At 44.0% G+C, this 72,089-nt stretch overlaps 3 protein-coding genes and 1 pseudogene across 3 annotated transcripts; 2 read left to right on the top strand and 2 right to left on the bottom strand.

Moving 5' to 3' along the window:
- The first annotated feature begins 48,251 nt into the window (after window positions 1-48,251).
- On the top strand, window positions 48,252-49,865 carry LOC125524525 (anthranilate O-methyltransferase 1-like). Its single transcript, XM_048689567.1, has 4 exons — window positions 48,252-48,389; window positions 48,561-48,968; window positions 49,053-49,325; window positions 49,430-49,865. The coding sequence occupies exons 1-4, from the start codon at window positions 48,315-48,317 to the stop codon at window positions 49,787-49,789; spliced, it is 1,116 nt and encodes a 371-aa protein (XP_048545524.1). The 5' UTR covers window positions 48,252-48,314; the 3' UTR covers window positions 49,790-49,865.
- Window positions 49,866-52,674: 2,809 nt separating this feature from the next.
- Window positions 52,675-55,997, top strand: LOC125518588 (annotated as a pseudogene).
- A 4,575-nt stretch (window positions 55,998-60,572) lies between these two features.
- Window positions 60,573-63,910, bottom strand: LOC125520342. Its single transcript, XM_048685237.1, has 2 exons — window positions 63,352-63,910; window positions 60,573-60,917 (listed from the first exon to the last, which is right to left on the bottom strand). The coding sequence occupies exons 1-2, from the start codon at window positions 63,572-63,574 to the stop codon at window positions 60,709-60,711; spliced, it is 432 nt and encodes a 143-aa protein (XP_048541194.1). The 5' UTR covers window positions 63,575-63,910; the 3' UTR covers window positions 60,573-60,708.
- Window positions 63,911-64,083: 173 nt separating this feature from the next.
- Window positions 64,084-65,890, bottom strand: LOC125520341 (UDP-glycosyltransferase CGT-like). Its single transcript, XM_048685236.1, has one exon. The coding sequence runs from the start codon at window positions 65,836-65,838 to the stop codon at window positions 64,408-64,410; it is 1,431 nt and encodes a 476-aa protein (XP_048541193.1). The 5' UTR covers window positions 65,839-65,890; the 3' UTR covers window positions 64,084-64,407.
- Window positions 65,891-72,089: the final 6,199 nt, after the last annotated feature.

Raw genomic sequence — 72,089 nt, 5'->3', positions numbered from 1 at the left:
TTATGCAGTCTGTAGCTTTTATTTCTTCCATATCACACGATCATATAAAGCTTATTTTCTCCCACACTAATAAGTCATACATATTTAGAGAGCAATTTTTATTACTTGCACCGATGACAACTTACTTGGAGGATCTTACTCAATCCATAGGTAGGTGTGGTGGACTCTCATGGAAAGACTAGTTTAAGGGTGTTTGGAAGCACAAGTAGTATCTCTACTTGGTGCGATGAATTTGGCTAGCATGAGGGGGAAAGGCAAGCTCAACATGTTGGAGGATCCAAGACAATATAATTTATCTCAGATGTAAGAAAACATAACCCATTATGTTGTCTTCCTTTTCCAACGTCAACTCTTTAACATGTCGTATTTTAATGAGTGCTCACAATCATAAAAGATGTCCAAGATAGTATATTTATATGTGAAGACCTCTCTTTGTTTATTACTTCCTATTAATTGCAACGATGACCAAAACTATCTTTGTCAACTCTCAACAACTTTTATTCATCATACTTTTTCTATGTGAGCTCATTACTCTCCATAAGATCCATATGATCTCTTTGTTTCTTTTTATTTATTTCTCTTTTCTTTTATTCAGTTAGGATCATGGCAAAATAATCAAGCCCTTGACTCAACACTAATATTTATTATATATAACTCACGGACTCGATTACATAGAAGGATAATAAAGCAAAACTCACAACTAGATCATACTAAGAACTTTTATTCTACTAGATAAAGATATTACCAAAAGGATTGAACTAAGAAAAAACGGTAAAGATAAAAGTGATGGTGATACGATACCGGGGCACTCCCCCAAGCTTGGCAGTTTCCAAGTGGAGTGCCCATACCAGATACTCAATTCTACTTTGTTGGTGGAGACGGTGGAGACGGTGGTGACTTTGTTGATGGCGTAGGCTTGTCGTCCTTCTTCCAAGGCATAGGCTCACCATCATAGAAGGATGGCCGAGTCTCCGGAATCCTCAAATCTCTAGCCAAACTCATCCTTTTGAATCTATATTCATACTCACAATTTTGGTTTTGCAGGTCATAGATTTGAGCTTGAAGGTGCTCGATTTTCTCGTGAAGCTTGAAGATGGTCTCCCCGATGTTGTCGGCATCCAGCTTGTGTTTGTCGGTGAACTCTGCGATCATCATGTGGTTGGAGTTGAGTCCACGCTCCACCATCCCCTGACACTTGAAAACTTGTTGCTCCATTGCTTCGAGCCTCGTCTCCATGCTTCTGGTCCCCATCGGTCCCTCAGCATCACGGATGTGCAGCAACCCATCACGCATCTCAATGGTTTGAGGGTGTCGCTGCACCTCCGCGAGGTAAGGGTTGATGACCTTCTCGAAGAACTTGTCCTTGGGAGCACTTGGAGACGTCATGATAATCTAGATCTGTCAGAAAAACAGCTCGAAACAAAGACAGGAGATTTTTGCGTGATACGGGAGTGAAAACCCCCAGGAGATTATATAATGAATTTTTACTGACCAAAATACGTGTCGTGTATGAAAACGGAGTCCGGAGAGCACACGAGGTAGGGGGCGCGCCCAAGAGGGTAGGGCGCGCCCTCCACCCTCGTGGAGCCCTCGTGTCCTTCCCGGACTGCCACTTATTTTCCTATTTTTCTAAATATTCCAAAACGGATAAATATTGCCTTAAAAACTGTTTTGGAGTCGGTTTACTTACCGTACCACATACCTATTCCTTTTCGGAGTCTGAAACATTCCGGAAAGTGTCCCTTATGTATTCCTCTGGGGTTATGGTTTCAACAATACTAGTTTCAATATTTATGGGATTACCTGAGATATAATGTTTGATTCTTTGACCATTCACCACCTCCGGATTTGTGCCTTCAAAGTTGTTGATTTTTATGGCACCAGAACGATAGACCTCCTCGATAACGTAAGGACCTTCCCATTTAGAGAGAAGTTTTCCTGCAAAAAATCTTAAACGAGAGTTGTATAGCAATACATAATCACCTACATTAAACTCACGCTTTTGTATTCTTTTGTCATGCCATCTTTTAACTTTTTCTTTAAACAACTTGGCATTTTCATAGGCTTGGGTTCTCCATTCATCAAGTGAGCTAATATCAAATAGCCTCTTCTCACCGGCAAGTTTGAAATTATGATTGAGCTCTTTAATATCCCAATATGCCTTGTGTTCTAGTTCGAGAGGTAAGTGACATGCTTTTCCATAAACCATTTTATACGGAGACATACCGATAGGATTTTTATATGCAGTTCTATAGGCCCATAATGCATCATCAAGTTTCTTGGACCAATTCTTTCTAGATCTACTAACAGTCTTTTGCAAAATTAATTTGAGCTCTCTATTACTCAATTCTACTTGACCACTGGACTGTTGGTGATAAGGAGATGCAATTCTATGATTAACATCATATTTAGCAAGCATTTTACGGAAAGCACCATGAATAAAATGTGAACTACCATCAGTCATTAAATATCTAGGGACTCCGAATCTTGGAAAAGTAACTTCTTTAAGCATTTTAATAGAAGTGTTATGATCAGCACTACTAGTTGGAATAGCTTCTACCCACTTAGTAACGTAATCAACAGCAACTAAAATATGTGTATATCCATTAGAGGAAGGAAAGGGTCCCATATAGTCAAAGCCCCAAACATCAAATGTTTCAATAACGAGTGAATAGTTCATAGGCATTTCTTGACGTCTACTAATATTACCAATTCTTTGACATTCATCACAAGATAAGACGAACTTACGGGCATCCTTGAAGAGAGTAGGCCAATAAAAACCAGATTCCAATACCTTATGTGCAGTTCTATCTCCAGCATGGTGTCCTCCATAAGCTTCGGAGTGACACTTGCGTAGGATCTGTTCCTGTTCATGCTCAGGTACACAACGTCTAATAACACCATCTACTCCTTCTTTATAAAGATGTGGGTCATCCCAAAAGTAATGCCTCAAATCATAGAAGAACTTTTTCTTTTGCTGGTATGTGAAACTAGGTGGTATAAACTTAGCAACAATGTAATTAGCATAATCAACATACCATGGAGCAGTCTGAGAAGCATTTATGTCACTTAATTGCTCATCCGGAAAGCTATCATCAATAGGAAGTGGGTCATCAAGCACATTTTCTAACCTAGACAATTTGTCTACAATGGGGTTCTCAGCTCCTTTTCTATCAACAATATGTAAATCAAATTCTTGTAGCAAGACAACCCATCTAATAAGTCTAGGTTTAGCATCTTTTTTTCCATGAGATATTTAATAGCAGCGTGATGAGTGTGAATAGTTACTTTAGAATCAACAATATAAGGTCTAAACTTATCACCAGCAAATACAACTGCTAAGAATTCTTTTTCAGTGGTAGCATAATTTCTTTGAGCGTTGTCTAGGGTTTTACTAGCATATTGAATAACATTCAATTTCTTATCAACTCTTTGTCCTAGAACAGCACCTACAGCATAATCACTAGCATCACACATAATTTCAAAGGGTAAATTCCAATCAGGTGGCTGAACAATAGGTGCAGAAATCAATGCTTTCTTAAGTATTTCAAATGCTTCTACACAATCATCATCAGAAACAAATGGTATATCTTTTTGTAATAAATTAGTCAGAGGCCGAGAAATTTTTGAGAAGTCCTTAATGAACCTCCTATAAAATCCGGCATGACCAAGGAAACATCTTATACCTTTGATGTCCTTGGGATATGGCATCTTTTTAATAGCATCAACCTTGGCTTTATCAACTTCAATACCTCTTTCATAAACTTTATGCCCCAAGACAATACCTTCATTGACCATAAAGTGGCACTTTTCCCAATTCAAGACAAGAGTAGTTTCTTCGCATCTCTGCAAAACTCGATCAAGGTTGCTTAAGCAATCATCAAAAGAAGATCCATAGACGGAAAAATCGTCCATGAAAACCTCACAAATCTTTTCACAAAAGTCAGAGAATATAGCCATCATGCATCTTTGAAAGGTAGCATGTGCATTACATAAACCAAAATGCATATGTCTATAAGCAAAAGTACCAAAAGGGCATGTAAAAGTAGTCTTTGATTGATCTTTGGCTGACACGGGTATTTGAGAGAAACCAGAATAACCATCTAGAAAGCAAAAATGTGTATGTTTGGATAATCTTTCTAGCATTTGATAGATAAAAGGTAAGGGGTAATGATCCTTTTTAGTTGCCTTATTTAATTTGCGGAAATCAATTACCATCCTATAACATGTAATAATTCTTTGAGGAATCAATTCATCTTTATCATTAGGAACGACAGTAATACCTCCCTTCTCAGGGACACAATGGACATGACTTACCCACTGACTATCAGCAACGGGATACATTATATCTGCCTCAAGGAGCTTTAGTATTTCCTTTCTTACCACTTCTTTCATTTTAGGATTCAGCCATCGTTGATGATCACGAACCGGTTTAGCATCTTCTTCCAAATTTATTTTATGTTGACATAGAGTGGGACTAATGCCCTTAAGATCATCAAGAGTATACCCAATAGCAGCACGGTGCTTCTTCAGAGTTTTCAATAATCTCTCTTCCTCATGCTCTAAAAGGTTAGCACTAATAATAATAGGATATATCTTTCTCTCATCAAGATAAGCATATTTAAGAGTATCAGGTAACGGTTTAAGCTCAAACACGGGATCACCCTTGGGTGGAGGAGGATCCCATAGGATTTCAACAGGTAAATTACTTTTCAGAATAGGTTCCTGTTTAAAGAATACCTCATCTAATTCCCTTCTTTCATTCATAAACATATCATTTTCGTGGTCTAGCAAATAATGTTCTAAAGGACCACTAGGAGGTACGACAATAGAAGCAAGACCAATAATTTCATCCTTATTAGGTAATTCTTCTTCACGGTGTTGTCTACTAAATTTAGAGAAATTAAATTCATGAGTCATATCATCTAAACCGACAGTAACAACATCCCTTTTGCAATCTATGGTAGCATTAACAGTGTTCAAGAAGGGTCTACCAAATATAATGGGACAAAAGCTATCTTGTGGGGAACCAAGAACAAGAAAATCAGCAGGATATTTAGTTTTCCCACACAAGACTTCAACATCTCTAACAATTCCCATTGGTGAAATAGTATCTCTACTGGCAAGTTTAATTGTGACATCAATATCTTCTATTTCAGCAGGTGCAATCTCATGCATAATTTATTTGTATAAGGAATGAGGTATTGCGCTAGCAGTGGCACCCATATCACATAAGCCATGATAACAATGATCTCCTATTTTTACAGAAATAATAGGCATGCCACCATAGGTCTAGGTTTATCTTTAGCATAGGGTTTAGCAATTCTAGCAGTTTCATCACAGAAATAAATAACATGCCCATCAATATTATTGGACAAGAGATCTTTAACAATAGCAATATTAGGTTCAACTTTAACTTGCTCAGGAGGTGTATATGTTTTAATATTGCTTTTACAAACTACAGTTGAAGCTTTAGCATGATCCTTTATCCTAACAGGGAAAGGTGGTTTCTCAACATAAGTAGGAACAATATGATCATTATAAATGACAATCTTTTCTTCAACTTTAATAGGTGCAACTACTTTTACTTCTATGGGAGGATGATATTTAAACCACTTCTCCTTGGGGAGATCAACATAAGTAGCAAAAGATTCACAGAAAGAAGCTACTATCTCAGAGTCAAGTCCATATTTAGTGCTAAATTTACGAAAAATATCGATATCCATAAAAGATTTAACACAATCAAAACTAGTTGTTATACCTGACTCCTTACCTTTGTCGAGGTCCCAATCTTCAGAGTTGCGTTTAATTCTTTCCAATAAATCCCATTTGAATTCAATAGTCTGCATCATAAAAGAACCAGCACAAGAAGTATCAAGCATGGTGCGATTTGTTATCAGAAAGCCTAGCATAGAAATTTTGAATAATCATTTTTCTCAAGAGCTCATGATTTAAGCTTCCCCCAAGCTTGATCGATGCTTTCTCCTTCGCGAGGCCAAAAATTATATATGTAATTGCGATCACGATGAACAAGATGCATAGGATAAAACTTCTGATGAAATTCCAATTTCAATCGTTTGTAATTCCAGGACCCCATATCATCACATAGCCTGTACCATGTCAATGCGTCCCCCTTCAAAGATAAAGGGAAGACCTTCTTCTTAACAACATCTCCGGGTAAACCTGCAAGCTTAAATAGTCCACAAACTTCATCCACATATATTAGATGCTCATCAGGACATTTTGTTCCATCTCCTAAAAAGGGATTAGCTAGCAGTTTTTCTATCATACCCGAAGGAATTTCAAAGCAGTCATTTTCATTTTCAGTAGGTTCAGTAGGTTGAGGAGAAACTCTTTGCTCTACTGGTCAGGGTGAAGATACCCCGAACAAGCCCCTCAGAGGATTACTTTCCATAATAACAAGTGACAGTAAATTTCAGCACACTATATAAATTTTTTCTTACCAAATTCCACCTACCAAAGGCGCTTCACTCCCCGGCAACGACGCCAGAAAAGAGTCTTGATGACCCACAAGTATAGGGGATCTATCGTAGTCCTTTCGATAAGTAAGAGTGTCAAACCCAACGAGGAGCAGAAGGAAATGATAAGCGGTTTCCAGCAAGGTATTCTCTGCAAGTACTGAAATAAGTGGTAACAGATAGTTTTGTGATAGGATAATTTGTAACGAGCAACAAGTAACAAAAGTAAATAAAGTGCAGCAAGGTGGCCTAATCCTTTTTGTAGCAAAGGAAAACCCTGGACAAACTCTTATATAGAGAAAAGCGCTCCCGAGGACACATGGGAATATCGTCAAGCTAGTTTTCATCATGCTCATATGATTCGCGTTCGGTACTTTGATAATCTGGTATGTGGGTGGACCGGTGCTTGGGTACTGCCCTTACTTGGACAAGCATCCCACTTATGATTAACCTCTATTGCAAGCATCCACAACTACAACAAAAGTATTAAGGTAAACCTAACCATAGCATGAAACATATGGATCCAAATCAGCCCCTTACGAAGCAACGCATAAACTAGGGTTTAAGCTTCTGTCACTCTAGCAACCCATCATCTACTTATTACTCCCCAATGCCTTCCTCTAGGCCCAAACAATGGTGAAGTGTCATGTAGTCGACGTTCACATAACACCACTAGAGGAGAGACAACATACATCTCATCAAAATATCGAACGAATACCAAATTCACATGACTACTAATAGCAAGACTTCTCCCATGTCCTCAAGAACAAAAGTAACTACTCACAAAGCATAAACATGTTCATAATCAGAGGGGTATTAATATGCATGTAGGATCTGAACATATGATCTTCCACCAATTAAACCAACTAGCATCAACTACAAGGAGTAATTTACACTACTAGCAACCTACTAGCACCAATCGCGGACTTGGAGACAAGAATTGGATACAAGAGATGAACTAGGGTTTTGAGAGGAGATGGTGCTGATGAAGATGTTGATGGAGATTGCCCTCTCCCGATGAGAAGAGCGTTGGTGATGATGATGGCGCTGATTTCCCCCTCCGGGAGGGAAGTTTCCCCAGCAGAACAGCTCCGCCAGAGCCCTAGATTGGTTCCGCCAAGGTTCCGCCTCGTGGCGGTGGAGTTTCGTCCGAGAAGATGGCTTCTTAATTTTTCCCCATCGAAAGACTTCATATAGCAGAAGGTGGTTACCAGAGGGCCACCATGGGGCCCACGAGGTAGGAGGGCGTGCCCAGGGGGGTAGGGCGCGCCCCCACCCTCGTGGGAAGGGTGTGGCCCCCCTGGTGAGGTTCTTGCTCTCAGTATTTTTTATATATTTGGAAAACGTCTTCCGTGGAGTTTCAGGACTTTTGAAGCTGTGCAGAATAGGTCTCTAATGTTTGCTCCTTTTCCAGCCCAGAATCCCAGCTGCCGGCATTCTCCCTCTTTATGTAAACCTTGTAAAATAAGAGAGAATAGGCATAAGTATTGTGACATAATGTGTAATAACAGCCCATAATGCAATAAATATCGATATAAAAGCATGATGCAAAATGGACGTATCATGATGGAATAAGCCATGTGTTTTGCGGGCAAACGCTTGCTGGTATATAACCTTAAATTTAACCAAAAAGTGTTAATGCATGTTACAAAAATTGTATAGCTGGAAACTATGTTCAAATACGACTCCAACGATATAATCTTTGGCGACATGCATTCGTATTTTATTAGCTAAATCCTACTTATAAACCAAGACGGCGGTATAGTAGGTAATTAAATCACAAACGTTTTTTTGTATTAACAGTATGCGTACGTGTCCTTTAGTCCTCCTCTCGCACGTCTTGTCACCCCGCTGCCGCAGACGGCTTACAGCGCAAACTTGCGCAACGCGCGGGGGCGTTCTTTTGGACAAACGATGGCACCAATGAATCGTCGGTGAGCCCGTTCCCGAGCAACTTCGCAGGTTCCCGCGCAAGCTTCACGCCCGACTTGGTGAAATCCCCTGAAATCCCAATGCTTACCAGCCTGCTATAAAAACCCTCACGTCAGGCGAGTCCCGCATTGCATTTTCCCCTCCCTCCCTGTAGCTTATCTCGTGTGCTTCTCCCACAATCGCCAATGGCACCGGTCCGTCGTTGTCACTCAGCCACTCCGCCGTCATCAGAGGACAGCTCCAGCTGGGAGGCTACACCACGGCGGCGGCATTGTCCCCAACGTACTGTAGTGCGGGTGGCATCCCTGTTGGGTGTGCACAGAACACCCACCACACGCTCCGCCGCTGCTATCCGTCGGCAGCTGTTGTCGGCCGCCATTGCTGCCACACTACCGTCGAAAGCCAGGGCCATCACCCACTCCCCCGTCGCGGCTCGAATGCGGGAGGTGGCCGTCATGGCCGCCACCCCACTGCCGGCCACCGTGGCCATCACCCGCTCCGCCACCACGGCCCGAAGGCGGGAGGTGGTGGTCGTGGCCGCCACCCCATCGTTGGCCGCCATGGCCGCCAGCCCACCGTTGACACTCGCTCCCCCACCACCGCCCGAAGGAGGAAGGCGGAGGTGGAGGCCCGCACATGCGCCAGCAACCTTGCGCACTACATCGAGTTCCTACGGGAGGAGGAGGAGCGCCTCGTCCAGCATGCAAATAGCCTTACCGCAGCCGTGGCCGCAGCACACGCCGAAGCAGAGGCGAGGAATCAAGAGATCTACTAGCAGTATGGCCGCTTTGAGAGAGATCATCTGGAGCGGCTGAACGTGCAGCAGTGGCAGGCACCGTATTGCATTTCTCCAGCTCGTCGGTAGGCTCCTCCTCCTCTGCCTCTTACTAAGTGCGCTCGGCAGAGGAGAAGCTGTCAGAAGTAGCACAAAGCCCCTCTTTGGTAGTATTAGTATTTAGGGGCTATTTTGTTCAGTTCATCTGACTATAGATGTGTGGTCGAACTGTACAACGTACTTAAAATTAGCTAGTATATATAGTTGAACAAGCTATTTCAGTATGTGGTTGGCAACAATTGGGGAAAAGTTTGGTCGGTTCAGCTGTCAAGTTGAACTGTTTGTATAAATTAAGAGCGACTGCTTAATCTATGAATGAAATCTATGCTTAATTACTGAATTTTAGTTGAAAAAATTAGATAGTGCTAGTGTTTTCTAGCTGCATATTTTGACAAATCGCGGTGTTACAAGGATTGACAAATGGCAACGTTACTAGATCAACAAATGTAAATCTTTCCAGTTTGAAAAATGGCAACATACCTAATATGACAGATGCAAATCTTACCAAATTGTTTGTACGTGGTTGCATACGGGTCATCCAAAAACAATCGTTTGCGTTGAAGGGATGCACAAATCCCGCGCTGCGGATTTTCCCTCGATTTAAGGGGGAAGACCATAGCTCTCACTTTGCATACGGGTGTTCTATCTAAAACATTTGCGATCAAGAGTTGCAGAAATCCTGCTCGACACATTTTCTCTTGGCTTCCTGGGGAAGCTATCGGCACGCCTTCCATTTAATCAAGAACTCAAGCACCTGTTCGCACGACACCTCCTAGGCATTAAAAAAGTGAGGCGTGGCATCACGTGAATGGTTAACAGAACACTCACAATTTAAACTATATAAAACGTTTGAGATGTTACAGTGGCAACTATTTGTTTCAAAATGCCTTTGTTGGCTATTATTCGAGTGTGCCTTCTCTTAAAATGGACACGGAAAATACCACAGCATGTCGGGTGCCATTCCATTATAGCATGCCAAGTTTCATGAATTTTAGACGAGTTTTGGATTTACTAGAATTTAAAAACAAAGTATCTCAATGTTTTGCCGGCAATCAACAGTGCCCTGGTGTTTGAAATTCATTCCCATTTCTTGCATGGGACCTAAGCATGCTTTGAAGGACACAGATTTGATTTTTCAACCAATTTATATGCACTAGAGCTTGTGCATGTAGTTCAAATTTGAATTATGCACATGAAATACCTAGAAACCCCAGTTAATGTATAAAAATGTCCAAACAAACCCCGAAAAATTCCAAAAGTAAACACAACACTCCTGTTGTTCTATGTTGACACTAGAAAAATTTTGAAAGCAATAAGAGGCAAGGAATATCGTTTCGTCCCCAAAGGTGACACATTCCCTACCGAAAACATCACGCTTGTTGTGAGAAGCTTATACCCAAACCTGCCCCAAACGGGACAATTTTTTTACCACAGCATGTTGATGCCGCTCCATGATAGCATGCCAAGTTTCATGAATTTTAGACGAGTTTTGGATTTACTAGAATTTTAAAACCAGGTATCTCAATGTTTGCGGCCGAGTGATGGTGGCAGGGTGTATGAAATTCATTCCCATTTCTTGCATGGGATCTAAGCATGCAACCAAGGACACACATTTGATTTTGCAACCAGTTTATATCCACTGGAGAATGTGCATGTAGTTCAAATTTGAATTATGCACATAAAATGCCTGGAAAACCCAGTTAATTTATAAAAATGTCCAAACGAACCCCGAAAAATTCCAAAATTGAAAACAACACTCCTGTTGTTCTATGTTGACAGTCAAAATTTTTTGAAAGCAATAAGAGGCAACGGATATGGTTTCATCTCCAAAAGTGGCACATTCCCTACCAAAACCATCACACTTGTTGTGAGAAGCTAAGGTTTGTGAGAAGATTATACCCAAACCTACCCCAAATGGGACACAATTTTTACCACAGCATGTTGATGCTTCTCCATGATAGCATGCCAAGTTTCATGAATTTCGGACGAGTTTTGGGTTTACTAGAATTTAGAAACCAGGTATCTCAATGTTTGCGGCCGAGTGACGGTGGCAGGGTATTTGAAATTCATTCCCATTTCTTGCATGGGACCTAAGCATGCAACCAAGGACACATATTTGAGTTTTGAACCAGTTTATATGTACTGGAGAATGTGCATGTAGTTCAAATTTGAATTATGCACATAAAATGCCTGGGAAACCCAATTAATGTATAAAAATGTCCAATTGAACCCCAAAAAATTCCAAAATTAAACACAACACTCCTGTTGTTCTATGTTGACACTCGAAATTTTCTGAAAGCAATAAGAGGCAACGGATATCGTTTCGTCCCCAAAGGTGGCACATTCCCTACCGAAACCATCACACTTGTTGTGAGAAGCTCTGGTTTGTGAGAATCTTACACCCAAACCTGCCCCAAATGGGACAAATTTTTTACCATGGCATGTTGATGCCGCTCCACGATAGCATGCCAAGTTTAATGAATTTCAGACAAGTTTTGGATTTACTAGAATTTTAAAAACCAGGTATCTCAATGTTTGCGGCTGAGTGACGGTGGCAGGGTGTTTGAAATTCATTCCCATTTCTTGCATGGGACCTAAGCATGCAACAAAGGACACAGATTTGATTTTTCAACTAATTTATATGCACTAGAGAATGTGCATGTAGTTCAAATTTGAATTATGCACATAAAATGCCTAGGAAACCCAGTTAATGTATAAAAATGTCCAAATGAACCCCGAAAAATTCCAAAATTAAACACAACACTCCTGTTGTTCTATGTTGACACTCGAATTTTTTTGAAAGCAATAAGAGGCAACAGATATCGTTTCATCCCCAAAGGTGGCACGTTCCCTACCGAAACCATCACGCTTGTTGTGAGAAGCTTATACCCAAACCTGCCCCAAATGGGACGAAATTTTTACCACGGCATGTTCATGCCGCTCCATAATAGCATGCCAAGTTTCATGCATTTCAAACAAGTGTTGGATTTCTAGAATTTAAAAACCAGGTACCTCAATGTTTGCGGCCGAGTGACGGTGGCAGGGTGTGTGACATTCATTCCCATTTCTTGCATGGGACCTAAGCATGCAACCAAGGACACATATTTTTTAACCCGTTTATATGCACTAGAGCATGTGCATGTAGTTCAAATTAGAATTATGCACATGAAATGCCTACAAAACCAAGTTAATGTATAAAAACGTCCAAACAAACCCTAAATAATTCCATTTTTTGACGACACACCTATAGTTGCATGTTCACTGTAGATAAAAGTTCTAGCAATTCAAACACCATCCTTTGTCGTTGTGACCCCATTACGTAATTCAATTGAAGACGATAAATCAAGTAGATCGCACACAGTTTATTATCACCAACCATGTGAGATGCAGCACAAAATATCTTGGAGCATCGTCGGTGTATAGTACGCCTATGGCTTACACAAGAAGGTGCATCGGCTACAGTCCACAGCCGGCATGTCAAGCACACTAGCTCACTCCGCAAATATCATTTCACTATTCATTCATCGCCGGTGAAAGATGGGGACATGGACCCACGTCGTGAGCGAACTTCGGCGGCCCACTCCGATGAGAGCGCGGCCGCAGCCGCCAGGCGTGTGCTAACAAGCTTCGTGAGGGCGACCGCAGTCTGCGTCCAGGCGGCCAAGGCAGCCCAAACGGCCGCTGTTGCTTCTCAGGCGGTGGCAGCAGCATCTGCCTCGGGGATAGTAACTGGGGAGAGTGGCACATCAGTTGTCCGCCTTAGCCTTGATGGAGGCAACAAACTACCATGTCGAGGCCGTCCACGCCCAGCTCATGGCAGTCACCGTAGAAATAGAATGAAACTTCTCCGACAACGGTCGGCAACCCACTGCCGAAGAGTTGGCAATCGCCGAGAGAGTTCGAGCAGCCGTCCGTTCGTGCACGGCATACCTTGCCACGACAGAGCCTGCCAGAGCCCAGATCGCGGCCGCCCAAGCCCAGCTCGTGGCGGCCTATTCCAAATATATGGCGGACATGGATGGCGAGATGCTTGCCAAGTATGGTGCAATTGATGCCATGGAGCCCCTTCCCCAGGAGACCGTCGGGCGCGAGCTGGACATGGAGGCGGCGGCGGAGATCGACGAGCACCAGCCATAGTAGTACTCTTTGTTTTGTTTAATTAAGAGCGCCGGTCTTTAATTTGTTAGAGTAATGTTTAGGTCAGCTAGCTTTGTTTAATTGCTGAACTTGCTCGATTAAGAAGTTAGTCTCCTTTGTGTACCAAATTATGCAATGATGTGGATGACCACTGTAATCAGGGAAATTCGAACCAAAATTTTTGACGTTCAAACTCAACACACATAGGTTAAGCTATCTGAATCGTTTGTGATGTTCACTTTTCATACACAGTTCTGAATAAGGGACTGTGTCTGATGACACTTTGCGCACCAGTTTTTTCGCTGAAGCGATTCCAAATTTTCGGCTTCCATGGAAATATCTACCTCCCCGCCCCCTCCCCCTTACCAAAAGCTACATTTCCCCTGTATCTGCCTTCCTTTCCAAGTAGAAACCTTCACACCTTGTTTGCAGCGCCGCCTCCTCACTGGCGACCCTCCTCCATGCTGCTCGGCCTCGCCTATCCAGGAAGGTAATCCACACTCGACCCCCATCCTCCTTCTCCTTCCACATCCCACATGCCCTGACCGCCGGTGCGACACCTTCCACCCAAATAACCGACCCCTCCACCAAATAAGAGCCGCCCTAAGCCATGGTGCATGCAGTATAGCTAGGATCCCAAGGACCATTTGGCAGCGGAGAAGCAAATCACAGCTGCATGCTCGGATGAGGTTGCGATGGCTACCATTCGTGTCGACCCCCAGATCTTGGAGGGGCACCTCGTCGTCGAGGCCACCGCCGACGCGACGCGGTTGGCTATTTGGTTCAATTCTGCAATGCGATGTTCAATTGTTGTGGGTGCATTATTTTGTTGTATACCGTGTGAGAAATAAATCTAATTTGGATGTACTAAATACATAAGAAACAAATACAATTGCTATATTTCCATGTTGTTAAGCATGCTTGGTTTGGTTAACTGTCTGATCTTCTATTAGGAGTATGTTATATTGTGCAATGTGGTGCTCAGTTAATGTTTGGTTCATTCATTGTGGTGTTTAGCTAACTGCTTGGTTCAATTCTACACTGCGATGTCCAATTGTCGTGGGTAGAATTTTGTATTGTTGTGCATGTGAGGAATAAATTGAATTTTCCTGCACTTAATACATGAGAAACATATACAAGTGCTATATTTCCTAGTTCTTAATGATGCTTGGTTTGGATAAATGGGTTTTCCATGTGGCTTGAATTAATCTGATGAATCTGCAATGTGATTATTTTTCATCAACATATTTTACTAATATCATGCGAACTCTTACTTAACATGATGACTAACTACCTTATAAGTGTTGCAGGGAAACAATGGGAAGCACTGAGGTTTATAATCGAGGTTAGCATGTGCATGGTCCGTTGTCTAATAGCACATTATTGGGCAATTGCAGGAACCATTCTAATATTTAGGTTTTTAACAATTTGGTCTTGCACAGGTAGGTCCTGATGTCAGAGGTTTTGACCCACTGTTCGACCCATTTTACATATGGGGAAATGAGTTGTCCATGAATATCAGTCAAGTCAAGAAACTTAGAAAGATTGTTAGGATAAAGAAATTAGTGAGAAAAAACAACAAGATCTTTGTTTGCACAATGAAGAAGACATCAGTTCACTACAAGATGGTACTAACTATTATACCTTGCCTTTTTTTATTCCTTTGCCCCATTTCCAATATAGAGAAGATATTTATGCACATCCTTGTTTTCAGGCCTTTCCAAAGCAGTTCACTGATGATTACCTCTCAAACCACCTCTATGGATAGGAGGCGAGGAAGGTATTCATACAACACCCATGGTTCAATATTGAAGTGTTCCTGAAGAGGACGAAGGATGGACGGTCAATCATCCACAGGCACTGGCCTAAAGTTACAAAGACCTTCAACATCAATGAAGGCTCAATATTCGCCTTCTGCTTCAGCAGTTTTCCAGATGAGATACATTTGTCTATGTACCATCTATGATGCTAATTTTGAAAGGTTATAGATGTTGCATGTGAAACTTGGTCCTAGTGTAGTTGTGTAATGGGGTAGCTGAGTGCTGAAGCTATATGATGTTGTACTCTGATGTATTTCAATTATGAAAATGAACTATATTGTGTCCATAATATGAAATGTCAATTAGATTAATAAATGGATTATGAATAATTGGACAATTAGCCTGCTAATTGGGTTTTGCTATTGCAAACGGTTGTTGAAAAAATACCGTGGGCGATGACCTCAGGCAACGCACAAAGTTTCTAGGAATAAATCGTGTTGGATCAATGAACAATCACACACAACTTTCTCTTGAAAACTGTTTGCGTTAGGCCACCTTGAGCAAATTTTTACCACATAAAAACTGTGTGCGATGGACAACCTTTGCCGCACAATTTCTTCTATGGACCATGTGTGATGCATTCAATAACGCAAACGATTTAACGAGAAAAATTGTGTGTGATGTACCTATGAACGGAAACATTTTCCTTGGAGCGACTATGTGGGATGTACATACGAACAAAAACGTTTAGCGGGGAATGACTGTGTGGGATGTACTTGCGACCAGAAACAATTTCGCCGTATAATTGTATTTTTTAGCTCTACTATACGTATTTCCGTATTTGAGCACTCGCCGGTCGCACATGACCTCATTTTGCCGAGCGTGTGTGCCAGGAGGGCATATCCCCGACAGTTTCTGGGTCATGTGGGAAGGATCCCCCTATCGCCCACACTCACTAGGCGACGGTCCAAATGCCGTCGTGGAAAGGGGTTAAAAACCGTTTGTATAGGACCAACGCATACGAGTGTGTTGCTGTTTCTTTTTCAGGCTTCTTGCAGTGGCGATTAGCCGGTGCTTAAAGCGCTCTTGTTTGAGGGGTTCCTCCGGCACGATGAAATCTTCATCGCCGAGGCTTACATCCTCTTCAGAGATCGGTAGGTAGTTACTGTCCTCTGAGTCCTCGTTCCTGATAGGATCATCAGGGTTAACTTGCCCATCCTCCCAATCATCCTATTCGGATGTTGGCTCGACAGGGAATTCGGGGTCTTCGGTGTTCTATGAAGTGTTATTGTCTTCGGTGCCAGAATTGCTGTCTTTTTCGCGACGCAATTTTGAGCGACGCTGCTGACATCGACGCTTTGGAGGTGCTTCGGCAAGTTTTTCCTCAACCGGATCCTTCTTGCCATCGTCGTCATCCTCTTTGGGTGTATCCACCATGTATACGCCGTATGTGGAGGTGGCCATCCAACTCCGATAAACGGAGGGTTTTGGCCTTGATCGTCTCCGGCATCGTCATCCATACCGTCGATGTCTTCGGAGGCGTAGTCCAGCATGTCGGTTAGATCTTCGACAGTGGCTATGAGGTGGGTGGTGGGTGGGACATAAAATTCCTCGCTCTCAGCCCCCAGTCCGGGCTGGGTGTAATTCAGAAGCGATTCCTCTGTTATGGCGAGGGATCGCATTAAGTCCAGAGCCTCTCTTAGGAGTGAGGTTTGGACACAGAGGCAAGAGTCTGCTAGGCCGACCGGGGTGAGGGTCTCTTCGCCGTGCCCTCTTGTCGTGGACCTCGAGAGTTCGGATTTAGAGTCCGAGGGAGAGTCCGGCGCTCTAGCGATAAGGGGAGTTCGGTTCGTCTTTGGGTTTTGCTGATGACGTCGTACCCTCCGTATCTCCAGTAGCAAGCTCCATTATTGTAGGGAGTTCGGCGGGCTCTAAATTCCCGTCTTCTGACCCGGTGGTCCGCTCTGGATCTAAGGCCGGAGCGGTGGTCGGGGCTGCGAATCCTTCGAAGATCAAGTCTCCTCGGATATCGGCGACATAGTTTAGGTTCCCGAAACTGATCTGATGACCAGGGGCGTAGCTGCCGATCTGCTCAAGGTGGCCAATCGAGTTGGCATGCAGTGTGAAGCTGCCGAATACGAAAATTTGGCCGGGGAGGAAAGTCTCCTCTGAAACAGCATCGTTGTAGATGATCAAACGAGCCATCGAACCTTCCATCGACAGCACAGAGGAACTCTCAATGAAAGCACCAATGTTGGTGTCAAAACTGGCCGATCTTGGGTAGGGGGTCCCAAACTATGCGTCTAAGGATCGAAGGTAACAGGAGGCGGGGGACACGATGTTTACCCAGGTTCGGGCCCTCTTGATGGAGGTAATACCGTACATCCTGCTTGATTGACTTTGATGAGTATAGGGGTTACAAGAGTTGATCTAACTCGAGTTTGTACTGGCTAAACCCTAGATGTCTAGCCTGTATGATTGTGATCGTCTCTACGGACTAAACCCTCCGGTTTATATAGACACCGGAGGGGCCTAGGGTTATACAAAGTTGGTTTAAAGAGAAAGGAATCTTCATATCCGAACGCCAAGCTTGCCATCCACGCAAAGGAGAGCCCCATCCGGACACGGGGGAAGCCTTCTATCTTGTATTTTCATGGCCCACCAGTCCGGCCCACGTCACACAGCCCGGACGCCCGAGGACCCCCTAATCTAGGACTCCCTCAGCCATGTCTGTACATGCTAGGCTCGTCAAGTCGACCTAAGTGTCTTGCATGTGTAAATCTTGCTTACACCCATTGTATGCGAACGTTAGAATCTATCACACCCGACCATCACGTGGTGCTTCGAAACAACGAACCTTCACAACGGTGCACACTTAGGGGGAACACAATTATTGAAATCTTAGTGAGGGATCATCTTATTTATGCTACCGTCATTCTAAGCAAATAAGATATAAACATGATAAACATCACATGCAAATCATAAAGTGACATGATATGGCCAATATCATCTTGTGCCTTTGATCTCCATCTTCGAGGCACGGCATGATCACCATCGTCACCAGCATGACACCATGATCTCCATCATCGTGTCTTCATGAAGTTGTCTCACCAACTATTACTTCTACTACAATGGCTAACGGTTAGCAATAAAGTAAAGTAATTACATGGCGTTTATATTGACTCGCAAGTCATACAATAAATTAAGACAACTCCTATGGCTCCTGCTGGTTGTCATACTCATCGACATGCAAGTCATGATTCCTATTACAAGAACACGATCAATATCATACACCACATATATAATTCATCACATCCTTTTGGCCATATCACATCACATAGCATACCCTGCAAAAACAAGTTAGACGTCCTCTAATTGTTGTTGCATGTTTTACGTGGCTGCTATGGGTTTCTGGCAAGAACATTTCTTACCTATGCAAAAGCCACGACGGTGATATGCCAATTGCTATTTACCCTTCATAAGGACCCTGTTCATCGAATCCGATCCAACTAAATTGGGAGAGACAGACACCCGCTAGCCACCTTATGCAACAAGTGCATGTCAGTCGGTGGAACCTATCTCACGTAAGCGTACGTTTAAGGTCTATCCGGGCCGCTTCATCCCACAATGCTGTCGAATCAAGATAGGACTAGTAACGGCAAGCAAATTGACCAAATCATCCCCCACAACTACTTGTGTTCTAATCGTGCATAGAATCTACGCATAGACCTAGCTCATGAGGCCACAGTTTGGGGAACGTAGTAATAATTCAAAATTTGCCTACGTGTCACCAATATCAATCAAGGAGATGCTAGCAATGAGAGAGAGGGAGTGCATCTTCATACCCTTGAAGATCGCTAAGCAGAAGCGTTACAAGAACGCGGTTGATGGAGTCGTACTTGCGGCGATTCAAATCGCGAAAGATGCGATCCAAGCGCCGAACGGACGGCGCCTCCATGTTCAACACACGTATAGCCCGGGGACGTATCCTCCTTATTGATCCATCAAGGGGAGAGGAGAAGTTGAGGGAGAACTGTGGCAGCACGACAACATGGTGGTGGAGCTCGTGGTTCTCTGGCAGAGCTACTCTAACCACTTATGGAGGAGGAGTTAGGGGGGAGGGCTGCGCCAGGGGAAGGGTGCGGCTGCCCTCCCACCCCCACTATTTATAGGGTAAAGGGGAGAGGGGGCTGGCCCCCTAGATGCATCTAGAGGGGGGGGCGGCCAAGGGGGTAGACTTGCCCCCCAAGCAGGTGGGAGGCGCCCCCACCCCTTAGGGTTTCCAACCCTAGGCGCCTTGGGCCCTTGGGGGGCTGCACGAGCCCATTAAGGAGCTGGTCCCCACCCATATTTAGCCCACTTGGTCTCCCGGGGTAGGTGGCCCCACCCGGTGGACCCCTGGACACCTTTCAGTGGTCCCGGTACAAAACTCATAACCCCAAAACCTTCCGGCGGCTAAAACTGGACTTCCCATATATAAATCTTCACCTCCAGACCATTCCAGAACTCCTCATGACATCCGGGATCTCATCTGGGACTCCAAATAACTTTCGGTAACCACATACAATTCCCATTACAACTCTAGCGTCACCGAACCTTAAGTGTGTAGACCCTACGGGTTCGGGAACCATGCAGACATGACCGAGACACCTCTTTGGCCAATAACCAATAGCGGGATCTGGATACCCATATTGGCTCCCACATCTTCCATGATGATATCATCAGATGAACCACGATGTCGGGGATTCAATCAATCCTGTAAACAATTCCCTTTGTCCATCGGTATGTTACTTGCCCGAGATTCAATCGTCGGTATCCATATACCTTGTTCAATCTTGTTACCGGCAAGTCTCTTTACTCGTTCTGTAACACATGATCCCGTGGCTAACTCCTTTAGTCACAATTATGATGATGTGTTACCAAGTGGGCCCAGAGATACCTCTCTGTCATACGGAGTGACAAATCCCAGTCTCGATTCATGCACCCAATAGACACTTTCGGAGATACCTGTAGTGCACCTTTAGAGTCACCCAGTTCCGTTGTGACGTTTGATACACCGAAAGCATTCCTACGGCATCCAGGAGTTGCACAATCTCATGGTCTAAGGAAATGATACTTGACATTAGAAAAGCTCTTGCAAACGAACTACGCGATCTTGTGCTATGTTTAGGATTGGGTCTTGTCCATCACATCATTCTCCTAATGATGTGATCCCGTTATCAACGACATCCAATGTCCATGGTCAGGAAACCATAACCATCTATTGATTAACGAGCTAGTCAATACAATTATAGCATGTTGTGGTCTATGTATTCACACATGTATTACGGTTTCCGGTTAATACAATTACAACATGAACAATAGACAATCATCATGAACAAGGAAATATAATAATAACCATTTTATTATTGCCTCGAGGGCATATTTCCAACAAGCAGCCCGCCAGATCTGGTTCGGCTGGCCACACCCCGACGCAACCCACCTACGCAGGCACGCACCACCACTCTCCCAGCAGTCCACCACGCAACACCGCCATCTATCGTCGTTGCCGCGCAAATGCAAGAGGAGGCAGTCCCACACCAGCACTCCCCATGCGAAGGGTGACACGGCCCGCTGCCATCGACGCCGGCTGGGCTTTGCCTGGCGGCGCGCTTCGGTGGCGGCGGGGGGAGAAGATCGAGGAGGGAGGGAGCTGGCGGCGGCGAATGAGGGTTTCGCCCCCCTGATACATCTCCAACGTATCTATAATTTTTGATGTATTCATGACATGTTTATAATATTTCTATATGATTTTTGGATGATTTGGTTAGAACTAACCCAGACTCACTACCGTGGTGTTGTTTTTGTGCAGAAATAAAAGTTCTCAGAATGCGTTGAAAATCAACGGATATTTTTTCTGGAAAATATAAAAAATATTGGAACGAAGAGTTACCGGAGGGGAGGCCCGTGGGCCCCATGAGGGTGGAGGGCGCGCCCACCCCCTGGGGTGCGCACCCTACCTCGTGGATGACTTGGAGACCCCCTTGACGTGAGACCAACGCCAAAAATTCCTATAAATACAAAAACCCCAAAAAGAAACCTAGATTGGGAGTTCCGCCGCCGCAAGCCTCTGTAGCCACCAAAAACCAATCGGGACCCTGTTCCGGCACCCTACCGGAGGGGGGATCCATCACCGGTGGCCATCTTCATCATCCCGACGCTCTCTATGACGAGGAGGGAGTAGTTCACGCTCGGGGCTGAGGGTATGTACCAGTAGCTATGTGTTTGATCTCTCTCTCTCTCTCGTGTTCTTGATGTGGCACGATCTTGATGTAACGCGAGCATTGCTACTATAGTTGGATCTTATGATGTTTCTCCCCCTCTACCTTCTTGTAATGGATTGTGTTTTCCCTTTGAAGTTATCTTATCGGATTGAGTCTTTAAGGATTTGAGAACACTTGATGTATGTCTTGCGTGGGATACCCGTGATGACAATGGGGTATTCTATTGATTCACTTGATATATGTTCTGGTGATCAACTTGCGGGTTCCGTGACCTTGGGAATCTATGCATAGGGGTTGGCAAACGTTTTCGTCTTGACTCTCCGGTAGAAACTTTGGGGCACTCTTTGAAGTTCTTTGTATTGGTTGAATAGATGAATCTGAGATTGTGTGATGCATATCGTATAATCATACCCGCGGATACTTGAGGTGAAATTGGAGTATCTAAGTGACATTAGGGTTTTGGTTGATTTGTGTCTTAAGGGGTTATTTTACTACTAACTCTAGGGCTGTTTGTGACACTTATAGGAATAGCCCAATGGATTGATCGGAAAGAATAACTTTGAGGTGGTTTAGTACCCTACAATAATCTCTTCGTTTGTTCTCCGCTATTAGTGACTTTGGAGTGACTCTTTGTTGCATGTTGAGGGATAGTTATATGATCTAATTGTGTTATCCTTGTTGAGAGAACTTGCACTAGTGAAAGTATGAACCCTAGGCCTTTTTTCGAAGCATTGCAATACCGTTTTCGCTCACTTTTACCACTTGCTACCTTGCTGTTTTTATATTTTCAGATTATAAAAACCTATATCTACCATCCATATTGCACTTTTATCACCATCTATTCGCCAAACTAATGCACCTATACAATTTACCATTGTATTGGGTGTGTTGGGGACACAAGAGACTCTTCGTTATTTGGTTGCAGGGTTGTTTGAGAGAGACCATCTTCAGCCTACGCCTCCCACGTATTGATAAACCTTAGGTCATCCACTTGAGGGAAATTTTCAACTGTCCTACAAACCTCTGCACTTGGAGGCCCAACAACGTCTACAAGAAGAAGGTTGTGTAGTAGACATCACCCCCCCCCCCCCCCCCCCCCCCCCGCTCGCGGGAGCTGGCCGAGCGAGGGTTTTTTCTTGAATCACCAAATTTCACCTTCATCCACGGTGATGTAAATGAAGAAAAGAAATATCTATGCTGCCAGAGCTGACCGCCCCTCCTCAAATCATGTTATATTCATTGACTTCTCACATTTCTAGTCTACCAAATTTGGAATTAACAATTTTAATATTAGTTTTATGCCTAGAACAAGTGGAGTGGATTCTTTAATCATAAGATGCATGTTTCATGTCTTTCAGGTATTGTTACACTAGCTTATGCTTGGGATATATGAAGTGCGCTTCCAAAATTGACTATTCATAATCGAAGGTACGATTGTTGATTCATGTTATGCTTACACATGCAAATGCGTGTGAAGATATTTTCTCCGATAAATAATGATACTTATCACCTGCAAAAAGAAATAAGCAATGATACTTCCAAGAGTTTCTTTTTCTTTCATAGCAAAACATGGTGATGGTTGGCAAGATTGATAATAGTGCAGAACAGGTTAAGAGGGACTTGATTAGTTGGAGACAAACAGTACAAGACAAACTTTTTCTTGCACATTGCTGTCGTGGTTATCTCACGGGCGGGTTCGCGAGGTGACAGATGCCACGGGGTGGCTTGAGGAGAGGGCAAGACTGCCGTGGAGATCTGGGGACGGGATTGGGCAAATAGCACGCGATGGTTTACCCAGGTTCGGGGCTCTCCGGAGAGATAATAGCATAAAGGAAATATGCCCTAGAGGCAATAATAAAGTTGTTATTTATATTTACTTATATCATGATAAATTTTTATTATTCATGCTAGAATTTTATTAACCGGAAACTTGATACATGTGTGAATACATAGACAAAACATAGTGTCCCTAGTATGCCTCTACTTGACTAGCTCGTTAACCAAAGATGGTTAAGTTTCCTGACCATAGACATGTGTTGTCATTTGATGAACGTGATCACATCATTAGGAGAATGATGTGATGGAAAAGACCCATCCGTTAGCTTAGCATAATGATTGTTAAGTTTTATTGCTATTGCTTTCTTCATGACTTATACATATTCATCTGACTATGAGATTATGCAACTCCTGAATACCGGAGGAACACCTTGTGTGCTATTAAACGTCACAATGTAACTGGGTGATTATAAAGATGCTTTACACGTGTCTCCGAAGGTGTTTGTTGGATTGGCATAGATCGGGATTAGGATTTGTCACTCCGAGTATCGAAGAGGTATATCTGGGCCCTCTCGGTAATGCACGTCACTATAAGCCTTGCAAGAAATGTGACTAATGAGCTAGTTGCGGGATGATGCATTACAAAACGAGTAAATAGACTTGCCGGTAACGAGATTGAACTAGGTATGATGATACCGACGATCGAATCTCGGGAAAGTAACATACCGATGACAAAGGGAATTACGTATGTTGTCATTGCGGTTTGATCAATAAAGATCTCCATAGAATGTGTAGGAACCAATATGAGCATCCAGGTTCCGCTAATGGTTATTGACCAGAGATGTGTCTCGGTCATGTCTACATAGTTCTCGAACCTGTAGGGTCCGCACGCTTAACGTTCGATGACGATTTGTATTATGAGTTATGTGTTTTGGTGACCGAAGATTGATCGGAGTCCCAGATGAGATCACGGACATGACGAGGAGTCTCAAAATAGTCGAGAGTTAAAGATATATTGGATGAAGGTATTCGGACACCGGAATGGTTTCGGGATGTTTCGGATATTTATCGGAATACTGAGGGGTTAGCGGACCCCCCGGGAAGTAATGGGCCTTCGTAGGCCATAGGGGAGAGAGAGGGGGGAGCCCGCAAGGGTGGCGCCCCCCAAGGGAGTCCAAATTGGACAAGGGGGAAGGGGGCGCGACCCCCTTTCCTCTTTCCCTCTCCCTCTCACTCTCCTTCCCTTTTCCCCTCCGATAGAAAGGATAGGGGGAAGCGACTAGGATTAGGAGTCCTAGTCGGTTTCCCCCCCTATGGCACGCCCCTTGTGGCCGTCCTCCTCCCCTCCTCCTTTATATATGGGGGCAGTGGGGCATCCCATAGCACAATAGTTATTCTCTTAGCCGTGTGTGGTGCCCCCTCCACAGTTTACTCCTTTGGTCATAGCTTCGTAGTGCTTAGGCGAAGCCCTACGCGGGTCATATCACCATCACCGTCACCACGCCGTCGTGCTGACGAAACTCTCCCTCGAACCTCTACTGGATCAAGAGTTCGAGGAACGTCATCGAGCAGAACGTGTGTTGAACTCGGAGGTACCGTACGTTCGTACTAGATCGGTTGGATCGTGAAGACGTTCGACTACATCAACCGCGTTAACCTAATGCTTCCGCTTTCGGCCTATGAGGGTACGTGGACACACTCTCCCCCTCTCGTTGCTATGCATCTCCTAGATAGATCTTGCGTGATCGTAGGAATTTTTTTAAAATTGCATGCTACGTTCCCCAACAGTACTCCTGCATATCTGGATATATATGTGGTGTACATGTCTGGCAGTACAGAGTTGCTTCTGAAGCTATATCTGAGGTCAATGACGTGGGCATCTGGCCTCCTATCTGTGTGTGAGCACAAGTGCCAAGAGCACTAGTAGTAGTAGCATGGATGTATGCATGCGTGAGTGGCCTTGTGGCCGTGGGAGTGTGTGAGTCTATCCTCCTGGATGGATGGATGTGAGCTCATATATATAGGTGTAGGCTAGCTTTGGATGTAAGCTAGGTGAGCATGGGTGTGTGCTTGGGATATAAGCTACAACGTGTATATTACATCCCAAGCTATGCTTGCTTGAGAGCTAGGCTAGGTATTATCCCTGGGTCATTTTATAAATCAATGTCCAGGGGACAAAGTACACTGTAGATAATGCCGCGTGTGACGAGCGAATAGTGTATGCTTTATCAGCAACAGTGGTTGTGGTATGGCCGTCTTATCAGTGTTGTGTTGATGTAGTGGTTGACTTCGCGTAGCAAGCCAGCTGGAGCAGCCGGACGGGGAGTCGGCCAAGCAGTCGGGATGGTGAGCCGGCCGAGGTGGCTGGGCAGCCGGACCGGGGCGTTGGTCGCCCCGATGTTTTTGAAGAGTCGTCTACCGTCTTGGGCCTACCCAGGGGTCATCCCCCCAACAGTTGCCTTGGTAAATTTTGTTTGGGTGTACAGTTGAGCCCACTTCAGAAATGAACTCATGTAGCAACATTTTTTTCATGTTCAGTGTCGCTTTATTGGCTCCAAATTTGTTATCGGGATGAATACTTTATTCAAGATGATTTGTTATAATTTTTTATGTTGTCATAAACGACATGTGTTAAATGGTCTGAGAATACCTATGTACTTAACATTATCCTTTTCGAAAGAAAATGGCATTTCGTTAACTAAAAGATTGCGCTTTTTATACACCATTGTGTTATGTGCTTCATGTTTTTAATTTTTAAAATAAAATAAAATGAGGACGCTTTTACGCTTTGCATTAGTCTTACTTGATTTTGTTGCACCTATTTATGCATTTATGTAACAAGTTTCCCACAACAACATGCGAGGTATCATCTAGTTTTTCAAAATCCATACTACGCCATGCAACACACAAAAACCACGTACTACTACATTTTACATAGATAAACATAGACTACCTATTCGTTGTCACATATGTAGACGACATCTGTGTTGCCGGGCGAACTTGCCACCTGGTGGATGGTCGCCTCCCACGGCTCTGTCTCCTTCTCAGACTCCATGGCCACGATAATTGCGTCCACCTTCACTCATGCCTTGCGGAGATAGCGGCGGTTTGCCTCTACCTTCGCCTCCAAGCGGAAGGAGTTCAGGATGGCCTGCTGCTCCGTCGCCTCCTTCGCTTAGGCGACCTCGTACTCGCCTTGTGCGTTACCCATGCCAAATCCGACTTGGGCAACCAGAAGAATTGACTCTGCCTCGCCTTCCTCCTCCTCCATCGCCGTGTCCGGCGCCTCCTCCTCCTCCTCATGCCTGAAGAGTTTGGAGGTAGGCCAGCCGTAATTCGAGTGGCACGCCGGGCCTGGAGCTGCAACCGAGGCTCCAGAGTGAGCATCGTGCACATGGTGATCTGCTATTGGGTCAGAACTCCAGACAGCGAGATCGGAGCAGATGGGGAGGGGGTGGTGGCAATGCAGAGGATACGGAAATAGAATGAGACTAGGGTTGTGGGGTTGCCGTCCGGCTTAAATAGCTGGATTTGGCCCCTCGGATAGCACACCAGAGCAGCGTCCTCATCGGACCACTAGTTTCGACGGGTGTCCGCATGGGTACTGATACGTCTCCAATGTATCTACTCTCCAAAAACTTTTACTCTTGTTATGGACTCTAATTTGCATGATTTGAATGAAGCTAACCCTAACTAGCATTGTTTTCAGCAGAACTACCTTGGTGTTATTTTTGTGAAGAAATAAAAATTCTCGAAATTGGATGAAACCTTACAGAGATTTTTTATGGAATAGATTAAAAAAATACTGGAGCAAAGAACTTCCCAAGGGGGGTCACCAGCAAGCCACAAGCCCGAGAGGCATGCCTCATGAGCTTGTGGACCTCATGAGCCTCTGTCCCACCTAATTCTAAGCCTATATATTTCATCTTCTCGAGAAAAAAAACAAAGAGAAAGTTTTATCATGTTTTACGATATAGAGCCACTGCCACCTCTTGTTCTTCGCTGGGAGCCCTAATCTGGAGCGCATTAAAGGCTCCGGAGAGAGGAATTCGCTCGTCGTCATCATCAACCTTTCTCCATCAACAATTTCATGATGCTCACCATAGGGAGTGAGTAATTCATTTGTAGGCTTGTTGGACGGTGATGGAGATGGATGGGATTTCCTATATAATCGAGTCAATTTGTTAGGGCTTGATCACTAGTATCCACTATGTTCTGAGATTGATGTTGCTATGACTTTGCTATGCTTATTGATTGTCAGTAGGGCCCAAGTGCCAAGATTTTATATCTGAACACTTATGCTTTCCATGATTATATACTTGAGATGTTGATCTTACATGCAAGTTATATGCACCTATTATCATTCCGAACAGCAGACTCCAAAGTGAAAATGATTGGGATACTCTCCGGGAACGACTGTAATTTGAGGAGTTTATGTATTCACTATTTGCTAATGCTTTGTTCCAGTTTTCTATTGAAAGGAGCGCCTTAATTACCCTTAGTTTTCATTAGGACCCTACTACCACGGGAGGGTAGGACAAAAGATGTCATGCAAGTTCTTACTGCAAGTACGTATGACTATATACAGAGTACATGCCTACATATGATTGATGAATTGGAGCTATTGTGTATCGCTCTAGGTTGTGACTATTACATATAGAATTTCATCCAAATCTTCATCTCTGCTCTATTGCCTACACTTCTATAATATTGTCTATGCTCTAGTTACTATTTCTACCGTTGTTCCAATTACTACATGTTGCTATACTGTTACCGTTACTACTGTTAGTACTACTTCATTTCTATCATATTACCGTGCTACTAATAAATTGCTGCAAGGAAGTGACTTCTCAGGTGTGGTTGAATTGACAACTCAACTGCCCAGTCTTATCAGTATGGGTGATATACTACACTCGAAGACTGTTGTGGTCCCCTATACTTGTGGGTCATCAGGTCTTGCATGTTAGTCCGACGTGGCGGACGCGCTCGGGCCTCCTCATATCCACCATAGATCTGGGATGAATTTGAGGGGTGCCAGTCAGCCCGGACATATAGGGCTAGTTTAAGGAGCCTAGCTTGGTCATGTTTTTGTGACCGGTCACTGACCAGGCCACCCGCCCGAACATATAGGGGAATTGAGGAGATTGACTGTAGATGTTCTAAACACAGCGGTCTGGTGAGTGCCACCGCTCTGATGCACTGCCTGAGACTCTGAATTCGACTATTTAAGGTGGGCGGTGGAACCCCAATCCTATCAGTCCTATTTTCACCATATTCTTCCCTCTACGCCGCCACCCTGAAATCCGCTCGAGCTCCCACGTATGTCGTTACTCATGGTCCGACAGTGGATCACCACGTACGCCATGCTCAATCCGGAGCGGCGGTTGGAGCTCCTGAATGAGGTCCTAGACGGCGCGCCGACCGAATTGTTGTCGGCCTGCCTCCAGACTCTCCTGAACAAGAGGAGGAGGAGCAGGAGGAGGAGGAGGAGAAGGAGTAGGAGCATGCGCCAGACGCAAACATGGTGGCCATGAAGCTGGAGGAAGAGGAATAGGAGGAAGGTGATGCAGATCCGGCGCCTCCGGCTATCGGATTGGGCATGGGTGACACCCTCACGGAGTTTGAGGTGGCCCAAGTGGAGAAGGTGGCGGAGCAGCATGCCATCCTAATTCCATCCACTCAGAGGCGGAGGTGGAAGCCAACTGTCGTGCCTTGCGGAGGTCAACGAGCTCTTGACGACATGGAGTCTGATGAGGTTGCAACAATAACATGCAACTTCTACACATAAGTTACAACCAATTCTTAAAATGTGAAACTAATCAATTTTCTTAGATAAAAAATTGACAATCAAGGTCATAAAATAATAGACCCTTAATTAGGCAAACATGAAATGATTAGTGACACCTTCAATAAAATGTGGCATCCAGCTTTGATTGGTCATGTCTTTAAGGACATTTCTACTTAGGGAATCTCTGATGACCCACAAGTATAGGGGATCTATCATAGTCCTTTCGATAATTAAGAGTGTCGAACCCAACGAGGAGCAGACGGAAATGACAAGTGGTTTTCAGCAAGGTATTCTCTGCAAGCACTGAAATTATCGGTAACAGATAGTTTTGTGATAAGATAAATCGTAATGGGTCACAAGTAAATAAAGTAACTAAGGTGAAGCAAGGTGGCTCAATCCTTTTTGTAACAAAGGACAAGCCTGGACAAACTCTTATATAAAGCAAAGCTCTCCGGAGGACACATGGGAATTGTTGTCAAGCTAGTTTTCATCATGCTCATATGATTCATGTTCATTACTTTGATAATTTGATATGTGGGTGGACCAGTGCTTGGGTGCTACCCTTCCTTGGACGAGCCTCCCACTTACAATTAACCCCTCTCGCAATCATCCGCAACTACGAAAGAAGTATTAAGGTAAACCTAACCATAGCATGAAACATATGGATCCAAATCTGCCCCTTACGAAGCAACGCATAAACTAGGGTTTAAGCTTCTGTCACTCTAGCAACCCATCATCTAATTATTACTTCCCAATGCCTTCCCCTAGGCCCAAATAGTTGTGAAGTGTCATGTAGTCGACGTTCATATAACACCACTAGAGGAGCACTACTAGGGATAACCTTATACACAGAACATTAGCAGTAGCGCGGGCTAAAAACAAATGCTGGTGCTAATTAGCAGTAGCGCGCCCGCGTACAAAAGCGCTACTACTAAAATTCCCATGGCTTAGCCGATAGGTTGCACATAGTAGTAGCGATCTTCCCCGAACCGCGCTACCGCTATTTTGTTTGTAGTAGCGCGTTTACGCTGAGAGGCGCTACTGCTAAAGTAAATAAAATTAAATGGAAAGCAAATAGAAAAGTAAATGAAAATGAAATAAATACAAAAAGGTGAAAGGAAAAAACAAAATGTAAAGAAAAATGAATGAAAAGGGGGAAAGAGAATGGTATAGCAGTAGCGCTTATCCAGGAACGCGTTGTAGCTATGTTAGCAGCAGCGCACTTCCTGGAACGCGCTACTGCTACTTCTGACTAAAGCACTCGATTCATTTTTACCAACGGTCACTTCCCCCAAATCGCAACTCCTCCACTGTCGCCGCCGTCGCCCGTCGGCCGCCGCGTGCTCTCCCACCGCTCTCCCGCCTCAACGCCGCCCCCGACCCCGACCTCGCTGCCGTTGCGCGCCCGAGCCCCGACCCCGACCTCGACGCCGCCTGCCCCTCCCTCGCGGCAGTCACCGTATGGCTCTGCCTCTCCTCTCTCCTACCCTCCTCTCTCTCTGCTAGGGCAATTTATATATGTGTTGATGCTCATATGAACCCTATATTTGTTTAGTGTAGTAGTCATTTTTTAGAATTTAGGAAAAATGATTAGCAATTTTTTTAGGAAATTAGCTAGGGCAAATTTTTATGAAAATGCCTAAACAGTAATTTCATTTGCATATTGTTGTTATATGATATATGTCATTGATGTTCATTTGCATATTCCATTATTGAAGTGGTTCGATTGTGCCCAAGTGGCTTTGTTGTTTCCAGGAAATGAAGCTGAGTGGCCTATGTTTTGCCGGAATGTTGATTCATTTCCGTTCTGGAAAATTTCAGGTTCTCGATTTGTCCACTTTTTAGCAAAAGTTATGCCGAAATTTTCTATGAATTTCTACATGACTTGTGCTACAAACTAGGACATATCGAGTGCCCAGGATTTGCCGCACCGGGAAGGAGTCAACGTTCCTGCAAAGCATAGGCCTTTTTTATGTCATTATTCATTTTATTAGGTATAGAATTAGTTGACTAGATTTAATCGTAAGAACTAGTTGAATTAATAGAACTAGTTGAACATGTCACATTTGTTGTTATTTTTTAGTTAAAGCAATTTTTCGCGCATCGACATCGACGATGCCTATCCCGCATCCTCGTCGTCGAGTCGGCGGAGGACACCTGCGTCACCAGATGGGCCATGTCTGGGACTGGGCTCCGCCGGGGTGGTACTGGAGGCGCTACCTGCCGGGGGGCGCAGGTTGGTGAGGATCCAGCCTGTCGTTGACCCGAACCTTCTTTGGTGGCGGTCGCGTGGGCCAGTGACGGTCCAGAGGCTCGAGGACCCCGCGGAGGTGGTGCGTCACCGTGTCAGTGAGGAGGACGCGCACGTCCGTCACTACTTGTTTGAGTTGGAGCACAGGTTCTCCAATACTTGGCAGGTTCTCTAGGGATCTCACTGGAGCTATGATCCTGTGATGGTTCCATCTCTTTGGGTGTCCACCGCCTGCGTCGATACCCGTCGTGCGCTAGGGTTTTAGTTGTATTAGTGATTTTATATGTATGATACTATTCGGGATGTATTAGTGATAATATTCGACGATGTACAGACGCATGAGATGATCTACTTTTGCTTATTGAATGCATGCTAATTTGAATACTTATTTACTTTACGATTTGGTTTTGCTTATTGAATGCTCATGTCAATATGAGTCCTATAAGATATTTTGAGTATCCTGGAGTTTTCTTCGATCAATTTTCAATTAATGTTTCAACTATGAACATAGGAAATGTCTGACAACGAAAAGGACTTTGGTATTTGCAAATACTGTGAAGACGAGCGTGGCCTATGCGACGGAATCTTCCTAGATGATGATAGGCGCTTCAGCATCAAGCTGGACGTGAACTTCGAAGTGGATACAGTAAGTCACAATGACAAGTCTTTTTTCGTAATTAAGCATGACATCTGCTTCATTTGCTTCAACTTATAATTTATTTATTTTACTATTCTACTAGCGTATCCCCTGCCATGCAAGAGTTTTTGTCTTGGATAAGATAGGTTTCAGTCGTACTATGTAGGTAAAGAAAGTTTACTTGAAGACCGAGCATGGTTATATTTTCCACGCAAAATTATACAACGGAGACGACTACACCTATTTTGGATGCAAAACTTGGCGAGCATTATGCAAGACTTAGGCATTTGAGCCTGATATGGTTATCACCTTTGATATTCGTCCGGAAGATGATATTGAAGGTAATACCGACATCTGGGTCGATGTGCAGACGCCTCCACTTATACCATTATGTGAGTTTCTCAACCATATTTATGTCTTTGATATTGTTTATTCAAAAATAGTTGACAACTAATTTCTATTGTCAGCTTGTTTCGGTTCAAGCAAACATGTCCAGCGCTTGGTAGACAGGACCTACTACTGTCCCGGGGCTGAACTAAACTGCGAGGAGCTAAGTCGTTATGTTTCATGGCTTGAGGATCTTGATACTGTCAAGACAAATTTTCTTCCTGCACTTAGAAATGTTAGTACTGAAAACATGCGACCAATATTGTTCGTAATGAACTACAGTCACATCTATTTAGGAAAGATGGTAATATTTTTACTATTTTGTCCTCAGTGCATCTTTTGCATACATTATTTTTTAAGCTAAACTTCATTGCTAAGTATGTTACTATACGATGTTCTTCAACAGGGACTCCCGATGAATGTTGTGCCTCATGGGATCGAGACTAATGGTACCATGAGTATTGTTAGCTTACGGCCAAGATATCCTACAATGCACTTTAGTGCATTCAGGATTTCTAAGAGCGAGGAAGTCTTAATAGTGAAAGACTGGACCAAATTTGTGATGGAGGAGCGCAGAGAAGTACTAGGGGGCATCAATCAGAAGCGCATCCCACGATTAGGAGACAGGTTCATCTGCATGCTCCAACTTGATGAAGGAGGAGAGCTACACATGTTTTATGTTATTTTACCTGAGAGAGAGCAGCAGGAGTGATTAGCTAGCTAGAAATGAGTTTGAAGATGATGATGTGCTACACTATGACTATGATGATTAAATAGCTAGTGTTGGTGGTAATGACTATGATGATTATTATTAGCTAGTGTTGGTGGTGATTAGATAGCTACCGCATCTAGTGTTGGTGGTGATTAGCTAGCTAGAATGAGTTTGAAGATGATAGTGTGCTACACTATGACTATGGTGATTAAATAAATACTATTGGTGGTAATGACTATGATGATGATTAAATAGCTTGTGCTGGCGGATTAGATTCAAGTGGAGGCAACATGTGGTGCACATCAAAAGTACTACTAGTCCAAACTAGATCAAGTTTGGATTAGTAGTATACTTTTGACATGCACCACATATTGCCTCCACTTGAACCTAATCCACCTTCATTTGACACACTGTTATGGACATAAGATATAAACCTCATAATTGGTATTGTACCAAAATTTGTATAACGACGTATAAATACAATAAAAATGAAAAAAAGTACTAGTAGCGATGGATAGTAAACACACTACAACTAGCTAGATTAGCAGCAACGCGGGATAGAACAAGCGCTGCCGCTATGTGTCTTAGCATCAGCGCTTGTCGCACGCGCTACTGCTAAGTAATAGATGTAGCGCCTTATTGGTAGTGCGGCTGTCTGTGCTACTAGTGGGCATTAAACCCGCGCTACTACTAGGGTTTTCCCTAGTAGTGGAGAGACAACATACATCTCATCAAAATATCGAAAAAATACCAAATTCACATGATTACTTATAACAAGACTTCTCCCATGTCCTCAGGAACAAACGTAACTACTCACAAAGCATATTCATAATCATAATAAGAGGAGTATTAATTATCATTAAGGATCTGAAAATATAGTCTTCCAATGGATAAACCAACTAGCATCAACTAAAAGGAGTAATCAACACTACTAGCAACCCACAGGTACCAATCCGAGGTTTTGGGAGCAAGATTGAATACAAGAGATGAACTAGGGTTTGAGAGGAGATGGTGTTGGTGAAGCTGTTGCTGGAGATTGACCCCCTCTCGATGAGAGGATCGATGGTGATGACGATGGCGACGATTTCCCCCTCCCAAAGGGATGTTTCCCCGGCAGAACAGCTCTGCCGGAGCCCTAGATTTGTTTTGCCCAGGTTCCACCTCGAGACGGCGACGCTTCATCCCGAAAGCTTCCTCTTGATTTTTTTTCTGGTCAAAACACACCATATAGCCAAAGATGGGCACCAGAGGCCAGCCAGGGGGCCCACAAGGTCGGGGGCGCACCTAGGGGGTAGGGCGCGCCCTCCACCCTTGTGGCTGGCTGGTGGCCCCACTGGTAGTTTCTTCGCCCAATATTTTTTGTATATTCCAAAAATAAGCTCCGTGAAGTTTCAGGAATTTTGGAGTTGTGCAGAATAGGTCTCTAGTATTTGCTCCTTTCCAGTCCAGAATTCCAGCTGTCGGCATTCTCCCTCTTCATGTAAACCTTATAAAATAAGAGAGAATAGGCATAAGTATTGTGATATAATGTTTAATAACAGCCCATAATGCAATAAATATCAATATAAAAGCATGATGCAAAATGGATGTATCAACTCCCCCAAGCTTAAACCTCGCTTGTCCTCAAGAGAAAGCCGATATCGATAATATAAATATGTCCACATGTTTAGAGATAGAGGTGTCGATAAAAATAAAATACGGACATGAGGGCATCATGATAATCTCTAGAACAGCAACATATATTGTCATATAATTTCTTATGATAAAGTAACAATTCATTCACAAAGTAAAGTATGAATCATAAACTTTATTGAAAACTAACAAACTATGATCTTAGTCATTCGAGCAATTGCAATTTATCATAACATCGGAAACAGTTAATTAAAGAGCTTTTTAGCAAGTCCACATACTCAACTATCATATAATCTTTCACAATTGCTAACACTCATGCGATACTTATGGGTTCAAAGTTTCCATCAGGCACAGAGAAAGATAGGGGCTTATAGTTTTGCCTCCCAAATTTTTACCTCAAGGGTAATGTCAATAATAATACTTTATGAAAACCTACATCCGAGTGGATATATATATATATATATATATCCGGATCTCTCCAACACATAGAGCTTGCCAAAGGAAAAAGTATAAAAAGGAAAGGTGATGATCACCATGACTCTTATATAAGGGTAGAAGATAAAAGTAAAAGATGGGCCCTTCGTAGAGGGAAGTAGAGGTTGTCATGCGCTTTTATGGTTGGATGCACAAAATCTTCATGCGAAAGAACGTCGCTTTATATTGCCACTTGTGATAAGGACCTTTATTATGCAGTCTGTCGCTTTTATTTCTTCCATATCACAAGTTTGTACACAGCTTATTTTCTCCACACTAGTAGATCATACATATTTAGAGAGCAATTTTTTATTGCTTGCACCGATGATAACTTACTTGAAGGATCTTACTCAATCCATACGTAGGTATGGTGGACTCTCATGGCAAAACTGGTTTTAGGGATGTTTGGGAGCACAAGTAGTATCTCTACTTGGTGCAAAGAATTTGGCTAGCATGAGAGGGAAAGGCAAGCTCAACATGTTGGATGATCCATGACAATATAACTTCTATTCGGATATAAGAAAACATAACCTATTATGTTGTCTTCCTTGTCCAACATCAACCTTTTAGCATGTCATATTTTAATGAGTGCTCACAATTACAAAAGATGTCCAAGATAGTAGATTTATATGTGAAGCCTCTCTTTCTTTATTACTTCCTATTAATTGCAACAATGACCAAAACTATGTTTGTCAACCCTCGACAACTTTTATTCATCATACTCTTTATATGTGAAGTCATTACTCTCCATAAGATCAATATATGATCTTTTTATTCTTTCTTTTATTTAATACCCTCAAGATCATAGCAAGAAAGCAAAGCCCTCAACTCAAAACTACTCTTTATTATATATCTCACGGACTTGATTACATAGAGGGAACATAAAGCAAAACTCAAAGCTAGATCATACTAAAAACTTTATTCTACTAGATCAAGATATAACCAAAAGGATCGAACTAAGAAAAATGATAAAGATAAAGATGTGATGGTGATACGATACCGGGGCACTCCCCCAAGCTTGGCAGTTGCCAAGGTGAGTGCCCATACCCATGTGTTTAGATCTCTTTCTTCGGAGGTGGTGATGAAGGATTTGTTGATGAAGTAGGCTTGTCATCCATCTTCTAGGGCATAGGCTCACCATCATAGAAGGATGATCGAGTCTCCGGGATCCTCAAATCTGCAGCCAAACTCATCCTCTTGAATCTATATTCATACTCATAGTTTTGGTTTTGCAGGTCATAGATCTGGGCTTGGAGATGCTCGATTTTCTCATGAAGCTTGAGGTTGGCCTCCACAATGTTCTTGGCGTCCAGCTTGTGATTGTTGGTGAACTCCGCGATCATCATGTGATTGGCGTTTAGTCCCCGTTCCACCATCCCTTGGGACTTGAAAACTTGCTGCTCCATTGCTTCGAGTACTGTCTCCACACTTCCGGTCTTCTTTGGCCCCTCTACATCGCGGATGTGCAGCACCCCCTCATGCATCTCAATGGTTTGAGGGTATTGCAGCACCTCTGTGAGGTAAGGGTTGATGACCTTTTCGAAAACTTGTCCTTGGGGGCGCTTGGAGACGTCATGGTGATCTAGATCTGTCAGAAAAACAGCTCAAAACCAAAACAGGAGATATTGTCGTGGTACGGTGGTAAAACCTTCGGGAGATTATATAATGATTTTTTACCGACCAAAAGAAGTATCGTGTAAGAAAACGGAGTCCGGAAGGCACACGAGGTGGCCACAAGGACGAGGGGTGCGCCCAGGGGGTAGGGCGCGCCCTCCACCCTTGTGGTGGCCTCGTGTCTCTCTCGGACTACTTTTAATTTTCCTAAAATTTTAAATATTCTAAAACGGAGAAAATTTATCATTGGAAACGTTTTGGAGTCGGCTTACTTACCGTACCACATACCTATTCCTTTTCGGAGTCTGAAACATTCTGGAAAGTGTCCCTTATGTACTCCTCTAGGGTTACGGTATTAATTATATTGGTCTCAACATTTATGGGAGTACCTGAGATGTAATGTTTGATTCTTTGACCGTTTACCACCTTCGGATTTGTGCCTTCGGCATTGTTAATTTTTATGGCGCCAGAACGATAGACATCCTCGATAATGTAGGGACCTTCCCATTTAGAGAGAAGTTTTCCTGCAAAAAATCTTAGACGAGAGTTGTACAGCAAAACATGATCACCTACATTAAACTCATGCTTTTGTATCCTTCTGTCATGCCATATTTTAACTTTTTCTTTAAACAACTTGGCATTCTCATAGGCCTAGGTTCTCCATTCATTAAGTGAGCTAATGTCAAATAACCTCTTCTCGCCGGCAAGTTTGAAATCATAATTGAGCTCTTTAATATCCCAATATGCCTTATGTTCTAGTTCAAGAGGTAAGTGACATGCTTTTCCATAAACCATTTTATACGGAGACATACCCATAGGATTCTTATAGGCAGTTCTATAATCCCACAATGCATCATCAAGTTTCTTGGACCAATTCTTTCTAGATCTATTAATAGTCTTTTGCAAAATTAATTTAATCTCTCTATTGCTCAATTCTACTTGACCACTAGACTAAGGATGATATGGAGATGCAATTCTATGATTAACATCATACTTAGCAAGCATTTTACGGAAGGCACCATGAATAAAATGTGAACCACCATCAGTCATTAAATATCTAGGGACTCCAAACCTCGGAAAAATAACTTCTTTAAGCATATTAATAGAAGTGGTGTGATCAACACTACTAGTTGGAATTGCTTCTACCCACTTAGTAACGTAATCAACATCAACTAAAATATGTGTATACCCATTAGAGGAAGGAAAAGGTCCCATATAATCAAAGCCCCAAACATCAAATGGTTCAATACAAGTGAATAATTCATAGGCATTTCCCGACGTCTACTAATATTACCAATTCTTTGACATTGATCACAAGACAAGACAAACTTGCGGGCATCCTTGAAGAGAGTGGGCCAATAGAACCCGGATTGCAATACCTTATGTGTAGTTCTATCTCCAGCGTGGTGTCCTCCGTAAGACTCAGAGTGGCACTTGCGTAGGATATGTTCCTGTTCATGCTTAGGTATACAACGTCTAATAACACCATCTACTCCTTTATAAAGGTGTGGGTCATCCCAAAAGTAATGTCTTAAATCATAGAAAAACTTTTTCTTTTGATGGTATGTGAAACTAGGTGGTATAAATTTAGCAACAATATAATTAGCATAATCAACATACCATGGAGTATTATGAGAAGCATTTATGACATTTAATTGTTCATCAAGAAAGCTATCATCAATAGGTGGCGGGTCATCAAGAACACTTTCTAACCTAGTCAAGTTGTCTGCAACGGGGTTCTCAGCTCCCTTTCTATCAATAATATGCAAATCAAATTCTTGCAGCAAGAGAACCCATCTAATAAGTCTAGGTTTAGCATCTTTCTTTTCCATAAGATATTTAATAGCAGCATGATCAGTGTGAACAGTTACTTTGGAATCAACAATATAAGGTCTGAACTTATCACATGCAAATACAACTGCTAAAAATTCTTTTTCAGTGGTAGCATAATTTCTCTGGGCACTATCTAGAGTTTTACTAGCATACTGGATAACATTTAATTTCTTATCCACTCTTTGTCCTAGAACAGCACCAATAGCATAATCACTAGCATCACACATAATTTCAAAGGGTAAATTCCAATCAGGTGGCTTAACAATAGGAGCAGAAATCAAGGCTTTCTTAAGTATTTCAAATGCTTCTACACAATGATAATCAAAAACAAAAGGAACATCCTTTTTGCAAGATATTAGCGAGAGGCCTAGAAATTTTGGAGAAGTCTTTAATAAACCTCCTATAGAAACCAGCATGACCAAGGAAACTTCTTATACCTTTGATATCTTTAGGACACGGCATCTTTTCAATAGCATCTACATTAGCTTTATCAACTTCAATACCTCTTTTAGAAACTTTATGGCCCAAGACAATACCTTCATTAACCATAAAGTGGCACTTTCCCAATTCAAGACAAGATTAGTTTCTTCACATCACTGCAAAACTCGATCAAGGTTGCTTAAGCAATCATCAAAAGAAGTTCCGTAAACGGAGAAATCATCCATGAAAGCCTCAACAATCTTTTCACAAAAGTCAAAGAATATAGTAGTCGTACATCTTTGAAAGGTAGCAGGTGCATTGCATAAACCAAAAGGCATACGTCTATAAGCAAAGGTACTAAAAGGGCAAGTAAAAGTGGTTTTCTCTTGATCATCTTTTGACACAGGTATTTGAGAGAAACCGGAATAACCATCTAGAAAGCAAAAATGAGCGTGTTTGGATAGTCTTTCTAGCATTTTATCAATAAAAGGTAAGGGGTAATGATCTTTTCTAGTAGCTTTATTTAATTTGCGGAAATCAATTACCATTCTATAACATGTAACAATTCTTTGAGGAATCAATTCATTTTTATCATTAGGAACAGTAATACCTCCCTTCTTAGGGACACAATGAACATGACTTACCCATTGACTATCAGCAATAGGATAAATTAGACCTGCCTCTAGAAGCTTTAGTATTTCATTTCTTACCACTTCTTTCATCTTAGGATTTAACCGTCGTTGATGATCAACAACTGGTTTAACATCTTTCTCTAGTTTAATTTTATGCTGACATAGAGTGGGACTAATGCCCTTAAGATCATCGAGATTATATCCAATAGCGGCACGGTGCTTCTTCAGAGTTTTCAATAATTTCTTTTCTCCATGCTCTGAAAGGTTAGCACTAATAATAACATGATATATTTTCTTTTCATCAAGAAAAGCATATTTCAGAGTATCAGGTAATGGTTTAAGCTCAAACACGGGATCACCCTTAGGTGGAGGAGGATCACCAAGGATTTCAACAGGCAAATTGTGTTTCAAAATAGGTCCTTGATTAAAGAATACTTCATCTATTTCCCTTCTTTCATTCATAAACATCATTTTCATGGTCTAGAAAATATTGTTCTAAAGGATCATTAGGAGGCATGGCAATAGAAGCAAGACCAATAATTTCATCTTTACTAGGCAATTCTTTATCATGGGTTTATCTGTGAAATTTAAAGAAATTAAAATCATGAGACATATCACCTAAACCAATAGTAACAATATCTTTCTCGCAGTCTATCTTAGCATTAACACTATTCAAGAAGGGTCTACCAAACATAATGGGACAAAAGTTATCTTGTGGGGAAGCAAGAACAAGAAAATCAGCAAGATGTTTAATTTTCCCACACAAGACTTCAACATCTCTAACAATCCCAATTGGTGATATAGTAAATCTATTAGGAAGCTTAATAGTAACATCAATATCTTCTATCTCATCAGGTGCAATATCATTCATAATTTATTTATGTAAGGTATAAGGAATTGCACTCACACTAGCACCAACATCACATAAGCCATGATAACAATGATCTCCTATTTTAACAGAACCAACAGGCATGCCAACAACAGGTCTAGTTTATCTTTCGTATCGGGTTTAGCAATTCTAGCAGCTTTATCATAGAAATAAATAACATGCTCGTCAATATTATCAACCAAGAGATCTTTAACCATAGAAATACTAGGTTCAACTTTAATTTGTTCAGAGGGTTTGGGCGCTCTAATATTACTTTTGTTAACCACAGTTGAAGCTTTAGCATGATCCTTTATTCTAACAGGAAAAGGTGGTTCTCAGTATAAGGAGTAGGAACAATATGATCAACATTGTAAGTAATTGTTTCTTCTTCAAATTTAATAGGTTCAACTACTTTAACTTCAATGGGAGGATGATATTTAAACCACTTATCCTTAGGGAGATCAACATGAGTAGCAAAAGATTCACAAAAAGAAGCTACTATCTCAGAGTCAAGTCCATATTTAGTGCTAAAATCACGAAAATCATCGGTATCCATAAAAGATTTAACACAATCAAACTTAAGGTTTATACCTGACTCTTTACCTTTTTTGAGATCCCAATATTCAGAGTTGCGTTTAATTCTTTCCAATAAATCCCATTTGAATTCAATATCCTTCTTCATATAGGAACCAGTACAAGAAGTATCGAGCATGGATCGATCATTATGAGAAAGCCGAGCATAAAAGTTTTGAATAATAATTTCTCTTGAGAGCTCATGATTGGGGCATGAATGTAACATTGACTTAAGCCTCCCCCAAGCTTGAGCAATACTTTCTCCTTCACGAGGCCAAAAATTATATATATAATTCCGATCATGATGAACCAGATGCATATGATAAAACTTCTGATGAAATTCCAATTTCAATCGTTTGTAGTTCCATGATCCAATATCATCCAATAGCCTATACCATGTCAATTCCTTTCCCTTCAAAGATAAAGGGAAGACCTTCTTGTTGACAACATCCTCGGGCATACCTGCAAGCTTAAATAATACACAAACTTCATCCACATAGATTAGGTGCATATCGGGATGTAATGTTTCATCTCCTGCATAAGGATTAGCTAGCAGTTTCACTATCACACCTGAAGGAATTTCATAATAAATATTTTCAGTAGGTGCAGTAGGTTGAGGAGCAACTAATTGTGGTTCTAGTCGAGGTGAAGATACCCCGAACAAACCCCTCAAAGGATTATTTTCCATAGTAACAAGTGACAGTATATTTCAGCACACTATATAAATGTTTCCTTACCAAATTCCACTTACCAAAGGCGCTTCACTCCCCGGCAACGGCGCCAGAAAAGAGGCTTGATGACCCACAAGTATAGGGGATCAATCGTAGTCCTTTTGATAAGTAAGAGTGTCGAACCCAACGAGGAGCAGAAGGAAATGACAACTGGTTTTCAGCAAGGTATTCTCTACAAGCACTGAAATTATCAGTAACAGATAGTTTTGTGATAAGATAAATCGTAATGGGTAACAAGTAATAAAGTAAATAAGGTGCAGTAAGGTGGCCAATCCTTTTTGTAGCAAAGGACAAGCCTGTACAAACTCTTATATAAAGCAAAGCGCTCCGGAGGACACATGGGAATTGTTGTCAAGCTAGTTTTCATCATGCTCATATGATTCACGTTCGGTACTTTGATAATTTGATATGTGGGTGGACCAGTGCTTGGGTGCTGCCCTTCCTTGGACAAGCCTCCCACTTATGATTAACCCCTCTATCAAGCATCCACAACTACGAAATAAGTATTAAGGTAAACCTAACCATAACATGAAACATATGGATCCAAATCAGCCCTTACGAAGCAACGAATAAACTAGGGTTTAAGCTTCTGTAACTCTAGCAACACATCATCTAATTATTACTTCCCAATGCCTTCCCCTAGGCCCAAATAATGGTGAAGTGTCATGTAGTCGACGTTCACATAACACCACTAGAGGAGAGACAACATACATCTCATCAAAATATCGAACGAATACCAAATTCACATGATTACTTATAACAAGACTTCTCCCATGTCCTCAGGAACAAATGTAACTACTCACAAAGCATATTCATAATCATAATTAGAGGAGTATTAATTATCATTAAGGATCTGAAAATATAATATTCCACCGGATAAACTAACTAGCATCAACTACAAGGAGTAATCAACAGTACTAGCAACCCACAGGTACCAATCTGAGGTTTTGGGACCAAGATCGAATACAAGAGATGAACTAGGGGTTGAGAGGAGATGGTGCTGGTGAAGATGTTGATGGAGATTGACCCCCTCTCGATGAGAGGATCGATGGTGATGACGATGGCGACGATTTCCCCCTCCCGGAGGGATGTTTCCTCGGCAGAACAGCTCCGTCGGAGCCCTAGATTGGTTCTGCTCAGGTTCCGCCTTGAGACGGCAGCGCTTCATCCTAAAAGCTTCCTCTTGATTTTTTTCAGGTCAAAACACACCATATAGCCAAAGATGGGCACCGGAGGCCAGCCAGGGGCCCACAAGGTCGGGGGGCGCGCCCAGGGGTAGGGTGCGCCCTCCACCCTTGTGGCTGGCTGGTGGCCCCCCTCTGGTACTTTCTTCACCCAATATTTTTTATATATTCCTAAAATAAGCTCCATGAAGTTTTAGGAATTTTGGAGTTGTGCAGAATAGGTCTCTAATATTTGCTGCTTTTCTATTCCAGAATCCCAACTGCCGGCCTTCTCCCTCTTCATGTAAACCTTATAAAATAAGATAGAATAGGCATAAGTATTGTGATATAATGTTTAATAACAGCCCATAATGCAATAAATATCAATATAAAAGCATGATGCAAAATGAACGTATCAATCTCCAACACCGACCCTCAAACCGCCCGCATATGTTCGGACCACGCGGTTTGGACGTGTTGTGCCATCCAACGCAGGCGTGTATCGGCCCGTGGGACGGTTTGGAAGTACTTTCTCTCACAAACTAGAGAAAAACATGGGGGGGGGCTTCGCGCGCGTCTGGACTGATCCCAAGCCCGCGTCTGACCAGCCTGGCCCAACAAAAATCTCCCACCTGCCTCTTTCGTGCTTTCCATCGAATGCCCGCTCCGCTTGCCACTCCACATTCATGCAGGTCTAGAGCATGCAGCGGCCGACATTAATGCCGCGATTTGGCCATACGGGAGGGTGGTGTTGGCGGACATGACCTCCCGGGCGTCGTCGGTGCAATGCAGACGTCACGTCCCGACGATCCAACTCCGGCCGCTGTGCTGCATTGAAGCGGGTTGGCCGCCCCTTTGCCTCGCCTGGCCACGACTATTTAAGCCGTGTGTCGGCGATGCATGGAGGCGCACCCCCTCCCCAAGCATCGCCCCCTCCCCACCCCGCCTCTATGCCCGAACCCCTCTTCCTCTCCGAGCCCAGCGGCAGCGATGCCGAAGTCATGGTGCTCCATGCCGACCGGCGAAGTTGGTGGAAGCTCATTGTCCGGTGTTTCTTGGCGCCGCCGCCCATGCTCTCCGGGCCATTCAGCGTCAGGGGCGGCCGTCTCCTCTGCCTACGAGGAGATCTTCATAACCTTCGGTGACAAGGAAGACCCGATGTCGTAGCAGCTGCCATACAGCCGTCTGACTCCTCAAGGAGGCCACTATGATAGACGAAGATTTTGTTCGTCAGATTGAGATCACATGGGCATGTTGCCACCACCGCTGGCGCGCGTCAAGCAACAGTCATCGTCCCCGCCATGCCACGCCACTACATGAAGTGCCAGTCGACGTCCCCACTCCGGCTGGTCAAGGATGAGCCGGCCTCACCCTAGCGCAACCGCGACGTCCAGATCAGGTGCCGTGTCAAAGGAGGAGCCGTCGTCACCCCCCGCACCACTACATCATCCAGATCGGACGCCGGGTCAAGGACGAGCCGCACGTGCAGCCGAGATGGGCGCATGGACGCACCCTCATCGCCGCCGTGTTGCCACCGCCCTGCCGTCAAAGAGGAGCTACCGCCTGCGATCAAGAAGGCGCAGGGTCGTCTCCTGCACTACCTCGAATGAGACGGTTACGGCGGTGCCTCGGGCTCAAGGGTCGTCGTATCCAAGGCGGACCGCGCGGCAAGGCAGCTGGCGAGGTACGTCCGGCACAATGCCGGTCGGCGCTCCGCGTTCGCCAAGAGTGGTGTGACGTCGGATTGGGTCCACAACAACCCTGACCTGACCACCGCGTGGGAGCTCGACCGCTCCGTGACCATCGTGGAGATGACCGCCAGGCGCCGCTACTGCCTTGACGGAGAGCTCGATAGGATCAGCGAGGAGTGATCGCTTAGTGACTGCTCCTCCAATGCTGGTCGCGGCAAGGCCACTGCCAGGGCTCTGAAGGCAACGTCGGGAATGGCCGCGGCGACACTCCACACTACGCAGCAGGAGGTAGAGCGGCTCCTCTGCGAGTGGTAGGCAACCGCCATACAAGGCTGTCGCGACCCTCCGACACCATTCCGCCGCTGGAGGATCGATGATGATGACGACACTGACTGCGACGGCTGTGCCGCATGGCAGGCCGGCCAAGCGTAGAGGTGGTCGTCTGGTATAGGGTTTAGGTTTTTTCCCCTAGTTTCTTGGTAAACAGTCAAAATATCAACTTTTTATGTAAATTACAACCAAACCTGAATGAATTCCATTGTGTTTGAATGAATTTTATCTAGTTAGAGCAACTCCAACGCGCCGACCCAAACGGACGACTTTTTTGTCTGCTTTTTGTGCGTTTGGGTCGGCCGCCCACTCGGTGTCCGCCTTCTTGTTGATTTGGGTCGGCAGTGCGCCCAATGCGCCGACCCATATTTGCCGGCGTGGCTGGCTGGCGGCCCTTTTTCAACAAATATGCACACATTTTACATTATTTTACAAGCAAACATATAGTTTCATAACCAAATATAGCATAGTTTCACAATCAAATAAAGCATAGTTCTACAAGCCGAATAAAAATTAAATTGTCTCACATAGTTTGAATAAAAAGATACATTTATTGGTTGCCACGAGCCCACATATGCTCAACCAAATCATTTTGAATCTACATGTGAGTTTCCCAATCATGTATTTCATGATGAAATTTGGTGAACTGTTCAAACGTTGCCGCTCCTCCATGCTCAGGCGCTCGTCTTCTACGATCACATTGTGCACGATCACACAAGCAGTCATCACCTCCCATAGCTTCTTGGTGCTTCAAGTCCTAGCAGGATACCGAATGATGCCACATCGAGATTGCAAAACATCAAAGGCACGCCCAACATCCTTCCTAGCACTCTCTTGCTCTTGGACAAATATTTTCCTCTTCTCTCCAACGGGGTTGGGAATTGTCTTCACAGTAGTGGTCCATTGAGAATAGATACCGTCACCTAGGTAGTATCGTTTGTCGTAGTTATGGCCGTTGATGGTAACATTCACCCGTGGCCTGAAGTGTGACAGTGCAAGCCCTGACATGGCCCTAATACTGCCCTTGTCAAGAAGGGTAGTTCTTCCCCTCCTAGTGCATGCAGTCTATATTGCCAAGCATCCATGGGAAGCCACTGCTGGCATTCATCGCCAATAAGCGTGTTGTATCTTGAGGAGTCAGCTCTCTCAAATACTCAGGGCCGAACACAGCAATCATAGCCTTATAGAACTTGTACATGGAGTCTAGGGATGTGGACAAGCTCATACAGACGTACTCATCAATGAGATCACCGGGCACTCCGTATGCAAGCATCCGGATGGCTGCAGTGCATTTCTGATAAGATGGGAAGCCAATCTTTCCAAGGGCGTCCTCTTTGCACTCGAAATAGTTATCGTGTCCGACCACTCCCTCTCTAATACGGTTAAAAACATGCCTAGCCATACGGAAACATCGCCGAAATTTCCGATGTTTGAACAGCGGGTTGGTCATGCCAAAGTAGTCCTTCCAAAGAAGAAAATGGCCGCTTTCTCGATTGCGATTCAATGCCAAAAGGTGTCCCGGAATCGAGCCATGGAACAACGGCCACTGGCTATTAAGGTGGTGATGGACCAACACGACAACCAAGATCTCCTCCTCATCGGACGAGGAATCGTCGGAGTCGCAAAGGAAATTATGGAAAAAGAACTCGTCGGTGGAGTCCATTTTGTACCTTGGCAAACTGTCGAACAGCTTGCGGGCGTCGTCGAAGGAGCTGGCCGGCAAAGAGGCGCGCCTCCCTCGGACCAGGCGGCTGGCCTAGAGACGCCCGACGAGCGTGCCAGCGTCTGGACGAAGGAGCTGGCCGGGGCGGCCAGGCGACTTGCTGCTCACGGCGGCAACATCAGGAGGTGGGGGTGGGAAGCTTCGGTGGCCCGGCGGCGAGACGGTGGTGGCGGCGAGGTGGCGACGTTGGGGGAGGTGTGTCGGCACCGGCTGCTGCCAGAGGCACCGGCAAATGGGCGGCGGCGACGATGCGGCGGAGGCGGGGCGGGCGAGGGTTTGCTGTCGATATGGGGGGTGGGGAAGGATGGCCAATGTGCCACCGACTAGCGGGCCAGGGGGAGTAGGCGGGCGCCGCGCGCGTCCTTTTTTTGTCCGCGCCAACGCAAATGAAGCTTAAAATTGTACCGGGAATGGGTAGGCAGGCAGACGAAAAGTGGGCACGCGTCCGTTTGGGTCGGCGCGTTGGGCCGATTTTTCTGTCCGCGGCGACCCAAACCGACGTGGGCGCCCTATTGGAGTTGCTCTTAGTTTGAGTTGTTGTTAAAATGTATGCGTGCAGCTTGGATGGCGGCCTCCGGCATCAGGGTCCACGAATTTACCCCTTGTGCGAAGACGGATGCCGGAAAAAATTTACGAGTTGAGACGCCTTTACGTTCTATATGGCTAAACTTGGGTTGCGTTTTTTTATTTTTTATTTTTTTGCTGGGGGCATTTTGTTTGCTTTTGCTATATGTACCAAACTCGTACTTGTGCTCTACCGCTAGATTGCGCACTTTTTTTTGCTGGGGGCGTTTTGTTTGCTTTTGCTATATGTACCAAACTCGTAATTGTGCTCTACCGCTAGATTGCGCACATCCCTATAGCTATTCTGTTAGCTATTCTACTGGTGTGTGTGCTGGTAGCAAATGGAAACGGTCAAAGAATGGTGGCTATCCACTTCTTCTAATGTTGTCTGCCGGTTGCAGATGGAGACGGTCAAAGAATGGCGGGTATCAATCCTGTGGAGGTTGGTGGTCGTCGCAAAGCTATTTTTCCATCGTCATGCTCTCTCGTGGTTTGGGAGACTTGGAATGAAGAAAACCGTGTTTTAAGGACACATCCTCTTCGCCGCCGGTTCTAAAACGCATGTGTTTGAACTTGAAGCGAGGATTTGGGCCAAGTCCGACGCCAAATTCTTTAGAGTTATAATCTTGCCAGGTGAGTAGGATTGTGTAACGCCTTGGCTTCGCGCCAAGAATTTTCTTCTGTTTATAATCTTGTAAGGCTCCTTGATTAATGAAACGGGTAAACTTTTTGTCTCCGTTTTGAAAAATGTATATTGTGCGCTAACTTTCAATTGTACTATCCCTTTTGTCATTCCTACTATATACCAAACATGACCTAGCATTGCCCTAGACTTTGTAGGTTACGTGAAGGAGGACATCTATACTAGGTTCATTGGCAGAAAATAAGGACCAACCAATGTACCTATGTTCTCCTCTTTCAAAATAAATAAATTGTATACCCATGTGTAGTAGGAGTAGTTGAGAAACAACTCCAACCTCTTGTGCAAGCTAGTCGCCTATATATTGAGCAGGGCTGCTGCTATTGGCAACACATCTGCTAGCATATATATACTTTCGTTGTTGAGCATACCAACAAAACAAATTCTTCCTCGAGAGTTTTAGGTGGCCATGAAGATGGACAGCGATTTCCATATGGCCAAAGGAGAAGGAGAGACCAGCTATGTCAAGAACTCTACCCATCAGGTAATTTGAAGAAATAACTCACAGCGCTTTTTCAAAGACCAAAATTCACAACAAATATGCTGCCCTTGTTTCCTTTATAGTACTTAGCATCGACATTTCTGGCTCACCAGAGCTGGTTACACTTTCTATCAATCTTAAATGGTAAAGTTTCTTTTTGTTCATTTTTACCAGAAGAAAGCTTTGATTCAAACTAAGCCGGTGCTTGAAAAGGCGGTGATAGAAGTGTGCATGGATTTGCCCCATCCAACAATGATAGTTGTTGACCTAGGCTGCTCTTCAGGTGAAAACACACTCATCTTTGTCTCCAACGTGATCGAAGCAATATGCTGCAACCATGACAAGCTTCATGGCAACCTCATGGAGCTCCAAGTCTTCCTCAATGATCTACCCGGAAACGACTTCAACCGTGTGTTCCAGTCACTTGAGCAGTTCAAGGAGTCAATTACAATAACTCATAAGCTAGAAGCGCTACCACCTTTTTATATTGCCGGGCTACCGGGCTCCTTCTACACCAAGCTTTTTCCTCGTCATAGCGTTCATCTGTTTCACTCATCATATTGCCTTCATTGGCGATCTGAGGTACTAAACTGGCAAGCCACAGTTTATCTGTCTATCATTATTGTTAACCATCAAGGTCCTACAACTATTGTTTGAATCATGTAGCTCCCGGATGGATTTGCGGCCAAGAGAGAAATGTATCTAAACAAAGAAAACATTTATATTGCGAGGACTACACCACCATCTGTAGTTAAATTATACCAGGAGCATTTTGAGAAGGATATGTTGTTGTTCCTCAAGCTGCGATATGAAGAACTGGTGCTCGGCGGACAAATGGTACTGACATTTCTTGGGAGAAAAACAGAGGACGTCTACAATGGAGATATGAACCAGCTCTATGGATTAATTGCACAATCTTTGGAATATCTTGTTGAAGAGGTACACACCAGTATATCTTTAGTACAATTATTTCACAACTCTTATAATTACAGAAAATTAAACTTTTTTTTGCGAATAAATTAAACATTCAACTGTCACAACAGGGCCTCCTAGAGAGGGGAAAACTCAACTCCTTTAACCTACCCTTTTACGGTCCATCACTTACCGAAGTCAAGATGGTGATCAAGCAAAGTGGACTATTCGACATAAATCACATCGAATTGTTCGAATCCAACTGGGATCCTCGCGACAACTCGGAAAGCAATGAAGTGCACGACCCCCTCCGAAGCGGCATGAATGTGTCCAAGAGTTTGAGGGCAGTGATGGAGCCCCTTTTCACAAGTCATTTTGGTGAATCTGTGCTCGACATACTCTTCAACAAATTCGCGTACAATGTCGCGGAACACCTTGCGAGGGAGAAGACAAAGTATTCCATCATTGTTCTGTCCTTGAAAAGAAAATAATGGAGGTCTACATTGATTGTGTATCTTGACTTGTTTTATCTCTCTATGAACTTAATCATCTACCAGGTCTTGTTTAGTTGTTGACTCTGTCCCAGAAATGGGGGTTTTCAAGTTTTGTCGTCCTCGGCTGTGTTCACCTTGGATGTAGACTTTTTTGTGTTTGTATCTCCCATATAAATTGGGAAGAATCAACAGGACGATACTCCCTCCTTACCAAATTATAGTGCATATAAAATTTGGTATAAGTCAATATTTTAAAATTAGAAACTTTATATTCACTTACAATGCCTAACCAATGCCATTAGATTTATCAACAGATATATATTCATATATTTTTCTATAAATTTGGTCAAAGTGAAACTTTTGTAAATTTGGTTGTGGCATAAATGCTATATGCATCGTACACAACATGTATGGTTCAAAATGAGCAATAATAACTGCAGCATTTTCTTCTTGCAGTTAGACAATTAGCTGGCCAAAAAATAATTCAAGGATTCCTTGACCCATTCCCTTTGTTGGCCATATCGGCAAAATTATGAAGGGAATGCTAGAAAATTTCCGTAGACATGCAACCAACAATTACGTATAGAAGGATCATAGCATGCCAAATTTTTAATGGCACAAATTTGTGCCCAGCCAAAGAGAGAGAGAGAGAGAGAGAGAGAGAGAGAGAGAGAGAGAGTACCGACCATTTTATTGATTTTTTACAGGGTAGAGGTGCGTTCGAAGGGCATGACCATGCTTCAAACCTGTTGCCTTGCATTCTAACTACGCTTATGCATATGTAGGTTCATGCATCCAAACCTCACGTGTGTTAAAGAAATGATGGTGTCCGGCAGTTTATGATATTTATTAGCCGGCCGGATGGGGTCATAACTCATATGTACTTGCATGCTAATTTGCACACGCATGCACACGTGGACGTGCTATCTGGAAACTGCCTAGCAGTTGCATGTTTTCTTTTTTAGGAATATCAGGCTTTATTAGTCAATATAATCAAGAGAGAGTGCCTCCCGGATACAATCCGGGGTTACATGAAAAATAGAGTCACTAGAGAACTTAGAAGATCTAGCTAGAATATGTGCCGCGATATTCGACAAACGATTTACATGACTAAAGCGAACAAACGAGAAGAACGAATGCCAATTCCTTGATATCAGCAGTGATGAGCCTCACCGGCGAGCGATCAACTGTCGAGGCATTGGTTTTCTGAATAACTGACAAACAGTCTGTCTGAAAAACGGCCCTTAAAAATCCTTGATCATGGGTGTGAGCCACCGCACGCCGTAGCGCCACTGCTTCAGCTAATTCTAGGGTGGTAACCTCGTCAGCATGCTCACGGCAAGCCCGTAACCAATCTCTGATGTGGTTCTTGGTTACCACGCCAATTCCCATCCGTCGAGACTCCTTAAAGAGTGCAACATGCACATTAACGGCCATTGCATCTGCAGATCTGCTGGCGGTGGAACCCATTTAACGGGAGATACTGGAGTATCACGCCTTATAGCAATTGCAATCCTACCACAATTCTGCATAATGAAGTCAACATAAGCCAAAGCTTTCTCAGCCACTCCGCGGGGATGCATCCTAACATCATTGTTTTTTGCATCATTCCTGGCCTCCCAAATGTGCCAAATGGTTGCTACCAAAGTCGTGGCCTCGAGAGAGGTCGCTCGTTGACTGAAATCAAATATCCACTGCTTGGTATGAACAAGACCTTTACGGCACAGATGGAAGCCTAAATTCCGCTTCAGCACTTGTCATACCTGGCGCACGAAGTGGCAAAACAGAAAGAGATGCTCAGCTCGCTCCTCTTTGCTAAGGAAAAAACATGTCACCGCATTCGGAACATGGCGCCGTAGCAACTGACTGCCTATCGGCAGACAATCGCAGGCCATTCTCCATAGGACGATCTTCATCTTTCCCGGAGCATTGACCTTCCAAAGAGCTTGCCAGTTTTTCTCTTCAGCACCAAAGTCTGATTGCACACCATGGCCATAAGAATTGCGAGTACCATGAAATTTCCAAGACTTGGCCAAGTTATATGCCGATCTAACTGAGTAGGATCCAAATTGATCATGAGACCATGTAACAAAATCATCCACCACGCGCACACTTAGTGGAATTTGTAACACTACGTTGGCTGGCCAACGCTTTGCACATGGGGCAATGATAGGTGTCGGTCAGCCGCCGGTCGGCCATTAGATTTGGCCCGGAGAAAGGATTCACCCAGTTCACCCTATGCCCTTCCCTCTCCTCCCGAATCTCGCGCCCATTGACTAAAATCCATGTATCGGTCCCCACCCGTGAAGCCTCTCCTCGCCGGTGGCAGCACAACGCCTCCTTGTCAGGATTAGTCGCTGCACCGTACCGCCAGCGCCAGCACCAGCACCAAAAAGACTCACCGGTGTCGTGCCCCCCCTGATTGCAGCATCGATGACTTCCCCGTCACCTGAACTCTTGCCAAACGTAGCATTTGTCATCGTGGATGCAACTCTCTGCGTCCTCGGTTCTAGCATCGCCAAAATCCGGTTGTAGCATTCGAGTGTAACTTGTCTCGCCACAGGGTACTAGCATCGAGTGTAACGGGTGGTAGCAAACCAGATGATCTAGCAATGCGGTTGCAGGGTTCGGTGGTGAGAGAGCACGGTGTCCCACGGTTGGAGCTCCTCCGGCTAAACAGTTGCGACTCCCATTCCCAATGGTTCCAGCTTTTAGCATCACCGGTTCCAACAAATTGTCACGCCCGTTGTAACTTGTCGTCCACCGGTCACAACAAAAAATGCGTCCCGGTCACAGATCTCGCCGTTGCTGGTTCTAGTAGCACCACACAAAGGTTGAAGCTTTCGATGTGTATGGTTGCAGCTTGCTGCCCCTTGTGGTGAATGCCGATTCCTGCACACAGTGTCACCACCTCCGATGCCGGAAGGTTTGCCGTTTGTAGAAAATGGAGATCACTGTTCCAGCAACGGCGGGTGCTGATTGTAGCACCGTGGGAGTCCAAGGGTGCGTCTTATCTGACGCCAGCGGGTGTAGGTTGTAGCTTTTCAATGCACCGGTTTCGACATCTTACAACAAGGTTGCGGCTTTTTTCGGCAAAGCTCATATGCGTCATATTGGTTAGTCCACCATGCTTCGGCATGGTTGATCGAAGGAGTGGGTGGCTGATGGAGCTGCACGGCTGTGGTGCTCGGGTCAGAGATCATTGGCGAGGACAATGCCTCGTCGACCATGTGCTCCGTGGGAGAGAGAAAGTATATAGAAAGAGAAGTGAACGACTGGGAGAGTGGACAGAAGATATGGCGGTGTCCGCATCTTCCCATGAGTGGCCCACCCGCCCTTACATGTCGCAGATTGAATCGTTAGGAGCGTGCGCTTGTGGACACGGCCGACCGAAGCTTGGTCCGGTCGGTCGGTGCAAAACGTTTCCCTTGTACATGTGGGAAAACGTGCGTACTAGATTTTGCATGCAGTCATGCGAGGCTGCATCGACTGAGAGCATGGTAGCTATATGGGAGTTGCCATGTCACCTATAACCAATCTAAAAGCATGATCAATAGTATAGTCAACAACTGATTATATGAAGTTACCACTTTATCTATCGCCAACCTAATAGCCAACATGTATAATAACTATTTAATAAGAAATACTACTTGATTAATACTTGGCCACCTTACATTCTCACCATGTTTTTTGAAGCCCGTGCTGCATCCGACTTTTAATCTACAACATGCTTCTCTTCTATCTCCTCTCTCTCGCATCCAACTCAGCAAAAATATAATACTTTAATTCTTACAGCCTGCTGACTGTACCTTATTAGACTTGCTTTAATAGCCAACATGTGTAATAGTCAGTTACTAAGAAGTACTAGCCCATCTTACACTCTCACAATGTTTTTTGGAGCTCGTGCAGTAGCTGGCAGTTAATTTACAGTCCGCTTCAATTCTCTCTCCTCTTCTCTCCCATTCAACTAGGCAAAAACATAATACTTTATCCTTACATGATGACTGTACATTGTTAGACTTTCTCTGAAGCGATACATTTATTCGCGAAGAGATGCATACATTCACACAAGTCGTAACCGCTAGATAGTGAAACTATTCCGCAACCTTTGCCGGCAAACAATCTTCAATTGCTGGACAGCGAAGTCTTCCTGAATAACCTACCACGAAACGACTTCAACCATGTGTTCCACTCACTTGATCAGTTCAAGGATTCAGTTACAGTCACTCATAAGCTAGAAGCACTACCACCTTTTTATATTGCCAGGTTACACGGCTCCTACTACACCAAGCTTTTTCCTTGCCATAAAGTTCATCTATTTCATTCATCATATTGCCTTCATCAGCGCTCTGAGGTACTAAATTGGCAAGCCATGATAAATTGATGGTGGGCATGCGCTGCCTCTCGCCGGCTGTTCTCAGGCTCTTGTGGCTGCACCTATGAGCATCACGGATCAGGCCCGATCTAGTGTTTGGTGGCTTTTCTTCAAAGATGCGATATACATACAATGGGTTGACGCAAAGGGCATGGATGTGCAGTGGCGACATTGAATTTGCTGTCCGGATTTGATAGTCTTGGGTGGAGAGACGTCGGTGGCCATGACCCTATCCGGAGGTGACTACCGAGATAGGACCTAGGATCTTGGATCTTCAGATCTGGTGGCAACCAGAAGTATGTTTTGTTGATTGATCCTGCCACTATGGACGAGGACGACGGAGCATGGGGACGGTGTGGGGCTGCCAAAGCATCCCGGTGTAGGATTTGGCGGTCCCCATAACATTCCTCCTTAAATCTCCATTGCAATGTGCGACAATAACCTTCACCTTTTGAAGCTGTTGGTGGTGATCAACTCTTGTCGTGGCTCGATTGCCTGCTTTTGCAAGCATGGTCTTCACCTGTGTGACATCTCACATCAAAGACTGTGATATGCATGTAGTTGTTGGGATCGCGGTAAGTGCTAGTGACAACACTGGATGACTTCAATTTGGTGATGCTTCTTAAGCATTAGTCTCGAGCTCTGGGGTGAAAACCCGAGGCGTTATATTTTTGGTTATTGTGTCATTACCTTGTTAAAAGACTTGCTCAGACTTGTTCTTCGGGGTGAAAACCAATGATCTGGCCTTTGGTGGTCAGATGCGGTGAAGGCAGTGCTTGAGCGTTGTTCCCTACCTGAAGGTGTTGCTGCTGGAGCCTTCTCATGGTATTGGTGATATCAAGTGATTGTTGTTGCGGATATCGTTGTTGTTCTAGATTGTTGATCATTGTTTTGATCAATACGGAGTTTTTTTCCTCATCAAGGTTTAACTTTGGTCTTGCTTGACTTATCTAGTTGCCGGCATGAATTTTATGTGTGTGCGTTGGTGTTGGTTGTGTGCATCCTAGCTATGCCGATGCCATGTGTGTTGCTCATTGTGTTTATATCCCCTTGATGCTCCATTATATTATGAGCTAGTAAAATCCTCCCTTTGTCGGAAAAAAAATGCACCGTTAATCATCAAGGTCCTACAACTATTGTTTGTATCATGTAGCTTCCGGATAGATTTGCGGCCAAGAAAGAAATGCCTCTAAACAAAGGACACATTTATATTGCGAGACCAGGAGCATTTCAGAATGATATGTTGTTGCTCCTCAAGCTGCGATATGAAGAACTGGTGCTCGGCGAACAAATAGCATTGGCATTTATTAGAGAAAAACAGAGGTTGTCTACAATGGAGATATGAACCAACTCTATGGATTAATTGCACAATCTTTGGAATATCTCGTTGAAGAGGTACACAACAGTGTATCTGTGGTACAATTATTTCACAGATCTTATAATTAGAGAAAATTAAACATTGAACTGTCACAACATGTCCTTATAGAGAGGAAAAAACTCAACTACTTTAGCCTACACTTTTATTGTCAAGATGGTGATCACTGATCAAGCAGAGTGGATTATTCAACATAAACATGTCGAATTGTTCAAGTCCCACTAGGATCATGGTGACAACTTGGAAAGTGATGACGTGCATGACCTCCCTCCAAAGTGACATGAATGTCTCGAAGAGTTTGAGGGCAGTGGTGTTGCCCCTTTTCACAATCCATTTCATTGAATCTGTGTTCAACATACTCTTCAACAAATTCATGTATAATGTCGCGGAACACCTTGCGAGGGAGAGGACTAATTAAGTATTCCATCATAGCCCTGTCTTTGGAAAGAACATAATGGATGTCTACGTTGATTTTGTATCTTCAACTTGTTTTACCTCTATGAATAAAATGATATACTTGATCTTTGTTTAGTTGTTGACGCTGTACCAGCGATGAAATTATTCAAGTTTGGTCTCGTTGTCTATGTCTATCCTCGATGTAGAGACTCTGTTGTGTTTATGGGAAGCACTTCAACTTCGGCACACCCCTCTAAATACATCGACGGAGGAGATCTCTTCATACCCCTTCATGATAAAGGGTAGGGTGGTCTTTTCTAAAAGTGCATCGCCCACCGGAACGTATACATACGCAAACACCCCTCTGCGCCGGGCCTACCCATTTTATCTTTTCTTTTTTTGTCAACCTACAAAAAAGTGTGCGAGACGTGATTCAAACATGCAACCTCCTCGTTAAGTGTACGCCGCAGTGCAAACCAATCTATGGTTGGATGGCTAGAGGGACAGTGCTATCCCTAGCCCACCAGGGTTCAAGTCCTAGTGCTCGCATTATTTCTAGATGCGCTCTTAGTGGAAGAAGACGTTTTTATCAACGACGAGGTGCCTATGGTGACTTCATAAATCACAAGATGATATGCCGACTCAGTGTCTCGAAGATGCTCATAGGGATAGGATGTGCGTTCATAGGATGAGTGTGTGCGCATATGTATAAACGCTTGTGTCTGTATTGTGTTCAAAAAAGCGTACGCCGCAGTAGCCAACCACACAACTCACCTTATGCGAATACTTACATCTTTTTTCTTTTTTTGTTCTTTCTTCTCTTCGTGCCCAGTGAACAAGGAAGTCGGGGGTTTGTTTTTTCTTTTTCTTTTTATCTTTTCTTTTTCTGGTTTCCTTTGGTCGTGGTCACGGGTACGTTCAACATGGTGTTTTTATACATTCTTGACCTCAACTTTTTCAAGCAGGTGGGTATGCCTATGGTAACTTTCGACACCGTATTCATGTTGCGACACGTCTGGCCATTTATCGATCTTTTTCACAGTGAAAAATCCAAAAAATGCAAAACTTGTCAAAAATCTAAACAACTTGGCATGGTACTCTGAATTGGTTATACAAGGCCATGGGAAAAAATGGGGCGGTCTATTTTTGGACATCCTTGATATGACCCTAACTTTTACAACCAAGTGGGCGTGCCTATGGTAGGCTTCCATGACAAGTTTGTTTAAATCCCGACACCATTTGAATGTTGCGACACGTTGGACAATTCATCGGCCTTTTTACACCAAGAAAACTTCAGAAAATACAAAACTTGCCAAAAAAACCAAACAACTTAACATGATGCCTTGAATGGTCATAATAAACTATGGAAAAAACTTGGGGCACTTTAAGGATGTCGAAAAACAACGTGCTCTCACATGGAGCTTTCTGGCGTATCCGAACACTCTCCGTTCAACATGATCTACATTTGGACATCCTTGAAATGACGTCCATTTTTGCAAGCTTGTGGGCATGCCCATGTTAGGTATTCATTTCAAGTTTGAACGATTTCTGACACCATATGCAAGTTGCGACGTGTCCTGCCATTTATCGGCCTTCCTTGACCGAGAAAACTCCAGAAATGTAAAATTTGTCGAAAGCCAAAATAACTAGGCATGGTTCCTTGAATTGGTCATACAAGGTCATAAAAAATTGGTGTCATTTCAAGGATGTCGAAAATCAACGTGCTCTCAGACAAACCCTTCTTGCCTACCCGAACACCATTGTCGAACATTGCATTTTTGTGGACATCTTTGAAATGACCCCAAATTTTTCACCCAGTGGGAATGCCGATGGTAGATATTTATGCCAGGTTTGAACGACTTCCAACACCGTGTGCAAGTTGCAACACCTCCGACCATTTATCAGTATTTTTTCATCGAGAAAGGTCCAGAAAATGCAAAACTTGTAGAAAACACAAGTAACTTTGTCTGGTGCCTTGAATTGGTCATAAACTACCAGGAAAAAAATTGGGGCCATTAGGCGGTTGTCAAAAAAAAAACCATGCTCTCGAACGGAGTCTTCTGGCTACCCAGACACCCTACGTTCAACATGGTGTTTTTGTACATCCTTGATCCTAACATTTTCAAGTAGGTGGGCATGCACATGATATGCATCCATGCCAGGTTTGAACGATTTTCGACACCCTATGCAAGTTGCGACACGCCCAGCCATTTATCGTCCTTTTCTGATCGAGAAAAGTTCAGAAAATACAAAATTTGTAGAAAAACCAAAACAACTTGGCATGGTGATTTGAATTGATCATACAAGCCAATAATAAAATTAGTGTTATTTGAAGGATGTCGAGAAACAACGTGCTCAAAGGGAGCTTTCTGGCATACTCAAACACCCTACGTTGAATATGGTGTTTTTTCTATGCAAATTCAAAAACTGTTTAGGGATTTGTTTTTGAAAAAAAATCCTTTAAAATTGTTGTTCACATTTCCTGAATTTTTTAAAGTTCTAAATTTGTTAGTGTTTTCAAAAATTATAGAAATTCCAACTTTGTTCACTTAAAAAAAAGTTCACCGTATTGAAATAATGCTCCTGTATACTGAGAAGATGTTCACTGTGTATAAAAACAAGTTCATCATGTACAGCAAATTGTTTCAACATGCATTTGAAAAAAAAAGATGTTCACCGTATATTTTCAAAAAAAATTATGGTGTATTATAAAATGCTCATCATATGTTATACAATTGTTCAATATGAAAGGCGCATTTTTTAAAATGTTGATCCCATATTATAAAAAAAATTCAATATGTTTTTTAAAAGGTTTCATCATGTATTAAAAATTGGTCATCGTGTATTATATAAATGTTCATCATTTTCAAATTTTTGTTTAGGTATTCAATAATTGTTCACCTTTCAAAAAAATGTTCACCGTATTTAATAAAAATGTTCACCATACATAAAGAAAATTTTCACTGTATATAAAGAAATGTTCATCGTACATAGAGAAATTGTTCAGCGTGCATTTGGAAAAAGATAGTTTACCGTATATTTTAAAAATGTTCAGTATGTATTTTAAATTCAATTTCTAAAAAATTGTTGACAGTTCATAAAAATGGTTCAGAATTCACAATTTGTTCATAATTTTTGAAAATATTCACATTTTAAAAAAATGGTCACGTTTTCAAATTTGTTCCCTTTATAAAAAAATGTGTTCATGTTTTTAAAATTTGTAAGAATTTCGAAATTTGTTCACCATTTTGAAACATTGTTCACATTTTTTCCAAGAAATATTGATTTAAAAATATGGTTCTCCCGCCGTAGTTGGTACTTCAACACTACCGATGCATTTTAGTCATCAGCTGTTGGCAGCTTGGCTGGCTAGTAGAATCAGTATCTACTAGAGGCTAACGCGGGCTTTGCCGAGTCAGTTTTCACTTGTCGTTTTTTTATCTAGCAGGTTATTGTGGTCGTTTTTTGTTTTATCTGTATAATTAGCTTGGATTTTAATTATGTTCTGATGGTCTTTTAATTTGTATATTGTGCCAGAGTGCCCATAAAGACGATATTTGTTTTAAGAGGAAACTGAAGTTGCTCGATGCATGATTGTGATATCCTTACATATTTCGGTTTTAATGTCAGCCCGTGGTCATTCTGTGAGCCTCTTGGGAGCTTATATTCCACGGTGAAATTGTAGAATTGTTGGTACAATGTTCACATGGGTGGTCCATGAATCTCCCACTTGCTCAACTCGACTCTCTGATCCACTAGCTTGCTTTGTAATATAGGTTTGCGCCCACTCTACTGCAATCTTATAAAAAGCCGAATATTTTTTTATTTTTTGTTAAATCAAAAGGTTTTTTTTACAACCATGATTTTTTAAATGGAAAGGAATTTATAATATATTTATAGATTTAAAAACATTTGCAAATTTAAAATAAACTTCATAGATTAAAAGTTCACAGATAACTCTCAGCAATTTAATTCACAACAATTTTCCGCCTTAAAATGCCGCTATAGCAGACCTCTCCTGGAGCCGCTACAAAGCACTCTCAGCGGCCTACATAACGCCAAGCCAATCGAATTAACTCTCGCCATCAGCTATCCTCCACACCACACGGAGGAGACGTACCCAAAAAAAAATGGACATGCAAGGAACCAGCTGCCCACACAAAACGCCTAACCCACTGTCATCGGGGGCCCACACACTCTCCACACCCCACAAGGTGATTGCCAGGTTGGCAGGTAGGAGTTTGACTTGTACCAGTGTCTTTTCTATTTTTCATGTAGCATGGGGTTGTATCGAAGCGGGATTTTTATTGAAAGCATTAATAAAATATATGCAGCGTATATATACAACGAATATGCAGATTATAGATATATGCAGCTTATGTACTACAAATACAGTCTGTGAATACAACAAAATAAATGCAGCTTATATACAACAATATATCAACTTGTGGCATACATGAGATATGCAACTTATATACAAAAAATATGATTCTAAGTGAGCAATAAAAATTGCAGCGATCTCTTCCTGCAGTTAGGGCATCTCCAACGCTAACCCGCAATCAGCTTTGTATCCATCCGCGAATCGGGGGACCAGTCCATGGACACAGATGCGGGAGCCAACCATCTATAGCTATCCGCATACAATTAAAACCGCATTGCAACAGGCTGGATGAAATTCAATCAAACTGGATGAAGTTCATTCAAGTTCTGTCACAATTTACATAAACAAACGATATTTCAGCCTTTTACTGGAAAAAAAATCGACAACTTCTACCGGACAACCACCTTGTACGCGTGGCTGCCCTGCCCGGCCGTGCCACCATCGCCGTACATGCCGCCGCCGTTGTCATCGTCGTCGTCCCTCCTGCGGTGGTAGGGCGTTGGTCCGCCACGGCAGCCTTGTCCGACCGCTGTCTGCCGGTCATGGAGGAGCCACTGCACCTCCTCCTGCGTGGTATCAATGACGGTCGGTGCATGATCTGGGCCGGCATGAATGCGGCGCGGGAAGCGGCGCATGCGTTAGATGGAAAGCACGAGACATGAGGGTTTTTTGGATGGGTCAGGGGAGTCAGAAGAGGGCGAGGCAGGGTCCTGACATCTGCAAAGACCACCCCAGTTTGTCTCGAGTTTGCGGGAAAAAATGTGTCAGACCGGTCAGCGGAGCGATACAGGCTAGCGTTGCGAAACACATCTGGACCATGTTGTCCGGTCGGATACAAACGGGTTGAGGGTTCGCGTTGGATATGCTACAAATTGGGTGGCCAAAAAATAATCTAAGAGCATTACTAGTAGAACCCTCAAACCCTCACTAGCGTTTTAAGGGTCCAAGAATGTTTTTTTTGTGCACTTTTACGGGTTGAAAAACAGGGGCAAAGATTAGAACCCTCAAACCCAATCCTTATAACGGAATATTCCTCATGAACGATGCTGCTGTCGTTGCGCGCGGGAGGTCGATGGGGTGGCCGCCGGCGACGGGGGCGACTAGCAGCGGCGGTCGCGGGCGTGGGCACGAGAGTTGGGAGGATTTTTTCCCTCCCGCGCGAGGATAACCGTCAAATGAGGGTTGGGGTAGGTTTTGCTCCCCAACCCTTACTTTTGAGGATTGGGAGAGGGTTTGAGGGTTGGACCTTTAAAAAAAATTGAGGATTTGAGGGTTAAGGGGTTCTAGTCTACGGCTTTTTTTCGACGAAAACTGTAAAAAAGCAGTTATTTTTGGACACCGATAACAGCCGAACATTCGGTCTTTTTGTTCGGTGCGAACAACCCCTCAGCCCGAACGCCTGCCAGACAGGCCCAATAGCTTCCGGGGCAAACAAAAAGGACCCCGATATCTCCCGACCCCCACCGAACGAGTCGTTCGTCACGGGGGGGGGGGGGGGGGGGGGGGGGGGGGGGGGGGGGGGGGGGGGGGAGGGTTGATTGATCGAACATGTGTGTGCTCAGCCCGAACACCATCACTTTAGGCCCTTTTTTGCGTTGAAATAAAAGGAAAATAAAACCCAGTTTACCCAAAAACTAAGAAAGCCCACTTTTTGGTGTGAATAATAGAGGTCAGATTTGCCATACTCTAAAAAAATTGAAATGGTCTAAAAATAATTTTGTCGTCATAGATAGAAAATAAGGAACAAGATGCTACTAAAAAATCACTATGGGTTGAAGCCAAAAAATTTGCCATAATCTTTATAAGCAAAATTTGCCATGGTGAAAAAGAGATCTTTATGTGCAAATGGCAAAAAAGAAAAAAAAATCATGGCAATGTTGCATCTCTACCATGATGGCAAGAAATGTGGATTAAAAAATTGTATGCTATTTTTACTATATAATTAAAGAGGCAAAAAATGTGGATGAAAAATTGCCATCATGTGGCGCAGAAAAAAATGCACAATCTTTTGTTTAGTAGTAATTGCCATGTTTTGTAAAGTAAATGTACCATACTCAATAGAAGCAAAAATTGCCATGAATGGTGGAAGAGGCAAAATTTGCCGTGGATGTAAAGTATTTTTGCCATTGCAAAACTAAAAGTCAAACTTGCCATGCTCCAGAGAACTAAATGTGTCATGAGTGAAAAAAAAGGTAAATTTGTCATGTATGTCACATAAAAATTGTCGTGGAACAAAAGGCTAATTTGTCCATGTTAATAAAGGTAAATTAAAATAGAAAGTAAAACTAGCCATGACAATAAAAGTTAAATATTGCCATGGGGATTTAGGTAGAATTGTCATGTTAATAAGGGTCAATTTACCATCGACAAATAAAAAAAGTAAAACTTGCCATGGCAATAAAAGTTAAATATTGCCATGAGGATTTAGGTAAATTTACTATATTAATGAAGGTATATTAGCCATGGCAAATAAATAGCAAAACTTGCCATGGCAATAAAAGTTCAATATTACCATGAGGATTTAGGTAAATTTACTATACATGGCAATAAAGCTCAATATTTTTAGTGAGACAGCAAATTTAAGAAAAAATGTATAGTACAGTACATGTTTAGTCCTGAAAACGTTCTTTCTAAACGAAAAGCAAGCTTTGATTACTCTATATCCCTTTTCAGTTTAACTATCTATGAAGTTGTTCAACGAAGATGACCACAAACTCTAAAAGTACCTTTCCCCACTACAGAAATTCAGCGCACATAGCCGATCAAATCTAGCTGCGAATCATTTATTTTCTTCTCAAAAACTCAACATACAAAATGACATTCCGTCCTGGAAGAGTGGTAACGAAAAAACACAGAAAAAGTTGTTCTACGGAATCAATAACTCCTAGAAGCACTTGTTCTATTGGTTTCAGTTGACACATTCAAAACAAAATGGCCTAGTTCACCTCTGCCCAGCCGATTCACTTGTGATGTATGCATCGCTAGAACAGAAAAAATCATAGAAATGGAACAATTCTGGGGCTGGGCATTACCAAGCAAAGCTCTGGCTAGGACACCGGCGCGGATCTCCAAGCACCCCGGCGGGAGCGGGACAGCTCGCGTTCGTGACCATGTCGGGGAGCACAAATGCCTGGGGTGGTCCGATGTTGGGACCGCTGGAGCTCCTCGGCGCCGCCGCCTGCCTCGTCTCCGTCTCGCAACAATCTCCGGCAAGGACAGAGCAGCCCGCCCCATCTCCGCCGTGCGTCGTCCCATGGCTGGTCCGGTGGCGCTCCTCCGCGCAGACGCTGGCCTCGTCTTCGCCGCAACTCCGGCTAGGACAGAGTCCCGAGCAGGCGAACCGGCAAGCAAGGAAGGCCGCAGCGTCCCTAGCCGAACTTGGAGGGATGGCGCTGGCTGCGCCTCGGCGCCGACGAGGAGTCTCACGCCGAGCGGCACCCCCCTCCCTATCTGATCGATATCTCAGTCGGCCCACCTCGTCGCCGGCGCATGGCCGCCTCCTCCGTGCCCCGCGGAGAAGTTTTGCTTGGGTGTGGACTGCGAGGCGAGAGGAGTGGATAAGGTAGTGCGCACGTGGGTGGGAGATGGAAACGTTCGGGGGCGGCGCCTGCTTTTCCGAACGAAAAAGGAGATGACGTGTCTGGCCTGACATGCTTTAAGATCTGTGTTGTCATCTAACGGTTAGAAGGGCGTTCGGGGCGAGATGCTAAAAAACGGCACGTTCGGGACTTATTGATTCCGTTATTTTTAGGGGTTTGAGGGTTAGTGTTCTACTAGACTTGCTCTAAAGACTCCTTGACCCTATCCCTTTTTGGCCAAAACACCAAAATTATTAGAGAGTGGTGGTGCGTTCTATGACATATCACAAAACCCACCCACTGATACATACTCCGTATGGTCCGTGAAGCTTCTACACTACACTTGCGTACTGCTCGGGATGCGATCTTTAGTCAACTGCCAGCAGACCTTGCAGAGAAGTCGCCGCATGGCTCCACGATCCAGGAGAAGGCATCCATCCAACCTGATACCAAGGGCTGGGAGCCTGGGATCGTCACGTAGCGGTGCTTAGAAAGTGGTCGCTAAAACAGTCAGCTGAGCATGGCGAGGAACTCGTGCATGCTCCGGTAGCTGGAGCCGCCTGGGGCAACGGCCTTGGCCGCCTCCTCGCGCATCCTTGCCGCGCCTGCCGCAATCGCCTCATCGCCCATCACCTCCTTCACCTTCTCCCCTATCTCCGCCCCGCTCACCACCGATCTCTCCTCCGAATCCTCCTCCTGCCAGCTCCAGTGCTCCATCCACACCCCGAAGCCGCCGCTTCGTATCACCGTCGCGATTATCTTGTGGTCGCCCAACGTCGGCCATGCCAGCATCGGCACGCCGTACGCGGCCGCCTCCGTCACCGACCCCCACCCGGCGTGGCTCAGGAACAGCCCCACGGCCGGGTGCTTCAGGACCGCCTCCTGGTCCACCCACTCCTTGGTCACCAGGCCGCGCCCCTGCACGCGCCCCAGGAACCCGTCGCCCAGCACGTCCCTCAGCTCCGCCGTGTCCTCCCGATCCAGTATCGTCGTCTTCACCACCCACAGGAACAGGCAGCCGCTCGCCTCCAGCCCGGCGCTGATCTCGCGGATCTGTTTCTGCGCGGCGGCGTTGCAGTTGCCGAAGGCGACGTAGACCACCGAGCGTGCTGGCTGCTCCCCGAGCCAGGCGATAGGCGAGCCCGCCTTATCGCTACTTCTCGCGGCGGTTGGCGTCGACTTGAGCGGGCCGACGGCGAACACCGGAGGGAATCCGGGAACGACCTTGCCGCCTCGCAGGCCAATGAGTGCCTCTGGCTCCAAGGCATCGAACGTGTTGATGAGGATGCCGTCTGCTTTGGCGATCTCGCGGCCGTTGACGATGAACTGCTTGGTGAAGAGGCCGTCGGGGTTGCGCAGCACCCGCGGGCAGTGATCGAACGGGAGGCGTCGAACGCCGGGAACGTCGACGTCGCCGACGAGGTGGTCTGCGTTCGCGCCGTCAAGGTAGACGGGGAAGTAGGCGAGGAATGCCAGCACGGTTGCGCCGGACGTGAAGAGGACGTGGCATGGAAGCTTCAGCTCGTTCTTAGCTACGGGGATAACCTCGGAAGCCAGGGTGACGTCCGTGATGACGGCCGACGCGCCCGGTGCGGCGGCAGCGATGAGCGGGCCGAGGAGATGGGCCGAGCGGCGCAGGGACTCCCACCGCAGGAAGAAGGGCTCGGTGTCCGCAAAGGCGGTGGCGTCGAACGGCAGGAGGTTGAAGTCGATGCGCCGGATGGCGGGGAAGGCGGCGAAGAGGCCGGCGAAGTGCTCGGCCTCGGCTTGCGAGACCGTCGGGAGGGCGGTCACGACGGAGATGTCCACGCCCATGGTGGCGACGGCGGTGATGAAGCGGGTGAAAGGGAGGAGGTGGCCCATGCCGGCGCTCGGGACGAAGACCAAATGCGGTGCGCCGCTGCCCTGGTTGCCGGAGCTCGGCATCGCCGCGGGAGACATTCGCAAGCAGTCGGGTTTGTGACTGAGAGGAGTGTGCACTGGCGAGTGTTTGTTGTCTCGTCTGAGAGGAGTGGGCAAAGCAATTAGCGGCCGGTTCGATTTATAGCGGGCTTGCACCATCGTTGGGAGTCCGGAGGAGCTGCATGGGCGAACGCTTGCATGGTCGGCACGTGTAACGGGCCTGCTTTGCGTGAGACACCAGAGAGTACCCGAAAGTGGAAAATCTACCGTTAACGGTACCTACCTATACATCTGGTACCGTTCATCTTTTTTTTTTTGCGGGATGGTACCGTTCATCTTAGCACCAAGATCAATATGCTGAGTACATAAAATACAGCAACACTGGCATGCATAGGTCAGATGGTTGTTAGGAAAGACAAGAGGAGTGCATGGATGGGCGGCTGACTGCATACACAAGACTCTCTCCAAACAGAAGGCATTCGGGTTTTTTTTTTTGGCGGCGATATTTTGAATTGCTCGTAATTTCTTAACCAAAATTTAGTTTTTGAAATGTTTAAATATTTGAATTAAAGGCGATATGGCATTTAAAACAAGACATATGTTGGATATATTTTGAAAAAGTTTTAAAAAAACTGATTTCACTCATAGTTTAAAAAACTGGGCTGGTGATTGAACCGGTGATGCTGCCGGTTCAGATTTTTACTGGTCGGACCGTTGGTTCAACAGTTCATTTCCTTGTTTTTTAAGCCAAAAAATATGTAAAAACAGGTTACTAAGTTTCTATCATTTGACACCTGGGATTGGTTGTTGGGCCAAATTGGCGACGTCGGCCTGTTTCCAAGCGCCGAAGAATCGATCTCGGCTGCTGCAATTATTTTTCCTCCTTCCCAACAATGCAAAAGTGTGCTACCGGTTAGCTTGATCGGATTTGTTTGATCCATTTGCAGAACGACCTAATTAGCTTATAAAGCTGTTGAGGCCGTCGGTTCCTGGTTTTATCCAGTCCAACCGACGGTCCGGTCAAGGTTTTTAACAATGATTTCACTAATAAAAAAAGGTTTCACACATTTCAAACAAATCATTTTGCAATTTGCCAAAACATATTTCATTCATTTAAAAAAGATTTCAATCTATTCACTAACTAAAAAAAGTGAAACATTATTTTAAAACATATTCACTTATTTCAAACCACTAATTTTACTTAGTTTTGAAAATAATTTCACTCATTTCAAAAACTGATTTCACCCATTAAAAGAAGTTGATTTCACATAATTAAAAAAGCACTGAAATGTACTTTTTGAAGACGAACAATTTTGAATATTTGAAATAATTAGTTTCACACAATTAAAAAATCAGTTTCAAAAAATGATTCCAATTGTTTTCAGTAACTAATTTAACTCATTTCAAAAAATAATCCACTCATTTAAAAAATCGAATTCAATTATTTCAAACAACTTATTTTGACCTTCTCCAGAAACATATTTCACTCATTTTTTGAAACCAATTTCACTCAGTGTCCGCAAGAATTTGTAGTAATATAATATGTTTCATGTGAGAAGATTGGTGAAAGTGCATCTTGATGGAATTTGAGTATTGAGGGATAAATTAGCATTCCTATGTAACTACGCTTGCATCACATAGTTAAAATATGCGAGAACATACATCTTTCAAATGTATGGGAGTGGATTAATAAAATTTACGTGAATAATTTGAAGAGGGGGGGGGGGGGTCCATAGCACTAAGATGGGAAGGCAGTTGCCGCCCTTGTCTGTTGCCCCTAGCCTACCATGGCGGCGTCGATTACTCGCTCATTTAGAATATGAGTTGATGAATTTTGTGATAAGAGTGAGGGTTGAGAGTGAGCGTGATGGAAGTTTGGGTTGGTCTGCTTAGTTACAACTAACTGAGCAGGATAATTTAAATTGCATTCATCAGTGATGGTTTTACAACAAATTACATGAGCGAGCGGGTCATATTTTTTTCATCAAGTCATACAACTATTTTGTTTGCATAGAAAGGTAAATACATTGCTTGATTTCTTCAAGTGTTAATAACAAAACTTTTTTTGGTTAGAACAGTAAATGCATTGGTTGACTGCTTCAAGAGTTAATAATGGATAGGTGTCGTATCAATTGCATGCCCAACATCGGATATCATATTTTTGTTTCGTGGTAATACACGACATTAAAATGTATGTTACAATGTGGCAATGGCTCAGAAGACATCGGGTCTGCCTTCTTGGCTTGGGGGCATAACGGAAGGCGCATGCCTCCTCTCCATTAATGGCGTTGGTGGATCAGCACGAACACGGGGGAAAGGATAAGGGCAGAGTGCGGAACAGTTGGCGTCATCCAGTTTTAAAGGAGGGAGGTCTACATGGCAAAGGTGGGGTGGGCGTCATCCGGCTTTAAAAGAGAGGGCTCCAGCGAGAAATGATCCGCTTCGGCGGGAAACCGAGTAGGAAGTGTAGGGTCCGGTAGAAAAAGAGAAGGGTACGTCGTGGGGGTGGAGTTTTTTGTGTTAGGGTGCGCGCTGGGGATAACAGGGTTAATAGTCTGGACAAGCATATTTCTCCCCCACATATGGGCTGAATTTGTGGAAGCCAGACAATTGAGTTTTGGGGAGCCCAATGGGCACCCGATGATGTCCAAACATGCTCAAATGTATGAGGAAGAAATGAGCCTTGACCTTCGAGACCTTAATGATTTTTTTGATTCATTTGTTTACAATGAAGCTCATGTAGCAACACACCGGTGATGTACTAGTGTATGCATATATAGGGGAGATCTCAACTATCTCTTTGGCTTGCTTTCACAGTCGCTACAATCTCTTGTAAATAAGAGTAGACTGTGTCAAACTGGATGTGAATTTGATGAACATGGTCCACACACATCTCTTATGAATAGAGAAGATGAGTGAAGGCAACGCCAAAGGTTTTTTGAGGATGAGCACGACACCTTGTGGTTTGAGGACCGTGTATTTGTGCCCAATAATGTCAAGATCGGGAAGTTGATATTACAGGAAGCTCGTGACTCACCATACTCGATACACCCTGGAAACACCAAGATGTATTTGGATTTGAAGGAGCGTTTCTGGTGGATTAGAATGAAGAAGGATATTGCCGAGTATGTAGTCATATGTGATGTATGTTAGAGAGTGAAGGCAGAACATCAGAAGCAAGCAGGATTACTACAGCCTATGCCGATACCCGAATGGAAGTGGGATAAGCTTGGCATGGACTTTATCACCGGATTACCCAGGACCCGATCAGGATATGATTCTATCTGGGTAGTAGTGGACCGCTTGACCAAAGTAGCTCAATTTATCCTAGTGAAAACCACATATACAAGTGCGAAGTTGGCCAAGATATACATGACCAGGATCATATGTCTGCATGGAGTTCCGAGGACCATCGTATCAGACAGAGGAACACAGTTTACTTCAAAGTTTTGGCACCAACTGCACCAGACGTTGGGAACCAAGCTGGAGTTCAGTACAGCTTTTCACCCGCAGACAGATGGACAGACTGAGAGAGTCAATCAGATTCTGGAGTACATGTTGAGAGTTTGTGCACTAGATTACGGGTCTAGTTGGGATGATAATTTACCCTACGCGGAGTTCTCGTACAAGAACAGCTACCAGGCCAGTTTGAAGATGGCACCGTTTGAAGCCCTGTACGGAAGAAGATGTCGAACACCGTTGATGTGGAATGAAGTTGGAGACCGCCAGTTGTTTGGACCGGATTTGATTAAGGAGTCCGAGGAGAAGGTTAACCTGATTTGAGATAGACTGAAGGTAGCTCAGTCCAGACAGAAGAGTTATGCAGACTCGAAACGCAAGGAGGTAGTCTATGAAATTGGAGATAGAGCATATCTGCGAGTGTCACCTCTACGAGGAGTTAAGCGTTTCGGAGTTAAGGGAAAATTAGCCCCGAGATTTGTAGGACCGTACCGTGTTTTAGAACACATGGGAGAGGTTGCCTACAAGTTGGAGTTACCTGAAGGACTATCAGGAGTTCACGATGTGTTTCACGTTTCCCAGTTGAAGAAGTGCCATGCTGAGATGGCCGATATTCCTCTAAGAGATACAATGCCCCTGGAAGCAATCAGTTAGACAGTGATTTGACATATGAGGAGAAACCAGTCAGGATTCTCGAATTTGCCAGTCGAGTTACCCGCAGCAAGGTTATCAAGTTTTGCAAAGTTCAGTGGAGCCACCATACCGAGGACGAAGCCACTTGGGAAAGAGAGGATGATCTACGCAAAGACCACCCATACCTATTTTCTAGCCAACCCGAATCTCGAGGGCGAGATTCATCTTAAGGGGGAATAGGTTTGTAACATCCCAAATTTTCAATTTGGAATGTTATACATAGGTCATTCATGCATATCATATTTTATTGCATTTCATTTTGTGATCCTCGAAATCCTAAGCAACTCAAGGACCCTCGCAGAGAGTTGGGGATTTTCTTAGTTCTCATATTTGAACTTTTCTCAAATATTGAAACCAGGATCACTTTGGTTTTAATTATTTTTCTCCCTGAAAATATTTCATATTAAAATCAAATGAGAGGAGATAATATGACTTCTCCAAAATAAATGAAATGTTTGAGGAAAAATATTAAAATATATTTGTATTCTTATTTGGGGTTTTATCGCTATTTTATTTGGATTAGGAAAAAAAAGCATTTTTCAAAGTTGCTTTAGAGGCCCAAATATATGTTCACTTTGCCCGCTATATTTTTAGAGGACGGGGAAAGTTTATTTTAGGAATTTTGGAGTCTGTTTAGTATTCCTTTTAATCGTTTTTCTACGCGTCGGAATATTTTTTTAAAAAAGGTGCGAACCGACTTACCGGGCCATGTCCAGCTAGGACACTTAGCCCGGGGCTTTATAAGCCGCGCCCCCGAGGCCCGAGGCCCAAGTCGCCCCAGCCCCCGAAACCCTAGCGCCGCGCGCCGCCGCCCGCCGCGCCGCCGCCGACCCCGCTCGCCGCCGCCGCCGCCTAGCTCGCCGCCGCGCCGCCTTGCCGCCCCGCGCCCGACCCGCCGGAGCCGCGCCGCCGCCGCACCGCCGTCCGCCGCCGCCGGTTTTCTTTCGAAACCCTAGATCTCGTTTCTTTTCTATTAGATCGGGTTTTCCTTCGATTTGTTTATTTTGCGGACGTTCATTCGTACGTTCGTTTCAACGGACGCCGTTCATCCGTTAGTCGCAGACAGCGAACGTTCGTTCGTTAGCCTGTTCGTCAGTTTTTCTTTTTCCAGGGTTTTCCGCGATTATTTTCGATCGCGATTTCTGCCCTGATCTTAGTTTTAGTTTATCTTTTCGCTCGTTTATCGGAATCAGGCGATTCAAGCGCCTGGATCTTCGTCTCGAAGCCCTCTTTACTGTAAAATTTGATTTTAGTCCAGATTAGTAATCGGATCTTGTTTCTTTCGCTGTTTGAGTTTCGTTGCTCCGTTTGATTTGATTCTTTTTGCAAACCGGAGTTCTTCAGTTGACTTTCTGGCTAGATCTTCTTATTTGAGATTTACTCGTGCATCCTTGCTTGATTGCTTATGTATGATATTGTTTGTTTACAATAGAACACCCAGAGTGCGAAGTGTGCTACTACGAGTCTTTAGGATTTGCAGATCGTTAGCAAGGCAAGTAACACTTTGATCATACCCCTTTATCACCCAGTTTTATGCATTAGTTTCAACCTTCACACATTGCATGAGTAGGATCTCTTAACATGTGGGTCTGGGAAGTAGATGATGAGGTAGAACCTATTACCTGTTTTATTATCAAACCCATGGGAGTTACTTCTACGTTATGCTTATATTGCCATGCTATGCTCGTAGACGTGGTTTGGGTTTGAGTGTATCCATGACAGATGTGAGTTGTTAATTAATGGTTCAACTTAAGGTGACAACTTTAATACACATCTGGGTGGATTGCTTGTGGGCACCTGGAGAATCCAGTGTTGTCTTAGGATATCCTGGAGTACCCATGTGATCATCCTACGGTCCGCCACCCAAGCTCAAAGGGATCATAAGACTATTCATGCTAGAAACTTCCGTGTGCAACCACAAGCCATTATGGGCTCTGGCATAGTTGAGTAAGTTGCATGTGCTCTTGAAGAGGTGGACTAGCAGATGTAGGGGATTGTAGGTGTACCAGTCCGCCCAGAGTAGAGAGCAAATGCTTCTGAAAGATTGTGTCTCGGTCATCCATTTCTCAAACACCATGTAGTGCGAGAAATCCAACGAAGGAGATCGAGTCTTATGGGGAAAAGTGTGCAAACCTCTG

This window comes from Triticum urartu, chromosome 7 (assembly GCF_003073215.2).
Source record: "Triticum urartu cultivar G1812 chromosome 7, Tu2.1, whole genome shotgun sequence".
NCBI classification, from domain to species: Eukaryota; Viridiplantae; Streptophyta; class Magnoliopsida; order Poales; family Poaceae; genus Triticum; species Triticum urartu.
This window is presented reverse-complemented; position numbering and strand designations above follow the sequence as displayed.

Coding starts and splice junctions, on each gene's coding strand:
- LOC125524525 (XM_048689567.1), top strand. CDS start 48,315: ATGAAGATGGACAGCGATTTCCATATGGCCAAAGGAGAAGGAGAGACC. Junction 48,390..48,560: donor TCAAGAACTCTACCCATCAG/GTAATTTGAAGA, acceptor CATTTTTACCAG/AAGAAAGCTTTGATTCAAAC. Junction 49,326..49,429: donor TGGAATATCTTGTTGAAGAG/GTACACACCAGT, acceptor CTGTCACAACAG/GGCCTCCTAGAGAGGGGAAA.
- LOC125520342 (XM_048685237.1), bottom strand. CDS start 63,574: ATGGGACGACGCACGGCGGAGATGGGGCGGGCTGCTCTGTCCTTGCCG. Junction 60,918..63,351: donor CCTAGCCAGAGCTTTGCTTG/GTAATGCCCAGC, acceptor ATGCCGGCCCAG/ATCATGCACCGACCGTCATT.
- LOC125520341 (XM_048685236.1), bottom strand. CDS start 65,838: ATGTCTCCCGCGGCGATGCCGAGCTCCGGCAACCAGGGCAGCGGCGCA.